Consider the following 61,670-nt stretch of genomic DNA (forward strand, 5'->3'; position numbering starts at 1 on the left):
AAGGATGTGTGTGAGCAATGTATCTCAGTCAGTTTTGGGATGTCATGGTTTCTTTGGTAACTTTGACGAAACTAAAGAAAAATCAGGAGTTCGAGTTTTTTTATGGAAAAAGATCGTAAGGAAGGAGATAGTAGATCATAAAAAAGGAGAAATTGTGAAAGCAACGTTCTTGAATTTTAAAGAAAAAGACTTGGGTCAACAAATATTTAACCAAAAACCATCCCTAAAATGTTATTTAACCAAAAGGGCTCAAAATTTAATAAAAAATCATCCAAAGCTATTTGTTCACAAGTCAAACTTACAAGCCCAACCTACTACAAATCTACACTTCCGTAAATATCCCTAAATGATTTGATATTGTCTTGACTCTTCACCAACTTCAACCAGCATGAAACCACCATAATCCTATCAAATTGAATTCCCCCATTTCAAAAACAACCAAATCAAAGTTGAAAAAGAAAGCATTCATCGAAACAAAGCCGCCGAACAAGTTCAAAGAAGTTTACCGGTAGAAACCAGCGAAAAAGTGTATGGAAAAAAAAAAAAGAAAAAAAAAACCAAAACATAAAATTGTTTCTGGATAACCCAAAACATAACATTATTTCTGGAAAAAAAAATTAGATATAGTGTCGCACAAACACACACTATATTTGGAAAGAAAAGAACTAAAATCCAGAAACAGTGACTTAAATTCCAGAAATAGTGATTCAAATTCTAGAAACAGTGACTTATATTCCAAAAACAGTGACTTAGTTCCAGAAATAGTCAAAGGCTTTCTTTTCTTTCATACATCAGTTGATTATATTTAAGAAACATGGTGCTTATTTTGCTTTCAATCCAAATATAGTGAATTTCACTATTTCTTTTCTAACTTACATTTAAGAAACAATGTGTCTATTTCATTTGGATCCAGAAACAGCAATTTAGATTCCAGAAACAGTGTTACTTAAAATTCAGAAACAGTTTATTTTTACATTCTAGAAACAGTAACCCATCATTATTATTGAATAACATGCAGATTTCAAATTTATTTTTTGGAGAAACAAACGATGAACTCCACTAACGATGAAAAATTGAAAAAAAAGTACCTCAAATACACTATGAATAATAACGACGATCACATTTTAACTAAATAATACAAAATATAAATTAAATAGCATGAGGATCTATATTTTTGTTTCAAAGAAAAAGAAGAGGGTCTGCAAAACAACGATGAACTCCGTTAAAGACGAAAATCTGGAACTCAACCTAAAAGCGTTAAGGGTAAAATCGACAAATCATAATTTATTATAATTGGACCATTTTTAGTTAGACTACTTTAATATGGGCATTGTACTAATCATTCCACTTTAATATGGGTCTTGTACTAATCATTAAACAAAACTTATAACATGGTTTTTTTTATTAAAACTAAAATTTTTCAAGCCATTTTCATTAGTTTTCTTAATTTTAAATGGTGGATTCTTATGGGGTATGTGTTCGTGAATATTGGGTTGGTGTCAGCCTGAGAAGACAACTTTGAAAATGGAGTTAACAAATCCAAGGAAGAGCAAAAGAAAGAATAATCGATTGCAAATTCAGATCTTATGTCATTGAAAAAAAAATAAAAAATAGAAAAAAAAAAAAGAACAAAAGAACAAAAGGAGAAAAATACTACGTTACAGTTAATTAATGGAGTTACAAGAGGTATATTTTTGAAGACCTGATTCTATATAAATAGAAAAGTAAATTTTTTTTTTTTTTTGAACAAATAGAAAAGTAATCTTGAACTCAAGTAAAAATTAAAAAGAATCTTAATACTTATCTTACAAATAGGTTAACGTTGAAGAAAAATTGAGAGATCGGCAGGAGAGGGATGGCAAGAGAAAGAGAATGGGAGATCAATTGGTTTGTAATTGCTTGCTTTTCCCTAGCTGTCTTGTACCTATATTTATACTAATCAAATGGGTTTTACTTGCTCTACAAGTAACACAAGTTATAAGGGATTTGATTCCCAAATCCTATTGGAATCCTACATTTATCTTTACACAACCACATTCCTAAGTAAGATTAATTACAACACTCCCCTTGAGTGTGTAAACCTTAAGAAGTAGCCGCATCAGGTCTTATCGGATGATTGTTGAAGTCTTCAAGCGGCATAGGCAATTACATGTGTGAAACCTAAATTAAGGTTGCATTAAGGAAGTATGAACTCACAAAAACCTGACAATGGTAAAACCCAAAGCAGAACAAAATCCTAAGTATTGTAGAAAAAATTGAGTGCAAAGTCGAAGCTTGAAAAAACAAGTGATGATTAATCTCACATCAGGATATGACCAACCTAGCTAGGATAGGTGCCATATTTAAACCTTGTTATGTTAGCAAAACCCAATGGGAAAATGCTCATAAACTAAGGTAAAACGAGTACATTAAGGTCAACTAGGTATCCACCAAATTTTTCCCCTAAGTTTGACAAAACTCCTTATTTAGACAGCAAGCAAAGTAATCGGACAGTTGATGCATTCCAATTCCTCGGGTAAGCTTCAAAAAACTGGACTTCGACAATGACTTGGTAAAGAGATCGGTGAGGTTGTCATGGGAACGAATTCACTTAATTTTGATCTTTTGATTCTCATATTGCTGATGAGAGAAGAGAACTTCAATGCAATGTTCTTGGTATGGTCTCTCTTGGCGTATCCCTTCCGAATCTAGTGTTATATGGGAAATTATCCTCAAACATCATTGTGGGGACGTCAATGACAGACAAAATCCACAAGTTCTTCGAATATGCTCGATAATGACACTAAGCCATGTACATGAGCCTCATAGATGGCAAGAATCTCAGCATGGTTCAAAGACGTAGCAACTAAAGTCTGCTTAATAAAACTCCATGATATTGCAGTTCCACCAACAATGGAACCTTGCCCTATGCAGGTCAGATAAATACCTTTAGATTTCATATGTGAACAAATTCAATGTTGTTAAGACTCCCAAGTGTTAGCTCTATATCAGTATCCACACGAATGAATCTTCGGTTGGTGAAGCAGGAAGACAATGATCTGCTAAGACATTTTCTTACAAGTGGTGCAGGGGTGAAAAGGTTTTGGTGTGGTGTTTTGTTTTTCAATTTCTCTAAATCAGAAAACCTAGTTTCCGTCTCTCTAATATGTGTGCGACTTGTGATTTCTCACACTAGGTCTACAAACCCCTTAGACTTATATAAAAATAATTCCAATAGCTAATAGGATTACTAATTAATCCTCCACCACCACATTTGTGCCGCAAGCTCTAAAAAGCCTTTCATTTGCCACGTTGCACGCCTTTCCTTTGCAACTATTCTTTGGCCCCATTCTCTCCTATTTTATTTATTTAGTTAATTCAAGGGGAGTATAGTGTTGATATATGAAATACAAGAGGGAGTAAATGTAAAGCTTAACCTTTGGGGGGAAGTGTTGGAATCTAAAGATCTTCGCCTAAGTAGGTCAAAGATAGAGTATATGGAGTGCAAGTTCAGTGGTGAGGGTCCAAATGAGATAGAGGTGAGAATTGAAGATTAAGAAGTACCAAAGAGTGAACGATTTTGTTATCTTGGATCTATCTTGTAAAAGAACGGAGAATTGGATGAAGATCTCAACCATAAAATACAAGTTGGATTGATAAAGTGGAAGAATGCATTGGATGTGTCGTGCGACCACCGTATTGTCACTAAAGCTCAAGGGAAAATCTTATAGGACAACAATAAGGCCAAAAATGCTTTTATGGCACAAAATGTGGGAAGTCTAGCATCAACACGTGCAAAAAATGAGTGCAGGAATCTGAAAATACTTCATTGGAAGTGTGGGCACACGAGAAAGGAAAAAAATTAAGAACAAGGATATCCAATGTAAAGTATGGATGACCCGCAATTGAAGATAAGATGAGATAATCGGTTAAGATGGTTTGGCATGTGAAACAAAGACCTACCAACCCCACTTAGTAAGATAAGGCTTTGTTGTTGTTGTTGTTGTAATCTGGTTTTTCCTTTAGAACTGGACTTCGTTATTTATTTTAGTTCAAATAACTAACAATAAATATAAAGTCCAACCAATTAATCAAATATTAAATAAACAGTTTATATGAAGTTCAATCTTCACTAATTTTATTCTCTGATATCATTCTATTGTGTATGACCTTGTAGTGGATATGTGAGGACCCATATTTTTAAAACTGCATATTTACTATAATTATTTTTATTAGAAAATTAATATTATATTAGTGGGTTTTTGTTATAGGTGTTGTTTTTATTTTGACTCATTAGACTCGCTATATCCCAATCCATTCATTTTTTTACTAGACCACCTATCAATGGGATTTGGATCCTCTCCTGAGCAGAGGGCCCGAATCCTGCTGACCAAGGAACACGAACCGCTGGATCAAAATCCAACGGTTACAATTATTATAACTTTTAAAGGGCCCTCCTGTTTGTAGACGTTAGATTTTGATCCAACGGTCCGTATTCCTTGGTCAACAGGATTCGGACCCTCTGCTCAGGAAAGGATCCAAATCCCTATCAATGTACCTCAAGCATTCCTACGAATGCAACACCTCTTCTCACTCCATGCAAACTATCAGCGGCACCTACCATTTCCTCATTCTCATCACTTTAGCAATCATTGCAAGCACTTATTGTGCACTCTATTGTGTTGATTGTATGCAACTATAACCTATATGTGTTGTATACATAATCCTTGCATTTGACACCTAGGAATCTATCCATACATACAATATCTCTTACTATTATTGGGAGCCGGCCCTTTCGACTATAAATAGGGTAGTACCTTTTTATTTTCCAACATGACATAAGGTGAGTAGTTTATGTAATGTGCTACAAAACTTCTTATTTTGTTATAAATGTGAAAAGCATAACTATTGTGGGTTTTCTCTGTTTTCAATTCTCTATCTTTTTTCAAGTCAAGCATGTTTAATTTGATGTATCATTTTGATGAGTATATATTTACATTCTATGTGGATTATTGAGATTGTTCATGGAGCATGAGAAATTTAGTGTTGGATATCTGAGGGATAAATGTATGGCACATGGGGAATTAGGGCAAAATCGCCAATTTAGGGGTCACTTGGTGAACTACATATTAAGAAAGACAACCAACACGTGAAGGGATGATGTGATATGACATGATACATGATAAAACTTTGATATAATTATACTATGTTATAGTGTGAGTCAACTACACGCTTGACTGGTATATTACATATTCTACTCATTAGGCAACAATGGTTGTTGATCACCCCTCACCCTTTTATTTTACAGATGAGTTATTTGACAAGACTGGGGGGCTAGACCAGCCGAGATTGTGTTGGATGAGTGATTTAAGGATTTGATTTATTTCTTTACACTTGTAAGGTTTTTCAAATTATTGGAATAGGATATGTTTGTTTTTCATTTACTTTTATTCGCACACCAGGCTTAGGTCATATTTTTCCATTGACCCTAGGTCTGGGGCATGATAGGATAACTTAATTAATCAAAATAATCTAATTTTACATAATTAGAAACCATTTTATTTCAACATTATAGAAATATCCACACATCGAATAGTAACATCTAGTAATGGATTTCTGCTACCCAAATTAGTGAAAGTATGTTTGAATTCATACAACACATATTTAGAACCTTAGTTATGATTATAATGCAATTCGGTTCATCTGTCTACTATATTCCAATCATATACTTTAGAGCAGGGAACCATTGTCAAATTGTATATATAAATACAATCACTATTGGAACCACATTCAAGCACCGTCGTTGATTGTGGAGATGCATAAATCCAAGTACCTGTAAAAGAACAAACAACTGTAACCAAGCCAAAGACCGGGAGGGGGAAGGCGGTGTGATGGTCAAAGGCTTTATAACATTCAAGTTAGTAAGCAAAATAAGACTTAAGCAGTTGGTAAGAGAATAAGTACGCAAGAATTACATTACCAAAGATGAATCTTAGAATGGTGTATTTATACCAATCAAGGAGAGGACATTTTAGGATAGTAGAATCCTTAATAAACTGGGAGTCCTAGAAGATATCTAGCGATAGATATTGCAACCTCTTAGAAGTGTAATTACTTGCAGTGCACGTCAATCCTTAGATTGTAAGGACACCAAGATTATAGGAAACATATCAATTTATTGCTAGATTGGTTTTAGTAACTTGTAGAACAAGCATGGTCAATCTCAACAAAGTCGTCAAACTTCACCCACTAATCCAAAAACAGGATGATAGTGGCATAGTTGTTTCGTTTATTTAGCTCTGTAACGAAGGTTGTTGAGTCCAAGACTAGACTTTTGAGGTATGCATATTCTGAACTACCTTACTCTAGCACTGAAAAATCATGGTCCCACTATCACCCTGATGTATCTCCTGTATGTTCCTTTGGCCAAAGACTTTTGAAGATAGAAAATCAAAAGGTTATAGGAATATCTACCTTAATAATTACCTAAAAGGTGACAGATTCCTTGTCGTGCATTCACATATCTCCATATTAACACACATCATGTTGAACCTCATAGTGTAAAGCTCCACTATCATTTGAGAGCTTCGAGGTGAGGCGAAAGATGACCAATAATGCCTCAGGTAAGAACTACTTGGATCCATACTCAAAAATGTGGTGTGATTGACAAGTAGGTAATCTTTACATTCATACACTCTATGTTAGTCAATGTTCAATGAACTTAATTTCATAGATGAGCACATTTATATTTATTCCATGCCACTACATGCTTAGTCTTAGACTTACTACTGAATACAACATAAATTGGCCTTCGTGGATGTTAGATAGTCCATTCTATCATTTTATGCCTAAGAACATAATTTAGGACTTAAGATTTGTAGGGCACATATCTTAGGATTGGAACTTCTTTGTAGTCTCATCCCTACAACTTATGGTATTCCTCTTACTCATCGTAATCAATAACGAACTTTCCTAATATGCTAGTACGTTGTTCTATTGACAGATGTTCTCACTTGCCCTTGTCGTCAATGACTCGACATTGGGTTGCCACAAATAACTAACTATGTGTTGCCATAAATAACTAACTATGTGTTGCCACATCAATTGCTTTTAGGGTATACTCCAACATGTATTCTTTTCCTTTTCCAACAAATGTTTCTACATGAAATCCACTTGATCAAATATCCTTAAAGATCAACAACGTTTTTCCAGAATGTGGAGAATACAACGCCTTTAAGGTAAACATTGTACCATTGGACAATATTAGACATGTTTTTCACTGCCCTTCGATTAGGTTAGATGGGCCTGAGAGAGTTATCAGAGACAAGGTTTTAGGTATGAAGTTAGTGAAGTACTTACGATCACGCAAGATGGTATGTGTCGTAACACTATCAACCATACAACTAACTTCCACACAAGACATACCTTAGTCAAATTTAATTGAATCGGTCACATTTATAAAGAAAATTTAAATTCAATTAAATAATACTAAAAATCCATAACAGTATCCAATTTAATAATAAACTGAAATAGAAACACCAAACCTAGAAATCCGCAATCATAAAATTGTTTGCAAACTTAGACCAAAATACTAGCAAATTTCGGCCAACATAGGGCCCCATGTCTAAAAATATAATCTTCAACAGGTGCAACATCCTCTTGAAAATTAGAAATCTCCAACATCGTATCACCATGATTCTCGACTTGGATGAAACTTGACTCTTAAGCAAAATTGTCCTCCCTAGCCTGCCTCTTGGTGTGGTATTATTTCAGTACTTGCATCGGGGCTTTGCAAACCTTACACCAATGGTCAGATTAGCCACAACGGTAACAGTTTCTGTTTTGTATCCATCTTACATCAGCCACCATAGCCTATGGGATATTTACACAACGCTATTCTGGATTATTAATGTTCACTAAGCATGTGAACTGGATCACTGATGCGATTCTGCAGTATTGGAATGACTACACACATGTGGTGCTCGCGTGTGTGACTTTATGTATAAGTTGGAAACTATTATTGTTAGCAATATTCTTTCCTTTGTTGTTACTTATATCACTTGCATGAGCTATTGGTTCACCCCAAAAGTTTCTTTCGATGATAATCGAGTATGGAATCGTAACGTGTTCGTCTCATTAATTGTGTGGATAGGTGTTTTACTGGGAAAGAGTGTTCCGATAGAGCTGTTAGTTCCTCACCTCTTCTATATCAACTCACGGGGTTATCCACAGTTTGTGGAAGCTGACCAATTAAGGCGTGCACTCAGAGACCACATACTTTTCCCAGCCGACATTTACCATACAACTTCGGGGATATCAATCACTTTTCTTGATGCCTCCAATTTCATAGTTTTGAAGATTCCAATGGAACTAGCAGTTGCATCCAACGAGTCACACTCAGTTTCTTGTCCAGCATTCTTTGGTTTTGGACCTCTGAATTCTCTCATGTTTACTTTGTTACATGAATCTCAGCAATTGGAGCACAATATGACAGTTGAGAAGTGCGGCACAAATCCACTATCACTTTTCACTGATTATGTATCAAAACTTTCATGGATTATGGCTGCAACAAGGCACTTTCTGATATGGCATCATAGTGTCAGCTTTTATGTATTCCACCAATGGCCTGCCATCTTCTCCAATTCTTCCAAGTCTTTTGGTTCTTTGGGTTTATTATTTGGCAAAAATTGGCTATATTACATGCTTGCTGGACTTGTGGTCTATTTGGCGAGTCCCACTGCACTGGTTTTGAAAGCATTTATCATGCTAATTTTTTCCTTTTGGAACCCCAAAGCTTAGGAGCACAAGCCTCTACACTTGATGGCATGAGGACATGCCTTATTTTAGGGGGAAGGGAATGTTAGGATCCTAGTTATTGGGTTGATATCTTTATGGTATTTTGTCTTATCCTAGTAGTGGTTGATTTCATTGAACGGTAGTGAGGATGGAGATGTGTTCCAATCAAGGCACCCCTCATCTAGGGTTGTATAAAAGCCTCCTTTCACCATTTAGGAAAGGCATGAATGAAAAGATTCAAAGAATTGTTATTTTATTTCTTACTTTAGTTGCATTTTCCTTTCCTTCTCCATTCCTACGGAATGGGTCCTATCAATTTGAACTCGAGATAATAGATCAAAAAAAAAAAAAAAAAAAAAAGGTCATATCCACCGCTTGCTATGCCAAAAGATGTACCAAATAATCTTATAAGTTACCTATCTATGTACCAAAAGTGTATCATATCTCTTCCATTTTCCCCTCGCATTTTCCCTTTTATGTATATCAAATACAAAAAAATGCACCAATTAAATGTACCAATCTCGATTTATAAATTATCCAAAAATAACCAAAATTGTTAACAAAATAAAACACCAAGCCAAATAGAAAACTTAAGTATGAAATTAAGAATAAATGTATCCGATCCTTATGGTTAATTAGATTAGATATTGGACAAACGATGTTATCTACACTGAAAGGAAATGGTGGGTTTAGCCTCATAATGGACTAACAATAATGTGGTTCAAATTCACCTTTGTCGACAATCGACCTAAGACCTCCCACTTATAAGTGAAGAAAAATACGACCAGACCGTAATACTGAGCGGCAATTATTGAGTTTTTAACGTGAAGAAATGTCACTAAATTTTGTGCAAAAAGATCAAACGACTAACCAATATCATCAACCAAATTACGTCCATTGAAAACCTTCCGGTTGGACCTCTTGGAAAATCAATGCCGTAGGGTTTATAATTCGCTTTAGCCAACGTTAAAAGGCCATTGTTGTTTCCACTGTCGGATAATGAGTCTCCAAATATGAAGTAACATGGAACTTGTGGTGCCCCATCAACAAAACAAGAATAATGCAAGTTTGAAACCAACAACGAAGCAGGGAGCACCCACAACAATGGCTTCATAATTTCTACGTGCCAATGAAGAAGAAAAAGAAGAAAGACAGAGAAAATGGGTTTAAAAAAATTGATGGTTTGGCAAGTAAACTAAATGGGAGGACTTACAGATATATATATATATATATATATATATATATATATATATATATATATATATATATGCTTCAAAAGAATAATGGGTCGTTTAATTTTAATCAAAATTAACCAAACTAACGCCTAGTGGAGGTGATGGTCCTTAGTTATATTTGACTTTGTATTAGTAAACTTTTATTTTGGACCTAATTTCTCTTTTTTTTAAACATTTTTTTTTTTAAATGGGGACCAGCTAGTGGCTTCGCTCCAGCGATCCATTTTTCTGGAGGCTAGAAAAACTCACAAATGCATTCCAGCCTCCCCCTAACCATCATCATGTGATTCACCAATGCCAGAAATTGACCCAGGACGTGCCGTGTCGAATACGGACCTAAAATTCGTCCCCAACCACTGAACCACCCTGTGGTGGTTTTTTGGCCTAATTTCTCCACCAACCCAGAAAATACAAAAATCACACTCGTTCATTCAGTTGATGCCCTAAGATGATTATCTTTTTTGTTAAAATATGACATATTACTTGAAAACTAAGACCACAAACAATAACCTATGATCCTGATTCAAAGCCAATGGATGGTTAGGATTTGAGCTGACTTAGGGTTTTGTCCCAAGCTTAGCTTGAGGAGTTTTGGCTACGTAGTCGTTTCTCTCCCCTCCATGAATAAAAGAGAGAAGCAGAGCTCCGTGTTTGAGCTACTGTGAATCTTATTTTCTCTTGGCAACAACATCAACTCTTCTCTAAATCTTGTCAGTTTTTGCATCCCTTGAACAGCTACTTGTCAGTGGCCGTGGTTGCCAGGTTTTATTTGAATGCAATTATATCAATCAAATAAAAATGTAGACTTTGGCCACTCAAAATTTGTCGCTTGTTCAGATTTATGCATGACCTTCTTATTTATAATTTATATTTAATGCTTTCGTAATTATGCAAACAATAAAAAGATTATTATTTTTTAATTTTACTATTATTAAAAACCTGCTCAATTAGCAGTTGAACTTGTCCGAATAGGCTTAATTTTTGTCCAATTGCTTGTAATTTGCATTTCCTTCAAATTATTTTGTTGTTCAAGTTATTACTTCGTTGCTGAATATTTAACAAGTGTCTAACTTCCTTTACTTTATGTCTTTCCCTTTTCATATAATTTGTCCTACATTATGTTCTTACATTTATATGAAAATTGTATATTGAGTTGAACCAAGACTCGACCGGCTTGTGATTATGACTTGACATACACAAAGAAATATTTAAAGTTGTTGGTTTTACGAGGCATAAAAAATAATTTACTTAACACAGATTTAACCCCACTATGGCACAGTCTCTTGATTAGAAGCTCTGTTTACTTGTGGTACAAGTTTACGATCTAATAATAACATCATACAATCTTTCTATTGGCCTGAGCCAACAGTAGCATGCCTGACACTAACAATAACTCATTTAAAAGAGCCTAATGCCTATTCATGACTTCCAAAGGCAGTTTTAACTGACATAACGCCATAACGCCCCTTTTTTACTCAATCTCTTTCAATGCCTCTAGATTATATTAGGGTAACCATAAATGAAGAGCAGAACAAACGCAATTGTACAAAATAGTAGTTGGCTGAGAAGAACAAAGAATTTGGACGGGAGGCTTGTTAGGTTTCCCTCTTGGATGCTGCATTGCCCCTTTTTGTTGATTTAATATTCATTTAATAAGTGAACTTTAATTTAGAGTCAAATTTGAAATACTATAAATTTCAATGGGGTGTCCAAAGAAACTTTAAAATTAAAGTGAGAGTGTCCAGACATGAAAATCGGATATAAACAAAAAAAAAATTCTCATTTCGTTGGAATTTGAATATCGAATTCGAAACCAAATTTTTATTGTTGGCCTGTTATTAATTTAGCCCAACCATTTTACTCTTTAATTCAACTATACTATTGTATTCAAGAAAAGAACTAATCAGTTTAAGATCCTTGGCATTTTTTTAAAGCAAATTCATACCCCAAGCTTGTTGGCTAAAGAAACCCTTGTTCTCATGGTTGACTTGGTAACACCACATGATTGACTGTCTTTTTGCTATTTTTAAGGTTTAAGTGGATTAATAGTTTTCATGGCGATAGGGAAGTTAGAAGCTACCCCATGTAATAAAGAAAATTACGATTTAAGCTCATGTGATGAAGTCTGTTAGTATTTAAACTTAAAATTGAAAATTTCGTCAATTATCCGTTAATTGCTAGCACATGAGACTCACATATGAGGCTAAAAATATAAAGTAGTCTTGCATGTAAGACTTACGTGCTAACAATTAATGAAGGTTCCGTTTTAACCTCATATGTGTGGCTCACATGCTAATAATTAATGGAGAGTTTACCGAATTTTCAATTTTTAGCCTAAATCCTAACAGATTTCACACAGGAGCTTAAATCCTAATTTTTTTGGGTAAATTATAATTTACCCTCTCAGGTTTAGGTGTGACTACAACTTCATACAATATCTTTAAAACATTTTAATCTCATACACAAACTTATATTTAGTTATGATTACATACATCTATTAATCAAACTATCAATTTGACTGTTAAATAATAATGTGACAAATTACACGTCCCATATATTTGCTGACAAGATCATCTACCCTATGGTCATGTGTCAAAAATGAATTAAATAAAATGTTTAATTATTTAATAATGTATTTAAATTTGAAAAATCCTCTGCCTCTCTCTTCGACTCCTACTGGAGCCCCACCTTGCCCTCTTTCTTTCTGCCATGGCAACCACCGTCACAGCAAATCCAAGCTTACCGCCCTCTCTTCACCTCAACCTACCGCCAGCCAGAAGAGGTGAGACCAAGTCGTCGCCACCTCACCACTCACTCAAATCAAATTCGGGGTCTTCATCTTCACTTTCACTCCGATTCCATTGACAATAACTCAGGGTCGCTCCACAACTCGAACCACTCGTTGCCGCTGCAAAATATGAACCCCAAAAAGGTGTTTTGTTGGATATTAATTCACCGTTGAGTTCGACCCGGCGATTCCGCGGGTTTTGACCCAATTTTTCTGAAACCCCACTGCCTCCGGATACTAATATTTTCTTGATGAGAATATTTTTGAGAATCTAATTGCTTGATTGATTGGGAGGATCTAAGTAGATGGTATGTGTATTTTGTGTTTGATGTTATGAAGAATTTCTTGAATTGGAGGAATTTGTTTGCAACTTATTTTTGGTACAGCGATGGAAATCGGCGTTCAAATTTGTTTGCATCCTCTGTGCAAGCCAATTGGCGTTCAAATTTTATCCACGACTACAAATAGGGGCCTCTAAAAGACATGGATACATAAATAAATAAACTATCAATAAAATAAACTTGTCACATTTAATCTTATCATTTTTCATGGTGATTGTAATAGATGGTTTCCTTAATAAGTAATTCATTTATTGATTTATGGTTTAGTGATATTTATCTTTCCTTGTAAGTGAGAGGTCTTAGATTCAGTACTCATCACATATGTATTCTCTCCAAATTATTATGATTAATCCGTCGTGAGGTTTAGTTCACTCTCCCACCCCATCCTTAAAATAGATAACATCATATATATGTTTTCGGGAAAAAAAATTACCGTTTATTTAGATCTCTCACTTACAACTGGACATTAATTTTATTCTAAACATTAATCTTTTAAAACTGTATATTTTTTTATTAGCATCCCACATAATGTTCACATTAAAATTTAATGTTAAATGACTTGTATGCCTTAATATGCAATGACTATTTCGACCTTAACTCTCAAAACCATTCACTCTCCATTGTACGTAGAACAAAACTCTAATCAATAAACTACAAAGACGTTGACTGAAAAAATTATTCATAAGAGAATCTTAATCCAAAACCAAATACACTTCACATTGATAATTGATATTCAATCAATTAATCCCAACTTTTGTCCCTATTTTCATATTCACTACTTGGGCAGTTTCCATCTTTCTGAACCTGATTCCTTCAATCAAATCAATCTTCCATACCTAATCAAGTAACCCCTTAATTAGTCTTATTAGTTGGCTATTCAGCTCAGAGAAGCAATACAAAGGTCCTCATTTGCAAGTCTTGTTTTAAGGATACATGGTTTCCACATATTTATTAGGAGAGCTCAGAAAGGTTGTCCCTTTCTTTTGCGTACACATCCTTTAGGTTTCGCAACATTGTCCTGCTTATCCTGGGTTGAAGTCCGAACAAAAAGAAATGGAGGAACTGAAGCACTGGCCTTTCCTTTAAATGTTGTGACCTCAAGTTTTTAATCAAAGCAATGTTACTCTTTGATCAACATTTGGCATGGCGTGGAAGAAGAAGAATAATAATTGTGGCTGGTTCTTGCTGGAGAAGGGGGAGGGCTAAATTTTTTTTCTTTTTTAAGATATGAAGAGTGTGGGGTATACGTAGAAAATGTGGGATGTATGTTGAGGTGTGGGGTGTGAGAGTATTATGGAAAAGTAAATGGGGTATATTAAGATAAAATTTAATTAAAAAAGCAAATGTGGGGGTGTATTAAGTTTGTGGATGCATTCAACAATATGTGAGGTGTTGATAAAATAACCCTTCCCTTAAAACATGTCAGACTATTATGTTTATTTACTAATAAAAAATAATATTATGTTTATTTGTCTTTACTTTATTATTTTTCGATTATCGTTAATATTTCTTGCTTAGTAAGGATGGAAGTTTCTTCATTGCATTAAACATGAGTTTGGTATGTCATAAAAGTTTGGTCAATAACAGCCCCCTCTATACATTTATACATACTTTAACTACTAGTATTTAGGTTTTCATACACAGAACCCAATATTTTCTTCAAAACGATTTAGAGAATATTCCATTGTACAAGAGGAGGCATCACTACAAAGTTGAAATAGGAGCAAAATGATAAAAGATGTTGGTGTTTGCCATATATGACCATCCATGATAAAAATGAGAAAGTAAGCATAAACAAAATGGCTAACTACATTTCAAATCTTTTAGGTTTAGAGTGACTTTTATAAAAGGCTACGAATTTTAAATTTTTTATATGGATTTTTGTCACAATGGTCTCTGAATTTAACCCATACTATTAAGATGATCGCTTAAATTATAAATCGATCAATGTAGTCTTGAAAATGGGTCACAAATTAATATGATCATTCTGTCACAATCTATCAAAAATTCTATTATGTATTAATGTGGCACATAAATGGATCCCACAAGTCTATTTAAATTAAAAATAATTTAGAAAGAGGTTTACTAATTTAATAATTAATTTAAAAAGTTGTCAACCTAGAAACCCAATGCTGTAGTCACCTCTGATCCCAACCCACACTCCTGTACCACCATTTATGGTAGCCTTCATCGTCTCTTCTGTAAAAATAAAATAATAATAAATTTAAAAATAAAAAAAAAAAGTTCAAGACACCCATCTTTATACCCTTCGACATCTTTCACTGAATTGGACTAGGATCGAGACCATCTTTGGTGTCGCCAAGGGATTAGGGATGACATATACGACATTACAGTCAACATTTAGGCGGTAGATGTTGTGTTCCCTTCAAGTGCAAATATAAGGATAGTATAATGGCACAAGTAAGGGTGTCAAACCACAGGGACTGATTAGAACTCTACAAATTACTAGCCTTATCTAAACCCTCACTAACAATGAATGACACACCTCGAACCACCTGTACGGCTGAAATTATAGCTCCTCAATCACTATCATGCACATGAGTCGGAACCACCTATAGTGGTCTGTACGACATGTTGGTGTATATAAATACGCTCAATGCTAAGATTACGTGAAGGCTGTGCGATATATTGCAAATCACCTACGAGTCGGAACCACCTATAGTGGTTTATACGTATGGCTGGCACTTGCCTTGGATCCAAGGTGAGCGTACGGTGCGGGAGGTGAGCGATCACGTGAAGATTAAGCCCTACTCTGGCGAAGCACAAACACCGAAGTGTAGGAATATAAGTTATAACTCAATCTCGTCAACACCACATCTATCACTAACAAAGATACTCACCTAACTTACCTGAGCGTCCGCAGTACCAAAGCATAACCAATACAATCACAATAATAATAATATCGACGATATTTGACATGGCATTTCAATTATAAACCATTTCGATTATAAAACCATTAAAACGTAATTTCTGGGAAAGTACCAATCATAATATATATATATATATATATATATATATATATATATATATATATATACACTGAAACCAAAAGCCCATTCACTGATACGTAGAAGGGTCGTAAGCCCCGAGCCTCGCGTGGCTGCGCTCGTCCTCAGGATAGTCCTCATCTATATGTGAATCAACTATAAAACTGTCAATTTAACGCACATAACCAACCTTAAGTAATAACTTCTCATACATTGCTCAATTGGGGTGTTTGAATATACCAACATGCTTTACTCAGTCCCACGAACACCCCCATATTTTTAGAAAAAATTTCTGAAGCCTCACGCACCCCTACGCGCTGGCCAAGGCACGGCTACACGCGCCTCCCACGCGTAGGCACGTGCCTGGCGCACGGACGGAATCCCTAACGCCGTTAGGGAATATTCTGTCAATTACCAAAATATTCCGTTAACTTTAACCTGACGTCGTTAGTCTCCATTAGGAATATTCCATTGTCTCCTACCTTAGGTCATCGGAATCCGACGCCAGCCGCCGCTGCGCTGCCGGATTCTAGAAAAACTTCAAACTCACTTTTCTCACTCAAATCTCAACCAAACTTCACAAAATTTATGTTAAAATGAAGCTTAGGACATGGGAAAGGAGTTTATACCACTTTGAAGCACCAAAAATGCCGGAATCACGCCGGAGAAATCTCACAAAATTTGGCCAACTTTAGAACTTGCTATATTGACGTCCAAAATCCTTCAAACTTACTCTCCGAGCTTTGTGAGAAAGTTTTAAGACTCCCTGTGATCTTAAAACTCGATAAAACCTCCACAATCACGAGCATGTGAACAGTACCATCGACGGAGTCCACGGATTCATAGGGTTTTCGAGGGTTCCAAGCCAAACCAAGGGTATAAGCGTGTTGGTTAGGTCACAAGTAACACAAAGAGGGTATTTGGAACCTTGATCCGTGCCAAAATCGTGAAGTGTGATGTTGTCCGTACAAATATGGTGAAAATGGAAGAAGTGTCGAGAAGGATGAGAGAGAGAACCAGGAAATGAAGAAAATGGTGCACATGTGCATGTGTGGATGTGTGTGTGTATGTTTTAACCAACCACCAAAGCCAACCCAAACTCTCATTGGGTCCAAATATGTGGGAAGAAATCCAATTGATCCAAAACGTAGCCCATTCACATACACACAACCACTAACGAGTAAGTGCAAAAAACGTCATTCCCACGCTATCGGTAAATTATTTCGGAACGAGCTTGTCAAAATGAAAATGAAAACTGAATTTAGATTTTTGTTTTGGAATCTAAACTAAGTTAAAATGCAATACAAGATAAATATGAATGATAGATTGATTCAGAAACGATGGGAACGGAACTAGGGATACCGATTTCACCATTACAAGCCAATTCCATGAAAATTAAGTCAAAACACATTCAACTCTCCAATCTGCAACTAGGGTTCATTTTACTCATTTATGATCATCCATTTGATGTGTGATTGTGATCAAGTACTCCTAATATGCAACCTAGTTGTGATGTTCAACTTAGATTACCAAATAAGAATCCATTAAGAATAAGAAAACTTCAAAGAACCAAAGAAATCACATGGCAGGATGTATGCATAGCAGTTTCTTCATTCGTTCACATGTCTACCAAGATTAAGCATGATGTGTACTATAACCTTGATTAAATAATTCATAAACAGTCCTAATGGTGGTCAAACATTAAGATTAACAAACAAATTATACTATAAAATCAGTGAATGAAACAAGAACAAATATTGGTAATTTGAATACTTCAACTTAATAACATAGAATAGGTTTGCAAGGCTACATTGAAATCCCCAACTATGAACTTAATTACACAACATGAATACAGAATATATAAATATCAAGAACAACATGAGTGAAACTAAAGTTCATAGAAGAAACCCCCTTGAAGCAATTTTGATGTTGAAATCCTTCAAGAACAGCGCGACTGCGTGGTTTTTTCAATGGCAGCGGATGGTGAAGGGAAATAGGGTTTTGTTTCTGGAAGAAAGACCAAAGAAAGAGAAGAGAGAGAGCTATGGGTGACCCCAAGGGGAAGCTTAAGTCAAAATGGCGGAAACTCTCAGTTTTGTAAGATTAAAGAGGCTGTTATATATTGCCAATACATCCCAGTAATTGGGCATTTAATTCCCATGTTTTTTTTTTTTTTGCTCTTATGGGTCTTATAAAGAGCCATATTCATCACCATATTCAGTTTCCACTTTTAATTCTTTGTCTACATCAGCATCCTTATTCAATTCTCCACTTTTAGCACCATTTTGCCTTATTTGTCCTCAACTGAGCTCCAAAATACAATTAGCTGCACACTAACACAAAAAAGGGTAAAATGCAACTAGTTTAACTCAAAAATATGACAAAGGGACTAGGAATGGATGGTATAAATGTATGAAATATATAAGTTATCAGTAGATAGCCTCATAACCTTCATTTTGGAGAGCTTGTTGGGCACTCCCGAGTAATCTTGGTGATGTGGAGAACGACAAGTTCTGCCTTGAGATAATCTCACTGTACATAAAGGTATTTTGACAACTTTTAAAATTAATTGTTAAATTATTAACCTCACATCTACATATACAAAATTCTTTATGTAATTGTGACGGAATGACCACATTGATTTGCAAAACCTATGTTTCGGGCCTACCTTGATCGATTTTCAATTTCAAGGACTATCTTGACGGTGTGAGTCAATTTTAGGGACTACTTGTGATCAAACCTTTAAATCTTGTGGCGCCCATTTATTTACCACATCATCAAATAATAGAGTTCTTTTTTTTTTTTTTTTCCACAATGATGGAAGGTCCACTTTGATTTGTGACACCTATTTTCAAATACTAAATTGATCGATTTTCAATTTCTTGGACCATCTTGAATCTTGATTGTCACATCTTGGCCCGGGCTCCCACCACATCCCGGGCTCGACTCCACTGGAGTTAGCCAGGACCCACTGGAAAGTTCTTGTGCGAGTTCCCAGAAACAAAGCCATGAGGGCGTGGTTAGGGCCCAAAGCGGACAATATTGTGCTACGGTGGAGTTGAGCCAGAGATGTGGTGGGGACCCGGACCGGGATGTGACATTGATGGTTTTGGTCAATTTCCGAGGACCATTAATGATAAAAAACCCTTCCTATATTACACTATAAGGTATTGAATTGTATCAATCACGTTTCAAACAAATTTAAACATAAATTGATGCAATTTCATATAATAATGTGAGAAAATGGAATCTCATGGTCCAATTTAAAAATCACCTCAAACTTTTTATCTTTATACAACAATCTACTCCAAGAGAGAAAGGGATATTCTAATCTTAGGAAAGAGAGGATTGGGCTAAGCCACGCAATGAGTTAGCCACTAATTAGGTACCGAACTCAAAATATTATAATACGTCGTCATCATCCAAGTGAGTCAAACTTGAGAACTCTCACTTACAAGTGAAGAACAATATCATTATATTGTAGTACTAGTTGGTAAAATCATCTTAAGCCTAAAATAATCTAAAATTTATTGCATTGTTTAAAATATAGACGAAATTTTCGATATTTCCAATCGAAATATCCGAAAAATCAAGGATCGATATAGAAAGAAAGGGTATAATGCAAACTTCTCCCCTTTTATCGGAGAGATATTGGAAAATTCATGAATATTGACGATATTTATCGATTCACTACGAAAATTTAGGTGGAATCCATTGCAGATTTCAAACTTATAAAATTTTATTTTACAAATATTTTTCTAATTTTGACTAAATTTGAATAAGTTGACATATCCACCCCAAATTAAAGCCTTCCATAATTGGAACTTGATCTCTCCATCTCCAAGTTTGTCCGCAGGTATCCTTGTTCACCACCCTCAAAATTCCGAACGTATCTATATTACCGACCTAAAATTTTAAACCTTTTAATATTTTTATGGGGCTTTTGGATCTAGGTCCAAAAACTTAGGTAGTTTTTGGGACCAAGTCCAGTTATCCAATTACATATTTTGATATCAATTTTGCCCCTTTAGATAAAAATATTTAAATTCTTTAATTTTTTATCATTTATTCAGTTTTTAAAATTTGAATATTTAAATACTCAAACTAAAATATTATCTAGTAACTACCTACTATTTATGAAGAAAACAAAACCGATATAATCTTGTAACTACCTACCTATTGTATAGGAAGAAAGTGCTTTATACCTACAAAGCAGATATAATCTACCTGCAAAACAAAAATAAACTACCTATTGTATTGGAAGAAAAATGCTGGGAATGTACATGGCGGAACATAAAAATATAAATATGATATAATATACCTCTATTAAAGGAACTAATTTGGAGGGAAGAACACAAAAATATCACCCATGAAAAGAAGAGACAAAAAAGAGGAGGATTGATAAAGGGAATTGTTTGGAAGAAGGAAAAAAGGAGGGATGAAACGGACTGGGGGTTGAGGTGATTATATGGCTATAACTAATCCTACAATTAAGGGATTAGTTAAACCACAAATTATCTTATAATTAAGAAATTTTGTGTATCAATTCGTAAGCCTAAAGGGCAAATATGATACAAACCACAAATAAACATACATGGAATCTCAATTATTGGACCTATTTCAATGAAGTAGACTAATTCTACTAATGGCTCACAAAATTGGATCTATATCAAGTTATCCCTATTTTTATTTACTTATTTCATATATTAGTCATTGTCTCCTATTATATTAATATAAATTTAAATAAACACCTAATCAAATGTGTTGGATTGAATTTTTTTAAGATTGTTCTCGTTTGAATTATTATGTATTATTTGAAGATCATTTGAATTGTAGATGAGAAAAAAATTCAACAAAGGAAAAAAGATTAGTTGGATAAGGACTCATTGGGTCTTATGTGGGTAAAAGATGGACAAGTTATGTAGTATTTAATTATTAATTCCTGATTAATAAATGTGTTATTGTTTGATATGGCATTTCGTAAAGTTTTATTTTGAATTTCCACGTTTTTATACAAATTTTCATCATTTCAAGCAATTGATAATGATAACAATATTGATATGGATATATTTATTAATATTTTTCATGAATATATATTTGTATATTAATTTTTTTATCGATATTTATGTTTTAATAAATGTGTTTGGGACTTTACGTGTGAAATAATCGGATCCCCCAAATTTAGTGCACCATATACCCACTTAGTTATCCTCTGTAATACCTTCGTATAATTAGTCGGGTTCACGCCACTCTCTGCTCCTGTGCGAACTCCTCAACCAAGGAATTGCTGCGCTTTCTGTCTCTTCCTCCTTCCCAACCGCTACTAGAGGCTCCGACGACGGAGGAGCCCAAGAAGGAAGAAAAGCCAGCTGGGTAGACGAAACGCAGGACTCCACAAGAGAGGAAGCCCGCACAGCCAAAACCCAATACTAAAACTGCGATATCAGATCTCGATTTCTTTTGGGTTTCTGGGTTTTCTACTTTTGAGTATTTTAATTCGCAATTTCTTTTCGGCGAGCATTCAATCTTGGTCCCAGCTCATGAACAAGCAAGGCGGGGATCCCATTCCTTAGACCAAAACGACCTCCCTTGTGGATTGTTCTAAGGATTATTCTATCATTTTTTTTTCATTTTATTAACAAATTTTTTTTCTTAAAACTAATATGGAAATTGAGTTTTATAAAAAATAATAACAGTACTATTTATCGGTAAAGTATCAAACATAGTATTAAATAATCAGTGTTTATTCGAGAATAATCAGTACAGTTCGAGCTACTAAAAGAGTGTAAGAAGAAGGGGAGGGGAGGGGAGGGGAGGGGAGAGAGAGAGAGAGAGAGAGAGAGAGAGAGAGAGAGAGAGAGAGAGTCCCTAACATGAAGCCCCACCTTAGGGTTTATGGGCAAAAGTAGGAATGATGGGCGGTGCTCGACCTTTTCCCTTTCCCAGTTTTTCTCTCTTTTTCCAAATCAACCCTCCCAGAGCGGAAGTCAGCTCCCCACACCACCAGCCATCAAGTCTTTCTCGGACCATCCTTTCCATCCTTTTTTTCCTTTCAATTTTTTCCCTTTTACTTCCATTTTCTTAAATTAATTTATAATTTTACTAAAATTTACAAAAATACAGAAAAAAAAACAAATGAAAAAGTGATTCGAACCCAGAAAGGATTTGATACAACTAAGATAGTCGTAGAAAATGCCAATAAAAACACAGCAGATAACACCAAGCTGCTGCAGAAGCTACAACAACAACAACAATCTCCACATGTTTGACTGATTGATCCAAATTTGATAGGTAATTAGCGTTTCTTTTGGTTGATCGTTTTCGTATGAGCCTTCTATTCATAAATTCGTATTATATGTCGTAGCCTTGTCATCAGACCCATTTCATCAAATGCTAAACGGATTCGATCAAGTGATTAAATAAAATACTGAAAACCCAACAAATTTTCACCTGAAAAAAATGGGAAAATTGCAAAGTAAGCATAAATTAGGCAGAAGTCACAATAATTAATTACTATAAATGTTTCTAAAAAAATTAAAATATATAATTCAATAGGGGAATTTACAGTTCATCTGTGCTTTGTGCCGTTAGTGATAAGCACGCCTGGCAGCTCATCATTCCCTCCAACCTCCCTCCCTCTCTCTCTCATCACCTTTTCCTTTCTCTCTCTACAGTTTTCCATTTTCTTCTTCGTCTCCTGCGGCCCCCACACTCTACTCTCTTTCCTCTCAGCTTTTGTTTTTTTTTATTTTCCATCACCCTTTCTCACTTTATCAATTTTCCAGAAATGCATATGACTTGATTTTTTTTCTGTAATTTATCGTCTTTAGATTGGATCTGGGTCTCCTCCAGTTGGGATTTTCTCGCCAAAAACCTCCAGGTATGCTCAAAATTCAAGCTTTCGATTATGGGTTTTTTACCATTTTGTAGTTTTTCAATGTTTTGCTCATTGGGGTTTTTTTTTTCTTTCCTGAATTAAATGCGATAAACCCATTTAACATGTTTTGTTAATCGTAAAATTACTAGAAAAAAATGGGTTTTGAGTATTTTTCTATGTTCTGATGATCTGAGTTTGATCGGATTGGTGTGTTGTGATTGAATGTCACTGATCCAAGCGAAATCACCGTGTTTTGTTGCTTAATTTCAGCTGAGATTTTTAATTTTTGCACTTGTTTAAATAATATTTTCCATGATTTTTAGAGCTAAATATTCTAATTTAGTGGTCCCGAAATTTGAAACCTGGAACTCGTAGTATATCTCCGTCATGGTCTTAGAATTTTAATTTTTTCGGTTCTGAGTATCAGTGAAGTTATTTCACTCCTTTCGTTTTCGCTGCCATGACTCTTGTGAATGTGAATGCGTGCGGGTGCATGTGAGGCCGCACATGAGTGTGTGTGTTAAAATGTGACCTGGGTGGGAAATGGGAATTGCTTCTCTGCCTCTGTGTCTATTTTCATTAATGGTTCACTTGCACTTTTTGTCTGTGTTATTCGAAATGCTTTCTGGGTTTTCAATAACCAGTTTTGCTTCATTTTTGAATTTTCCATTGTCCTCTTTGTTCAGTTAAATATCGTTTATTTTCTATGTACCTTTCTCCTTTCGCTATATTAAGTATTTATTTATTGCATTTGGCCTGCAAAGGTAGTTTTAGTAGGATTGGACAGAAAAAATTGTGAATAACTAGACTAAAATCTTCCAGTAGGATGTTATGCATTTTGGTTGGAGCTGCATTGTGTGAAGCTTTATAGTCTTTGACGTTAAGGACTGTACCTATGTAGCGAGCATTCTGTACTAATCCTGCTAAACTTTCAGTGCATTCCTAACTGTTTGAATAAACCAAGCCATAATGTTGCATCCACATGTATATGATGACAATCTTTGTTGACTCTATGGTAACTTTCATGTTGTAGTAATCAGTATGTGTTCATTTTGTCTTTGTATAGATAAACTTTGTTCAGTGCTTCACCAAACAAATAACTGACACTTATTTCTGAAATGTGGATTGTCCCTATCTACTAGAATAATTCGCAAGGGGTACCGAATTGTATCTGAATTTTTTGGTAATCAATCATTTCATTTGTATGCTCTTTTGTAGTGCAGAATTGTTTGAGGCGGCTTTGACGCCAACCTTCTTGCCAAGTTGTGGATAAGTTAATAGATACAGCTGCAAGAACATAATGGCTGTTTCCATGAGAGATTTGGATCCAGCTTTCCAGGGAGCTGGACAAAAGGCGTATCCTTTATCTCATGAAATATTCAGCTTCTTTACAATTTTTGACATATGTCTTTCTGATGTAGGTTTCTGATCAATGCAGTGTTTGCAATTTATGAAGGAAACCAAACATAAAGGCAGCAACTGTTACCATAGTGTTGCTGCTGATCTATTTCTGCTCTTTTAAGTTTGGATTTGTATGTTTTTTATGTTATCTCCTTGAAAATGTATAGTGGACTTGAAATATGGCGCATTGAAAACTTTCGTCCTGCTCCTGTCCCAAAATCCTCTCATGGCAAGTTTTTTATGGGGGACTCTTATGTGATCCTGAAAGTAAGTAAATAGATTGTAATCAAACTCATTTCTCATGTACCAATATATTTTAATCACTCTTAGTTGTATACTGCAACCTCCAGAAGCTTTCTTTGTGATTGCTGGTTTCCCTAAACATTTAAAACCATACCTTGTCTTTGTTGTGATGTGAGCCACATGACAAGTTTTTTTGTGAAATATGAGTTAATCAAATGATTTTAGTATTCTGGATATTCAGTCTGTTATATTTTGCGTTAAGCTTCTGTTTTGTGCATTTTCAGACTTTGACTAACTTATGAGTTGATTAACTTCCTATTCAGACAACAGCCTCAAAAAGTGGTGCTTTGCGGCATGAAATCCATTATTGGCTTGGCAAGGATACTTCTCAGGTAAACTCTACAATTTACGCTATCGAAGTTATTATCTGATTTTGAATTCTCAGCATATCTTTCTGACATGGGGATATGTTAAAACAGGATGAAGCTGGAGCTGCAGCCATCAAGACAGTTGAATTAGATGCAACCCTTGGGGGACGTGCTGTCCAGTATCGTGAAGTACAGGGTCACTGAAACTGCCAAGTTCCTATCTTTTTTCAAACCATGTATCATACCTCAAGAGGGTGGAGTTGCATCTGGGTTCAAACATGCTGTGGCTGAAGAACACAAGATACGATTGTTTGTGTGCAAAGGAAAACATGTTGTCCATGTCAAAGAGGCAAGTCTATATGCATATGTTCTCTGCTGATGATGAATAAGACTTGATCTGCATAACACATGCATGGTCACATACATACATGTATATGTGCAAGTTGTGTACGTATTTAACGCATACATATTACAGGTTGCTTTTGCTCGATCTTCACTCAGCCATGATGACATTTTTATTTTGGATACAAAGTCTAAAATTTTTCAATTTAATGGTTCGAACTCATCTATTCAAGAAAGAGCTAAGGCGTTAGAAGTTGTCCAGTACATTAAAGACACATATCATGATGGGAAATGTGAGATAGCTTCCATTGGTAAGTCAAATTACATAGTGGAAAGTTCAATGTTGATATTTAACCATCATATTCGGTCTCACTGAGTCAATCTACTTATGTAGAGGATGGAAAGTTGATGGCTGATGCTGAAAGTGGAGAATTTTGGGGTTTATTTGGTGGTTTTGCTCCACTTCCAAGGAAAACAGCCACCGATGAGGACAAAAGTTTTGATTCTTATCCTACGCAGCTTCTTTGGTAATTTTCCATCTAATTTGACCCCTTTCTATTATGTTTAATCTTATAAGGATCTCTGCCATATTAAGTGGACCTCATTGTTTTTAGAAGGCATAATATGTTACTTCATAGTCATACATATTCATAAGTGTACTTGTGCATGTAGTCATCCATTTCTTTTCTTTCCAACTCTTTGACCATTTGAAAAATCTATTCATTTTCGCTTCTTTTGGACAAAAACAGAAATCAGATACTTGCAGCATTGTCTGCAATAATGATAACTTCGTTTAGTATAGTGAAGTTTCATTTGTGATTATGAATTATGAGATCCAACGATATTGTAGTTCTGACAGAAAGATATTTTCCTTTTAAGTGTTGAGAAGGGACAGGCAGAACCAGTTGAGGGTGATGCTTTAACGAGGGATTTGCTAGACACAAATAAGTGCTATCTTCTAGATTGTGGGTTGGAAGTGTTTGTTTGGATGGGGAGAAATACATCTCTTGATGAAAGAAGGAGTGCCAGTGGAGCTGCAGAAGTACTATCATTGCCTTTTCTTTTTCCATCTATCATCAACATTGCATCTTGATGTATGTCCTCAGTAACCCTTGTTTTCTGTCAATTTCACCATGTAGGAGTTAGTTCATGGTCCTGATCGATCGAAATCCCATATAATTCGTGTAATTGAGGGCTTTGAGACAGTAATGTTTAGGTCTAAATTCGATTCATGGCCCCAAACAGCTGATGTAGCTGTGTCAGAAGATGGTAGGGGCAAGGTTGCAGGTCAGTCATTGAACTGTTTTGCTTCTGATTTTTCTTCTTCTTTTTCATTTTCTTGTTCTTGCTTGCAACATATATTGTTCTTATGATCATAACCAAGCAAAATCTCACTTCTGCTGTTTCTCATTCTTTCTGCAGCACTCTTAAAGCGTCAAGGGGTTAATGTGAAGGGTCTGTTGAAAGCTGATCCTGTAAAAGAAGAACCTCAACCATACATTGATTGCACAGGAAACTTGCAGGTGCTGTATATCTGTATCTATTGCACTTTTTGATGTTTCTCATAGTTTTCTGGCTCCTTTGGTAACCATTCTTATGTAGCAGTGGTAGTACTTGTTTGTTAGTTCAACTCTTTATGGAAAAGTTTCCTTTGAACCAAGAACCTCTTTTGTTAACACAAACTCCACAAAGCTGGTTGACTGCACTCTTTTTGTCTTTCTTTTCAAAATTGTTAAAAAGGAAGATATAAAAGTTGTCTATGTATATGAGGAAGCTATAAAAGAAGGCTTCAGAATCAATTCATAAATTGTATGGAAATACCACTAACTTGGTTAGCCTAATATTTAGTTTTGAATTCTAACCATAAAACTAAGGGGTTTTAACATTCTACAAGAACCATCTCTGACTCATCACAAATGAGGTCTCAGGGAAACATGAACATTCATTTGGAAATTCTATGTTTTGCTTTTCCTGTAGTTCCATATTACTGTTGCTATATTTATTCATTATTTAGAAATGCTTTTTAGGTTTTGAGAAGTGCATATTTGATGAATCGTAAAACCTTAACCGCACGCAGAAGGAACTGAGCTAGATATGTGAAAATAAACCTCATGTCCACTTTTTTGTTATGCAATCAACAATCTTGCTAATGGAATATCATGTTTTGGCAGGTTTGGCGTGTGAATGGCCAGGAAAAGATTAGCCTTCAATCTTCTGATCAATCAAAATTTTACAGTGGAGATTGCTATATTTTCCATTATGCATATCCAGGAGAGGATAAAGAGGAACATCTTATAGGAACATGGTTTGGAAAGCAAAGCGTTGAGGTAATAATTTACCAAGCATCTTGTTAATCTTGACACCGTGCTCAGAATATCATAAACTATTGAAAGGCTTTGCAACAATTCCCTTAAAAAGTCCAGGGACCTTGAAAGATGTCTTCTGTTTAATTTAATTAGTACAGAGATCAGGCATTTTCAACCTAAATCAGATTGCTTCCAAAACTTTAGTATTTTCTGGCAATGTGATTGATGGTCTGGCATGGACTTGCAATGTGACGTATTTCCGAGATTAGGGAGATGTATATTTGTTCGTAGAGTTTAGCCGAAGGCTTACTAAATATGAGTACTAAATATGATCTTATACTCAAAACAGGAAGAAAGAGCATCAGCTATTTCACTAGCAAGCAAGATGGTTGAGTCAATGAAGTTTCTTGCTGCCCAGGTAGTTTTCCTTCAACTAAAGATGCCATTGATACACTGATGTAATTGAATGTCCTTATTTCTTTGTTGCTTACTGATGATATTTTGTCCCTAATTTGTAGGCTCGTATCTATGAAGGAAATGAACCAATTCAGTTCTATTCAATCTTCCAAAGCATAATTGTTTTGAAGGTTTGTGAATTCTATGCCACCATGGGGGAAATTATTTTGAAGTAAAAGAAAAGAAAGACAGTTATTGTAATCATCACTAGATCATAATTGCATGTTTTCAAATTACCACAACATGGACTATGTGAATTCTATCAGGGTGGTCTCAGTGATGGATACAAAAGTTATGTTGTGGAGAAAGAAGTTCCAGATGAGACATATCAAGAAGATGGTGTTGCATTATTTCGTGTTCAGGGATCTGGACCTGATAATATGCAAGCAATACAAGTTGACGCAGTAAGTCTCTTCTTTCTTTCTTTCTTTCTTTTCTCTCCTGGTTCTGTTAGCAGAAGGATACCTATAGAAGGTAGACCTGTATATTTCTGTCATGTATTTGGAAGTTATGTTAACAATCATCCCTTCTTTCCTTTTCCTCTTAATCCCTTCCATCAGGTTGCATCATCTTTGAATTCCTCATACTGTTATATATTACATAGTGGCTCAACTGTCTTTACCTGGTCTGGAAGCCTCACAAACTCAGATGATCAGGAACTTGTTGAGAGGCAGCTCGATTTAATAAAGGTTATCCTCTATGTTTTCTTTTAGCTATAGAAAGTGCTATAGAAGATAGACCTTTCTAGGTGAGATATTTATTTGTATATATCTCTAACAGTAGAAAGGCTGGCCCCTCTTGTGACATGCATCGTTGCATGTATACCATTTGTATAAATATTGTCATCCTACTCACAGGTGAACTACACTAATGTCGATTTGGCTGATTCAACTTCTAACATTTTATTTCACGAGGGTGCTTTCGATTCTTTTATTGAACATCTGTTTTGTGTGTGAAGGGGTCCTTATAATGTATGTTTTTTTAATGGGATCATCTACTTATTAATCTCATTCTTACATTGTCTCAATTGTCTACAGCCGGATCTTCAGTCGAAAACGCAAAAGGAAAATTCCGAGTCTGAACAGTTTTGGGAGTTGTTAGGAGGAAAGACTGAGTATCCCAGCCAAAAGATTGTACGATCTTCCGAAAGTGACCCTCACCTATTTTCTTGCACCTTCTCAAATGGTATGAAACTTATCTGAGCTAGATGATAAAATTTTCATATCTTGTATTTTTCTATCTTCAGTTTGGTTTAAACCTTGAAGTTTTTGACCTTTTTCTCCCCTTTCTGTTGTTCTGACTATGACCACGCTGCACATCGAACTTCAGGAAATTTGAAGGTACATAATTCGGTTTATCATTTCTAATCCATGATAAGATTTTTACCACCTGCAAAAGTAGGGATAAAAACACTTTTGCAAGAGTAAAAGGTTATCGTAGTATGGTATAGGAACTCAAGCAAAGTCGTTTTCCACAAGGATTGAATGAATAATTTGTATTTAAAACCAACTCTTAATTAATTATTCAAAACAAAGGTCGGAAAATGTTGATTTTGTGATTAAAATATTAAAAACGAATTTAAAATAAAAACTGTTAAATAAATCAACAAAGTAAACAAAACAAAAGTAAACGGTTTTGAAAATCAATTTGTAAAAGCCTAGGGTTTCACCGTCACCCTAACATTCCTATGTAACTTTACCAATTACTTATGAATTACAAATGAAACTTTGAAGGTTAGGTTTTCCTAATGCATATTCTCCTGTGATATTAAGCAAGAGTGTGTATCGAACATGCAACCCGTCTGTGATATTTAGATCAAATATGAACATGCAAGACTCATTGAGTTTTGTGAAAACCCTTTGAAAAACCATGCAACCCCTAAGAGGGTGATATTCGCCTTAGGTGAAATTGCAATTATTAACCATAAGAAGCAATACTCAATTCTCCGGTGATATTCCGACCTAATAGCATCCGATTACTTATCTAAACATTCTAATGGTAGCTAAGCATTAAGACATAGAGACAGTTTAAAAACAGTGATTAATAATTCAAATTATGCATGCATAATATCATAAACAATTAAATAAAGATTACTTATTCATGCTAAGGCTCATGGCCTAGCCCTAGAAAACGGAAATTAGTTACGAACAACCATAAAACAAAAGGAATTTTATTGAAATAGAAAAAGGATAGAAAACACCTTGAAAGAAAAATACAAATCATCAAACCCTAGCCAACTTCTCCCAATTAGTGCGTGTTTCCCTCTCATGGCTAAATAGTCTTATTTATACTAGGCTTTTTATATTAGCACCCCACAAAATGTTGAATGCACCCCACATTAAAATTTAATATTAAATATTATTTACCCCACTATGCAATGACAATTTTGACCTTATTCGGTTAAAAAAAATAATATTTCTATATACACCCCAAACCACTTTTAACGTATTATTTATTTTTCAACTATCAAAACCCGTCTGATCCTCCATTGTTGAATAAAACCCTAACTAATGAAACTACAAACATGTTGATTGAGAAAAATTATTTTTGAAAAATGAAACATGAAATCGATGTTTCGGAAGCTTCACATGAGGTAAGACTTCATATTTTTTATTGTTTTAGTGATTTTGACGACATCGATAATTATTTAATCTTGCTTTTGATGCGTTATTCAAGCTTCTATGTTCGTATTCATCTTTTAGGGATTACATGAAGAATTAAACACCTAAAATTACCATCAAATATTAGAAACAGATGACAAGGGTTTTAATGGTGGAATTGAAAACAACTCACATATGCTTTAAATCCTAGGCGGCATCTTTTGTCGAAATTTTAGTCGGCATTTTTTGTCCAAATTAAAAGCTTCATAAGATTTGAGAAATGTGGGGTGTATAGAAAATATGGGGTGTTAATATAACACCTTTATACTAATGTGGGGTGTGAGGGTATTATGGGGAAATATGGCATGTAGAAAATGTAATGTGTATATTAAGAATGTGAGGTGTGAGGGTGTTATGGGGAAATATGTGGGGTGCATTAAGATAATTTTTAATTGAAAAAGCAAATATGAGGTGTATTAAGTATGTGGAGTTTATTCAACAATTTGTGGGGCGTTAATATAATACCTTTATACTAATGCAAAATAAAACTATACCTAGAAAAGGTCTTAGAATAAAACTAGGAAACATAATAAAATAATAAACTAGCAAATAAAAGGTTTCCTATTTGAACTGGAATTCGGACTTCTCAGAAAATCAGACTTTTGACCGACCAAATCAACTCTGGTTGGTCCCCAAAAGGTCTCTTTTGAAAGCTTAAGTCATCCCCCAACAAATTCTTGGAAGGAATTTTCCTCAAAATATGTCATCTTGACCTCCAAAATACCCAAAACATCCAAAAACGTCAATCTGGGAAAACAGCGCACTGGGCCTTTATTTCATTGCCACGGTCAAAATGCTGAGTAGAAAATTTTGAAACTTTGATACAATCAACTTGAAAGACTCATGAACATCTCCGATTGAAATCACTACAAAATTCGTCCGTTTGATTACTTTATCCTCAAGAGGAAGTCAAATGTGCTACATTAGAAATATAATTCAAAGTATCAAAATCTCACCAAAATAATCAATAAATTAATACTAAGATTAGGGTAAAATATATAGTATAAAGGTGAATCATCAATCCACAACATGAATGTTAGACTATGCAAGATGCATGATCTTTTCAGTTATATGTATCATGAAGTACAGGAATTTTTTGAACGATTGTTTATACTATTGTTTCATGTACGTATTTTTTTGTATTATGTCGTAACCTTATGATTTGATACTGCTTCTAAAAAAGCAGCCTTTTCAGAAACCTAAGAACATGACATTCTTGTGCCCCTGTTTCAGACATTCATTGGGATACTAATACTTTCAAAAAATTTTGCTTCAGTTACCTGAGAAAAGTTAAAAAGGGTTGTAATCGAAACAAAATAAAGTTATAAAGGGTTGTGTTTTGCATTTCTAACATGATAAATCAACATGGTTAATTTTCGATCTTTCATGCTCGCATACTATCGAATTTAGTGTATTGCACACATTAGTCAAAAACCAAAAAAAAAAATATTCAGCTCATCCCTTTGTTTAGGTTTTATCTACACATGATAGTTGATGGTTCTGTCCATGTCCGTAAATCATAGCTTAAACAGATTATGAAACTCAAGAATGAGGTGATTAAAATATTCAACTTGCATGAAATACTGAGATTTCTTGCATCAACTGATCAAAGTTATGGAACCTTACTTTGGATTTATCTTTGCACACAGCTTTAAACTGAAGTCATTGTTGCAGGTAGTAGAGATATACAACTTCACCCAGGATGATTTGATGACTGAAGATATATTCATCTTGGATTGTCACTCAGACATCTTCATTTGGGTCGGCCAACAGGTCGAATCCAAGGATAGGATGCAGGCTTTAACTATTGGGGAGGTACGACTTTTTATAGTTCGTCTTGAAGCAATAGCTGTATTTTTGTTCACATGCTAGTATTTATATATCAAATCAAAATGTCTTTTTTCCCTTCAGTCTGATGTGCACTGTCCACCGTGAAATAGAAACTCTTAAATCTATATACTGAAACTTCTAATATTGCTCCACACGATTATTTACCTGAATAATTTTGTAATCTGACTTGAGATTGTAATATTAGTACAACTGTGTCAACCGTCCTTTAAGATACATGTCACTCACTTTGAAATTTTATTGACTTTCAGTAGAAACTTAATCTGAGTGTTATGTTTCTCATATTGGCTAACAATTGTCATTGTGTGAACTATCTTTAAGACTTTCTAATGTTACTATTTCTTGGCAATTTTGACTTTTCACAGAAATTTCTTGAGCATGATTTTTTAATGGAAAAATTATCTCGTGAAGCTTCAGTATTTATTGTCATGGAAGGAAGTGAGCCACCTTTCTTCACACGCTTCTTCATTTGGGACTCTGCAATATCTGCTGTGAGTCCTATAATCATTATCAAGTTGTCACCACAATTGGAGATCTTTTCGAGAATCTGATTGTCCTTATGTTCTTGGTACAGATGCATGGGAACTCTTTCCAAAGGAAGCTTACTATACTGAAAAATGGGGGTACTCCAACTCTAGATGTAAGCCTTCTTTTGTAGTATTGATTGCATTAGAAGTTGATCGTGAGTAATCTTATGAGTTTGTTCACTTCTATACTTATTTTGAATTTTCTATGGCATACCTGATCGAAATTTTTTTAAAGTTTCATTAAGTCTATGGGATATTGACTACAACCCCAAATTCAGTGGACGATCTCCCATATCTTGTAGTGAGATATTACATGGAGAATATTATATCAATATGTATTGGTTTTTGGTGTTTTGTTTGGCTTCAGTTCTAAGTAAATATTGACGATCTCCCATGATTGTCTCACAAATTCAAAGAATGTGTAAAACTTGGGACATTAAGTTCTCCGTGTCTGTAAAGTTTTGCGCGCTTGACATCTGATCTGATAAAATCCCTTCAAAACATAGCTGTAGCACCTTTCCAGAGCAACCTGAAAGGCCAAATTAAGTTGACTAAGTACCACATATCTCCTCGTATTTGCGTAAGAGCCATCCCATTTGGTGGTTCTATTTAGGGTGGGTTAGGACGCTCAAATGTGTATGCCGGAGTTGCTAGCCACGGTGTTTGTGTGTTATAAATTTCTATATGAAAGTTTAGTCACAATTTACTTTTTTATAGGTAAAAAGTTGTATTTAACAGGTGTAATCCAAGTGCACAGGAAGTAAATAGGAAAGAAAGATTAGTATTCATAATATTAGTCAACCATCAATACTCGCACATTGTTGAGATCTTTGTGGTTAATGCAAGTGTGGCACTACTACATTTTGACTGTACACATGCAACTTGTCGCATCTTGTTTTCAGATTAATACGTATATTATTTATTGCCTGATTATCTGATGCTTAACTAGAAACCAAAACGGAGAGCACCAGTATCTTATGGTGGAAGGTCTAGTGTACCAGATAAATCACAGCGTTCCAGAAGCATGTCTTTCAGCCCCGATCGAGTTCGTGTGAGGGGTAGATCTCCAGCTTTTAATGCACTGGCTGCTACTTTTGAGAATGCTAATGCACGAAACCTTTCAACTCCACCTCCAATGGTCAGAAAGCTGTACCCCAAATCTGTGACTCCAGATTCATCAAAATTGGCTTCAAAATCATCAGCTATAGCAGCACTCACTGCTAGCTTCGAGAAAACAGGACCAGCAAGAGAATCTAATATACCAAGATCGCCGAAAGGTAAGTATTGGTTAAGCTCCCTCCTTCACACTAAAAATTGAAGCACTCAGTTCCTTAAGAGGTACTTAATTTGAAGCATTCTTTTCCATGGCTGCAGTGAGCCCAGGGCCCCCCAAACCAAAACAACAGGAAACGAATAACAAGGAGAATTCTGTGAGCAGTGAACTAGAATCCCTCACCATAGAGGAAGATGTGAAGGAGGGTGAAGCAGAAGATGAGAACCTCCCAGTTTACCCATATGAACGCCTTAAAACAACATCACAAGATCCTGTTACAGATATTGATGTGACGAAGCGAGAGGTAACATACTGGAATTCCATATAATGATTATAGCATCATAAGCATACGTATTCGATTCCAACCTTATATATGTGTGTTTGGCACAAGCAGATTTACTTGTCAGCAGAGGAGTTCAGGGAGCATTTCGGGATGGCAAAGGATGCTTTCCATAAGTTTCCCAAGTGGAAACAGAACAAGCTTAAAATGGCCCTTCAATTGTTTTGAATATCTTCGTACTCTTCATTTTCTTCAGCTTGCTGCAGTTTATGTTGCATGCGTCGGAATGCTTGCCCACCAACTGTACATAATCTTTCCTTACAAAAACTACAGTTTGATTTTCGTTTAATTCTAACCAAGGAAGCATTCTGATTAACATTTTGCTTTCTTTCTTCCTACAGTGGGGGAACACAATTTCTCAGGAGGGAAAGGGACAGCATCAGTGCATTTTTAGCTGCTCCAAAGAAGCTAGTTTTCATGATTGGACAGAAACAAACGATTTTTTTCTTCTGTGTTTCCCCTCGTCGGCATTTTGAGTTGGTGTGAATGTCTAGGTTTGCATTTTGGTTAGTTAGTTCTTGGTATTCTTTGTGGTGACGGGTTTGTTGTGAGCTTTGCATTTGGTCAGTCAGTTTTCAATTTATTATTCAAAAATCGAAATCTTTTTTTCGTTTGACCGGGGTTCGGAATTGATTTTGGTAGAGAAAATTAGGGGGCTTGCATATGCGTACTTAGGTTGTATTGCTATGAGAGGATGGGAAAAGTGTGTACAGCGGAGTGTAAAAACCAATTCGCTCCTGTTTTGAGTTTGACAATAAAAGTGTGATTTTTGCCTTTCTCCTTGCCTCCCCTCCTCCCCATTTATGAATTATAATTTATCTTTCTTTTTCTCGACTTCCATATCCATTTAAATAATGAACTTGAAGAGAGAGACCATAAAATGATTTGGTTCCAAAACTCAACCCATTGTTTATTTTATTTTTGAGATGCTAAGCAAGGGAGATGAAAGCTGGGGATGGAGAATCACGTTGGTGGGTTGAGATCAGGGCTCCGAGAGAGGGTGGACGATATGAGGAGATGGTGACCAGGAAAAACAAAACAAAGGGAGAGAGGGTGGACTTCGGGAGATCATGCCGGCCATGTTGTCGCCGGTGGTGAGTGACGACGGGGAAAGTGACAGTTTCTCGAGAGAAGCAAGGAGGAGCTTTCTCCCCTTAAACCTCGCAGGTTAAGAAATATGCGCATTAAATATGAACAAATTGTAACATCATGTAATAGTTTAAGAGCATCTCCAACAGTCTAGCTAAATGAGACCTTTTGGTTACTTCAACAAAAATGTAAAAAAACCAAGCTTCAATAGGCTTACCTAAATGACTAGCTATCTTAACTTTGTGAATGTTAATTAGCTAAATTTAGCCAGGGGAAAAGAGAGAGTTAAATTCTTGCTAAACATTAAAAATTGTAAAATTGCATTGTTGATGGGCTTCAAGAGAAGATAAATGGCTTGGATTATTAAGTTTAGGAAAAATTAATATTAAAGTATTTTAACTTAATCTAAAGTAGCTAGTATTGTTTGAAGTTGCTAGCCAAATTAACATTTCAATCATTTAGCTAGCTACAATTGAAGAAAGTTGGCAATATAAGAGTAGAGCAACATCTTATAAGTCTTTGCAATGTTTCTTTTTTCACCGATGTGAAATTCTTTTACCTTCACATCATCACACGCTCCCTCATGTGTGGTGAATTTTCAAGCCAAACATATAGACAACACGAATTAGGTGACATGGAGGGCTATTGAGTTTCACACGTGAGACAACCTGCTCTGATACTATGAAAAAATTTGAGTTTCTACTATAAAATCAATTAGCAATATGTAGAGTTGCCCTACCTTTTATAAGTTTTTGCACGATTTCTCCTTTCACACGTACTCCACGTCACAAAAAATCCTGCACCCATGAGCGGGCATTTGAAGATATAAAAGTAAAAAGGTCCCACCTTACAAAGACTTATTAAGAGTTGAGCTACTTCCCATAGTAAAATCTCAACTTACCAAAGGAGGTGTCAAATTTTAAACATCAAAATGATATTTGATGGCTTATGTGCCAATTTAACATTTTGTAAAATATTTTGCTTCACCCGATATGTTAAATAATAATGTCTTTTTATTTTTTTTTTATGCAAAGAAATTCATTAAAGCACGAAACCTCTAGTACAACCGTTTCCAATACAATCAAAATTAAAGGCAGGAAGAGCAACATCATGTAAACAAAAACCCCAATAATGAGGATTCGAGAAGGAGAGACCAAGGTGAGCTAAAGCATCGACAACAAAGTTTGCCTTCTTGAAAATGTACTTCCAATCAACATGACTAAAAGACAAAGCTAGGATACGAATATCATTGATTATAGAGTTGTCTCTACAAGGAATCCCCCAGTGACCCTGCACAGCTTCAATGATGAGTTTAGAGTCCCCCTCCACCATCACTTTGGTGAAACCCTTGCGCCTAGCACACTGGAGCCATTCTCGCAAACTCATCGCTTCTGCTACCAAAAAAGTAGCGCCATCAAGGTTAAGAACCCCCGCCCTAATCACCTGTGAATTATTGTTACGGAGCACAAAGGCAGCAGCAGCACGATTATTTGAAATTGAACCATCAAAATTGAATTTAATCACATCATACCAATTAGGATGATGCCATTTAATAAGGGAAGAGATAGGTAAAGCCTCATTGGAGTCACACTTCCCATTAGCCTTGAAAAAAGCCAAACCAACACTACTGACTGTAAAAACACAACGCGTCAGGATCGGGGGCACACTTCTGAACACCAAGTCATTTCTTTCCATCCATATTTGCCAACAGTTCAGAATTACTTTACTAAGATTAGAAAGGCCATCTTTATCATTAGAACTTAAGGATTCCATCCACTCAAAAAAAATATCATTAGTACTTATGTTTAGACCTGTAAATGGGTTGGGTTTACTAGGTTTGGGTCAAGTTCAACCCGACCCGTTAATTTAACGAGTCATCCGAACCCAACCCATTAAGCTATCGGGTCACCCATTTCAACCCGTTTCACTCGTTAACCTTTTATTTTATTTTTTATTTTCTTAACATCATCCAAATCAATTACAATCCCATTTTATAGTGGAATTCGACTTTCTATCAATTACATGCGTTTCCGAATCTTAACATAGATCAGAAAATTGTTTAAGTAAAACACAATAATTCTCTTTCTTAAGTCTCAATCAATGTCTCACTACAAAGTCTACAGTGGGTCTCTTTCTTCTTCTTGCATTGCATCATCTGCTGCTTTTTTGCCAACCTTCTTCTTGCATTGCATCCTCTGCTACTTTTTTGCCTTCAAAACATTCACCTTTATGGTTTAAGGTCTTTAGTTAGAGAGCACGGAGAGACGTAATAAAATGATGCAAGGGACTAAATTGGAACTATATTTCCTTGACAAGCGAAATTTCCATTAGTAAGAAGCTTGTCATAATAAATGTAAGCATTAATCTTGCACAATCCATCCTAATCATTAAACATCACAGAAAAATATCTTTAAAAGAACAAGTTAATGCTTAATCAAGACTAATACTATTGGAGCATTGTCCCGAGTTCTCGTTAAGGCTCATGTCAAAAATTTCTTTAGTGAGTTCTTCTAAGTCAGCACCCTTTTTCTCTAAAGCTAAACATAAATGGAAAAAATGAAAACAATTATAACCTATTATATAAGGAAAAAAAATACAAAGTACTATAAAATTTACCTTCTTTGCCAAAAAGCCAATCTCTAGTACATAGCAAGGCTTGAACAATTTCAGGCAACAAAGAACTTCGATATTGATCAAGCACCCTACCACTAATACTAAATGCTGATTCCAAGGCAATAGTTGAGATAGGAATTGTTAAGACATCAGAAGCCATACGAGAAAGTACGTGATAACGAAATTGCTCCAGTTTCCACCATGAAAGAATATCCAACTCTTGTTTTCTATCGAGTCTCTTTGCTTCATAAATGTAATTCAGTTTTTTCAACTGAAGTTGACCCATCTTGGTAAATATTATCAAATTCCTACATATAAAAATAAAATAGAAACAAAGGCATCAACGTACAATATAAAGATGCAAATAAAAAGTATAAAAAGAGAATAACAAATATAAATACTATCTCAAAAAGTTTGTCTCCAACTTTTATTTGAGTAGGAGGCTGATTAAGTGGGTTGGATACAAGAAGATGAGAGACCTCATTCATGTAACAAGCAAAGAGTGCAAACAATGTGCCACTAACATCCTTCAACTCTCTTGACTCCTTACCATAAAGCTTGTCATAACCTCACTCTACAAATTGCAATCTATAGCGAGAATCAAGAATCACTGCTATGGCAAGGATCAAACTCTACTTTGATCAATATTTTTCAAACTACAAATTCATATAACTTCCCCATCCGTCTCATGAAATCATCACAATCTTCCATAGCATCTTGAATACAATAATGGACTTTGAACACTTTTGAGAAGCACAAGTTTGATGTAGGGTAATTTGTTCTGGAAAATAAGCAAGTAACTTCATAAAAATACCCCAAGAAATTGGAAATCTTCTCTATTTTATCCCACTTTTCCAAGGAAGGACATGAACTAAAATTAGAATCAACAAGTGCCAAATTGAGAAATGCATGACTATAGAAAATAGCACTATCAAGCAGTTGAATTCCATCTAGTAGGCACATCTTGTCTCAACCCTCCTTTACTACCGGCCAACCCTACTTGTACAACGCAAGCCAAAAACTTATTTTTTTCTCCCTTCTAAACACTTTATATATTTGATGCACTCACCAACTTTCGTCACTGATCAATCAATTTCCTTTAGTCCATCTTGGAGTATCAAGTTTAGGATGTGAGCACAACAACGAACATGGAAGAACTTTCCATCCAAGAATAGAAAACCTCTAAAATTTAATTGTTTATTCAATAGCTCAACAAAACAATCATTTGTAGAGGCATTATCCAAAGTAATGGAAAACAGTTTATTTTCAATCCCCCACTCAACTAATAAGGCATTAATTTTTTCAGACAAAGCAACCCGAGTACATGGAGGAGGCATATGACAAAAATTTAAAATTCTTTTGTACATTTTCCATTCTTTATCAATAAAGTGAGTTGTGATTGTGAGATATTCATCAGTTGCAGCAAAAGACCATAGATCAGATGTCAAACAAATTCTTCCCCTTAATTGTATTTAACCAATCTCGAAGTCTTATCTTTTCATCTGCAAACATCCTCAACACATGTTCCTTAACGGTATTTCTACATGGCAGTTTGATATCATGAGATATAAATATTTAAACAAAGTTCTAATGCCCTCATATTCAACAAACCTAAAAGGCAAATCATGCTTTACTATAGCCTCAATCAATAGCTCAAAAAAACTAATATGGTTAAACTAAGGAGAACGCAATCCAACTTGAGATTTCTTCACATCAATGTGATGTTTTTTTACTACACGAATCCATGATTCAAGGTTTTACATTCCACAGTTACTTTCACATACGTAAACTATCCCACAGTTTTTACACTTCGCATGCTGTTTTTCATCAGGACCAACATGCAATTCTTCAAACAAAGTTCAAACATGGGATCTCTTTTGACATATCTTACCTGCTCGTATACCTTTAGCCTTTCTCTTTGAAGAACTTGGTGCACTTGTTGTACCTTGCGTATCACTTAGATTGATTGTTGATATTTCCAATACCTCAGTATTCTCTTCATCGATATCCATCTGCACTAACCATAAACGAATAAACTGTGTAAATGGACAAGAATATGTTTCACTAGTCTTATGCAATTCCATAAGCAAAACCATGGTAAAATTAATAGATCAAACATTAACTGCAATGTAATAATTGCAGAACATTAGCTACTTTGACTCTAATGAAATGAAAACGGCAATGAAGAGTTTGTATCTGCATAACTGCATAAAATTAATTGCAATGCAACGTACGTTTAGACCTTCAAGAAAGAGGTACTTTGAGAAATTATTATGCAGTGCAGGTATAGCAAAGAACCCATTTATTAGCTTGACATTTCATACACTAAAACACCAAACCAGAAGAACACAAATACCTCTTAATATTCATGAATGCCTTCATTGTTAGAAACTTAGAAGGGCAACCAGAGTATTCCGAAATAAGCATGCACAAAGAACTTGTATGCAATAACATAGAACTGTTGAGTAAATTGATGATACCACGAGACGATGTTAAGATCTGACCAAAAAATTGTTTCCATCCTAATTATTAAACATCACAGAAAATATCTTTAAAAGAACAGGGGAATTCTAATTCAGGAGCAAGGGGTGGGCGCCAAATGGCCTAACTCCCATCTACCATAGTTTTGACCTTATACTACCTGGAAGATATATATTGCAGCCCAAAAAAGCACCCAACTGCTGAAGTTTAGCTCAAAAATTAACATATCAGGTTCCAAGCATGCAACTTTAAGCTAGGAAAATTAAAATGGGATCAATACAGTCGTGCTTAATAACAGGAAATGGGTGGCTTAAAAGTTCAAGGGTGGCTTAAAGATTCAATCTTTTTAGACTTTTGAAAGATTATAATTGCTAAATAGACGAATATCCAATGGCAGCTAATCCTCAATGCATGACAAAAGTAATGGTTACAATTAGTAAACTAATTCCAATCTGCATTCCAGCAAGAATTGAGAATATGAAATAGCACCGAATCTAATTCCAATATGTATTCTCTCTAGAAGGATTAAAAGGGATATATCATTGAAACCCAGTTAACCATATAGCATAAACAGTCCAATTAACGAGAAAAAAACACAAAATATGCCGATTAAGTCACGTAATTTAATGATCATCCAGAAATAAAGTAAGGAAATTGAGAGAAATTGAGAGAGTAGCACAATAAAACCCTAGAAAGCCCAAATCTCCAATCCAATCACACAAAAACCCTAGTAATCGCCATGGAAGAAGAGGTGGAAGTGAATCGGAGCTTACCGGAGAGAGTGGTAATTTATGAGGAAGAAGATGAGGGAGAAAACGGGAACCAAAACCAGAAGCTCAGTGACGGCGTATAGTGCGATAGTGCAATGCGAGACAGAGACTCAGAGTGAGGGGTTTCATTATTGACTACTGAAATTACACAAAAATCCTCAATAATGGTTTCGTGGGTTCATCCAAAATGACCTATTATTTAACGGGTGCTTAACAGGTTGACCCATTAACCACCTGACCCGTTTAACACTCATCCTACTCATTTTAACGGGTCGAGTTTGAAATGCCAGGTCTACTTATGTTACCATTATTAAAACAACCAAAAGTTAAATTAAAACCACCAAAACTTAAGCTTCAAACTTTAGTAGCAAAAACACAATTACAAAAGAGATGACATTAATCTTTTTCGGCTGTATTACATAATGGACATAACTCATCAATGTTTTTAACAAAATGACTTAAGTGTTTTCTGGTTTGCAATCTTTTCTAAATCATAAGCCAAGCAAACATTTTAACCTTAGGAGGAATAGTTAGCTTCCACATTTTCTTTAACAAAGTAAGGCGATTACTAGAGTGATTGTTCCGATTTTGTAGCCAAATAGCAGACTTAATAGAAAAGCTTCCATTATTGGTTAAGCCCTAAATTAATTAACTTGTCCCTTGACTCCTGTAAAGGGTGGGGAATGCGACAAATTTTTCTAATGATGTCATCATCAACTATAGTAGCTAATTCAATGTTATCCCAACTATTAAGAACTATAAAGTTGCTTACTTTAAGATTCCAATCAATATTATTCCTATCATTCACGGGAATTAAATGAAAAAGGGGTAAGGAAAAACCCAATAATAAGTCATGAAGAGTATGTCTTCACCAGTACCCACAATCCATCTCATTCCCTCATGAATGATGTTTCTATTAGAAAGACTGCCTTTTCAAACAAGTGAGCAGTTTTGTTTAATCTTCGAATTTAAAAAATCGGTTTTACGTAAGTATTTACTTACTATTTTAGCCCACCAATTTTCTTTGTTGGTTAAAAATTTCCAACCTAATTTGGCTAAACAAGTATTGTTAAAATGATCAATCCGTTTGATTCCTAAACCATTCTGATTCTTTGGAGAACAAACATTCTTCCAGGGCATTGGTCTGAGTTTAGTATTTCTCCCTCAAAAGAAATCTCTGCATTCTTTATCAATTTTAGTTGTTAAATAATAATGTCATTTAATAAATCTTTTTATCCTTTTATGGGGTCCAATAATTGAGGCAACTAATCAAATATTTGAAAAACATAATAACATTCATTATATATAATATAAACCCATAAACAATAATTTAATAAATTTGATATTTGCCATCAATTGACTCAGTGCCACATAAAAAAATGAAGACTCAATTGAAGAGAGTTTGCTGTCATTTGTTACTGTTACATGTTTAAGAGGCAGTTTTGTTTAAGTGGCAGTTTTGACATTTTGAAGATGCTTATCTTTAATCTTTAATATTAGAAAGCCAGCAATCAACTTTGGTGTCTCAAGGCTTCACCAAAAGTTTCTAGACTAAAATAACCCTCAAACAAAAAAAAAACAAAAACCGACACAATATAATACATTAAAAAACTCATGGACATTTTTGTCAGAATACAAAAATATAAAATTTGTTTTATCTTTAATATTAGAAAGCCAGCAATCAACTTTGGTGTCTCAAGGCTTCACCAAAAGTTTCTAGACTAAAATAACCCTCAAACAAAAAAAAAAACAAAAACCGACACAATATAATACATTAAAAAACTCATGGACATTTTTGTCAGAATACAAAAATATAAAATTTGTATTATTAACAGAAAAAGAAAAAGAAACAGATAACTCCTCCATTTTAGGAGAGAGAACAACCAACGTGGGGAGAAAAATCTTCAGGATTAGCACGTTTAATTTTCAAACTGCATAGCAGTTTCCATACAGTTTTCAAACTCACACGTCTATCTTCTATTCCCCTATTTTCTGATCAAACTTCTTCCTCACACAATTCCACGTACAACTCTATTCATTTTGTTTTCTAACTGCAACCTACCACTCCATATTCTCTCCCGCGCATTTTCTTTAAATTCGGTTTGGTTTTCTATAATTTGATAATTTTTGGGTTTTTATTTTATTGTAAAATCTCTCCCGCGCATTTTCTTTAAATTCGGTTTGGTTTTCTATAATTTGATAATTTTTGGGTTTTTATTTTATTGTGAAATGTAAAATCTGATCTTGGGCGTTTGAAATTCTTTCAGGTAGAAAGAACTGCTTTGAAATTCTTTCAGTTTTGGCAAGGCTACTTTTTCCAGATCGATGAACGTTTATATGCGCATCGGTACGTCATCGGATGTATAGACGGATTAGAGATTTTCAGATCGATGAACGTTTATATGCGCATCGGTAAGTCACCGGATGTATAGACGGATTAGAGATTTGCATTTTTATGTTCTTTCTGCCAATAAGTTTATTTTCCTGCTCATTGTTTGCTTTCTCTTGGGTGCCGGTGATTCACATAGGGTAAGCTCCGGAAAATTACCTCAATCGGATCTGCAAATGGGAGGAATACCTAACAGCAGCAGGTGAAGTTTTCTTTTTATGTGCAGTTTTTAAGTTACTTATGCATTCTTTATTTTTATCTCTTTTGCCCATATTCTGTACATCAATTTTGTTCATTTAATCTGCATTTTCGGTACTTTTATCTTTTTCCTTCTTCATTTACATGGTTGCACTGCTCGAAAATTTTCTCATTTGTTGCTTCGATCTTTGATCATCATCTATTTTTTTATGCATATTTTGTAATGGGTAGTTGGTGGAGGGACGTTGGTCTCTCTTTTGTTTATCCGAGTATTACATTCGATTGTATTGCACTTGGTTTCTTGGTACCAGACTTTTGATGAAACTTACAGTTTATGAAATGATTGTAGAATGTTAATTATGCTATTTCTTAATTTCTACAGTTATAGACTTTGGTAATGTCATTGCATTCAGGTGCTGAAATGTCCCAAAAAAATAAAATAAAATAAAATAAAACACCCCGATGATGAATATGTGAGGCTTACCGAAGACAAGAATTGTAGTTTTTTTTTAAGCAGCAGTATAAAATAAATGGTTAGGTTTTATTTGTTTTTAAGGTGTGCTAGCCATTTTAATGAATTTAGAACGTTTTTTCTTTGATTTAGGGCCTATATCACGAAACTTTTAGAGTATTAGTGTTAGGTTTCGTTTAATGATTACATTACTTAATTGTTTTAAATTTTAAACTTTAGTTGTATTGCTGAAAGTTTGATTACTAAATTACTTTGCAGAAACAGAGTTCACAGTAGCTAAGAGGATACTAAGAAGCAAAGACTTACAACATACATATTGACTTAAAATGGTCTTATTCTCTTGTGCTTCTCTTCCATGTTTTGTTGTATGTTTAACCATTATGTTTTCTATTTGTTTTCGTAACTCTTTTTGCTTTTGAAGTTTACTGCTCCGTTAAATATTTGTACCAAAAGCTTCATGTTGTTAAGATTGGGTAAATTTAGGGATTCATGATTGGGTCCGTGGTTGAAGCTCAGGAAAATTAGCTCAATCGGATCTGCAAATGGGAGGAATACCTAACAGCAGCAGGTAAAGTTTTATTTTTATGTGCAGTTACTTATGCATTTTTTAAATTTCCACCATTTCCAGAGATTGGTGTGTTATGAAAAGAGATTTGATATGTAAGAACTGAAATTTACCAACCTCCCTTTTTTTAAATGGTTTCTGAAGAATGGGTTTGATAGAAAGGAATCTAAGTGCTATGCAAATATGCTTGCGCCTCTCAAATATTTGCTTTCCCTTGGGTGCCTATGATTCACATAGGGTAAGCTCCGGAAAATTAGCTCAATTGGATCCGCAAATGGGAGGAATACCTAACAGCCACAGCTAAAGTTTTCTGTTTATGTGCAGTTTTTAAGTTACTTATGCATTTTTCATTTTTATCTATTTTGCCCATATTCTGTACGTAAATTTTGTTCATTTACCTTTATTAAGAATCATCAAATTGAAATTTCAGTTTTAAGATTTTTGGAGGACTCCAACATATCAAGTATGGAGGGAATTGATAGAAGCGATATGTCAGAGGTTGTTACCTTATCTGCATTATTCCTCTTTTGTACAGATGATATATTTTTTCTTCTTTTTCAAAAATAAAATAAAATTCATTCTGTTTAGCAATTTCTCAATGTAGGTTGGCAATGAAGAAGTTGACTTTGGACAAACAAATATTCACAATTTTCAACAGTCAGACCAAAGGTATCGTAGGAGTAATCAACAAAGGCAAAATCATAGGAGCAATCAACAAAGACAAAGACGACAATCTATGAATTCATCACAGCGGCCTCGAATTTCAATACGACGACGTGCCAATTATCAAACCCGCTTGAACTCAATCAATATAGTCCAAAATCAAACGGAAGTAAACCAAGAAAACATAGGATCGACATCTGCGGGTAACTATGATTTTTTTTTTTTTGTCTCTATTCAATTCGTACGTTGTATTAACATTTTTGTACAAATTATTAAGACAAATATATTAAGATTGAACAAATCAGTGATTCTAAGTTGTCATTGCCTTTTTGTACTATCAATGCAAACATCCATTTAATAATTCTGTTATGTCTATAATAATTTCAATATTTTGGATTGTATATATTTACCATAGTGACCAACGTTTTAACAAGTACTCCAAACAAGAAAAATAAATAAATAAATAAAAATAAAAATAAACAAAGAAGGAAAGGAATATTATGTAAACTTGGAATAACAGTTCAAGTATAATAGTCAAGAGAAAAATATAAAAATAACATCACATAAAGATATAGTACATCGATACTAAATGGAAAAAATTGTGAAGTTAAAAAAAAACATGCAGCACATAATTACACAGATGCAAAATCAAAGGAAGCAAAAAGCACAACCCAAATCAGAGAAATGAAATCATAAATCAATGATTCAGTGCATGAAATTCACTAAATTTTAGTAAACCCTAGATTCAGAGATATTGGCGTTGCATTCATTTTCATCCGAAAACGGCAAGAAGAAAACCACTCTCATCCAAAAAAAATGTGTTTTTCTTTTCTGTGATCAATTAAAATAAACATTACTATTCATCCAAGGTCTGGCATCCAAAACAATCCACAGTTTTTGCTTTTCTGATCACTAAAAGCTACAGACTTTAAAGAGAAAATAGCTCAAAATACAAAACATTCACTTTTTCTTTGTTTTCTTCTTCCTCTGCCACTTATTATGTGACCTAGGCAGTCTCAATCAAACGGAAAAAAAAAAAAAACGTAATGTATACCAATGATTCAATTACAAAAACAAACGGAAAAAAAATACGTATGTAGGTACTTAAATAATATTCTATGCTTACTAATATTTTTCGTGCACCATTACGTTTCTTGGTTTAGAGCAACGAAATGCATATGATACTGATCAGACACAAAGCCAACGAGAGCAATGGCGGGATCAACAACGTATGAGGCGGAATTCAATGAGTTCAAGCCAAAGACACGAATATTTAGCACGGCGACGATCCAATTATCGTGTTCAACAAATTCAACGCTCAAACATAATGTTATTTGGTGGTGATGCCGATCAAGTTCAACACCCTAACATAGTGCAATTCGATGAAGGTAGTAGCAATCATGTTGAACGACTAAACATAGTGCCGTTTGGAGAAGGCAGCAGCAATCAAGTTCCAAGAACAATGCGCTTAACTCATATAAGGCAAATTGCCCGATCGAATAGGACACGCTTGCCTCGGGATGGACTAATACAAAGTTTCACTAATAATGGTAATCGCACAAACTACCATAGTACAACTCTGAAAAAGATAAACATCAATATCATCATTACTGTAAACACTACTTATTACCTTACTTCCATTTCATTTGATTATAACAGAAAATACAACAGCGCAATCGTTTAGTTCGAATACTCCAATGAGTCATTGTTATCTGGCCATCATCAATGAAGGTATCATTTTTTTAATATTAATACCTACAATTTCAACTATGCTCTCTAAATCATGAAACACCTTTAATGTTTCCTTTTTAAGCAGATGCTTTTAATCTCATTAATGAAAATGAGATCCAGCCTAACGAGGACGTACCACCTCGACATCATACTATGGGAAGAAGGCCAATTCATAATTGTGCTAGAAACTTTAATGAAAACATGGAAATCCCAAGATTTCACATGCCAAATCCAACCACATGTCCAGATTGTCATGCCCGTTTGTTCTCTCATGAAACATCTGAAATGTGTTGCTTACGTGGAAAGCTTGCTCTACCATTGGCATCGTCCCCTCCTGAAATGACTGAGCTTTTTTGCAACCAATCTGCCGAGGGAAGACATTTTAGGCAGTATATACGAGCTTACAACCACATTTTTGCCTTCACTTCAATGGGAGTTCATGTTGACGAAAACCTAGCAACAGGAAGACGTGGTATTTACACATTTCGTGCTCAAGGTTACATATATCATAAGATTGGAAGTCTTTTGCCTATTAGAGATAGTAGACCGAGATTCCTACAAATGTATATATATGACACAGCTCATGAAATAGACAATTGAATGAGAGAAAGTGAAGCACTAAACAGAGATGTGGTTGAAAAAATCCAACAAATCTTGAATCAATATAATCCATTTGTGCAAACATTTCACCACCTTGCGCAACGTCAAGATTTGCAAAGTTGTAGATTGATTATCAAAGAGCAGCCCACGAATCAACGACAATATTGTTTACCGTCTGCATCTCAGGTTGCTGCAATCATAGTAGGTGGTGAAGGATCAGAAAACATTAGAGGTCGAGATATTGTTGTGCAAACTACAGATGGTCAACTTAAGAGTATCAAAGACTGTGTCGGCTACTATGACCCTTTACAATATCCATTGTTGTTACCTTATGGAACATATGGATGGGATGTGAATACTCGAAATAACAACAGCAGAAAAGTGACATGTTGTGACTATTATTCATATCTTCTTCAGGTAACCTAAGACCTTCATCTCTATGAATACAATATTAATTTTTAAAACTTATATTGTGTTGAACAATGAATTTTATCATTTTAGATCCGTCAACACGACGAATCGCTTCTACTTCGTGGTGGCCGCCTATTGCAACAATATGTAGTTGATAACTATGTCAAGATCGAATCACAAAAGCTTAGATGGATGCGTAATAATCAACACACAATTCGATCTGAATTTTATCGAGGACTGCAAGACTCATTAATTGCAGGACAAAATAATGCAGGTATGAAGCTAATCAGTTTATAATAAAACATATATTCTTTAAGTTCATGTTCTGTCATATTAAATGAGACTTATTAAAGGGTTGAAACAAAACAAACATATTTAGACTTATTAACGACCTATAACAAAACAAATACAGGAGACGTCGGTCGTCGTAGGACTATATTACCATCATCTTTTGTTGGTAGTCCCCGAGACATGTATCAAAGGTATCAAGATGCAATGACTTTGGTTCAAAAATATGGAAGACCAGATATTTTCCTAACAATGACATGTAATCCAACTTGGGAAGAAATAAGTGATGAGCTACTACCTGGCCAAACACCACAAGATCGACCAGATTTGCTTACAAGGGTTTTTCGTGCAAAATTTGAAGAGTTGAAGAATGATGTTATAAAAAAAGGTGTTTTAGGCAAAGTTCTTGCATATGTATATGTCATTGAGTTTCAAAAGCGCGGTCTCCCCCATGTTCACATGCTTCTCATGTTAGAAGAAAATGATAAGCTTAATAGTCCATATGATTATGATCAGGTGGTACGGGCTGAAATACCAAATCCAAATGAAGAGTCTGAATTGTATGGTGCCATCTTAAGGCATATGATACATGGTCCATGTGGAATACACAATTCACGGTCACCCTGTATGAAACGTGGTAGCTGTAAACGAAATTATCCTAAGCCATTTGCACTAACTACAGTTCAAGGAAATGATTCTTATCCAGTCTATCGTAGAAGAGACAATCATGATCCAATCCCATTAGATCATAATGCACGTATAATGGTGGATAATCGGTGGGTCATTCCGTATAACTCATGGCTACTCCTCAGATATGATTGTCATATTAATGTTGAGATTTGTTGCAGCATTAAGAGTGTTAAGTATCTGTACAAATATGTTTACAAAGGTCCCGACCGAGTAGCTTTTGAAGTCCATCATGAACTTATTCAAGATGAAATAAAGCAGTTTGTTGATGCAAGATGGGTTTGTGCACCTGAAGCTTTATGGAGAATATTCAAATTTGTAACTAATCGACTTTATCCATCGGTGGAACGATTACAAATTCATCTTCCCGAAGGACAAACTATTCATTTTTACCCTCACCAAAGAGTAGCAGATATTTTGGCAGATGACACTAACTCGATGACTATGCTGACAGAGTTTTTTACCAAGAATACCACTTGCCTGGAAGCATGACAATACTTATACCGGGAATTCCCTGAACGGTTCAAATGGAGTCAAAGAGATAAACTCTGGAGTGAGAGGATGAATAACCATAAAGTTATTGGCCGAATATATGCAGTCTCGCCGAATGAGGGTGAAAAATTCTACTTACGCATCCTTCTTAATCATGTTAGAGGACCAACATCATTTGAGAATTTAAGAACAGTCAATGACATTGTACAACCAACATTTAAGAAGGCAGTGGAACAACGAGGTTTGCTAGAAGATGATGATAGCATCAGACAGTGTCTCTGTGAAGCCACTAACATTCACATGCCGTCAGCTTTGCGAAGGTTGTTTGTTACCATCTTAGTTTATTGTGAGCCACATGGAGTAAGAAGATTATGGGATGAATTTCATTCATTTATGGTGGAAGATTATTCTGTTTCAAGTACCACAAATAATACTTCTATCTTGAACAAGCTTTTGCAAGACTTGAACGGACTATTAGTGCAACATAGTAAGTCTGTATCTGATTACGATTTACCACAAATAACACAAGATTGTGTTAGAGACAACACAATTCCAAGGATAATACAAGATGAAGTTTCACTTGACATCTCTGAAGCAGACCTCAATGCGGTACAAAATCTAAATGAAGACCAAATGGCAGCGTATAACTCGATTGTGTCTGCTATTGAACAACGAGACAATGCCATATTTTTTGTGGATGGTCCCGGAGGGACAGGAAAGACATACTTATATCGTGCTTTGTTAGCAACCTTAAGGAGTAAGGGTCATATTATATTGGCAACAGCAACATCTGGAATTACAGCAACCATATTGCCAGGTGGAAGGACAGCACACTCTAGATTTAAAATTCCCCTCAGTCCAGATGCATCTTCCACATGTTCTATTAGTATCCAGTCAGATTTGGCAGAATTGATAAGAAAAACATCAGCTGTTGTTTGGGATGAAGCACCAATGGCACACAGGTTTGCATTTGAGGCTCTCGATCGAACGTTCAAAGATATAATGGGCGTTGACCTACCATATGGAGGAAAGGTCATAATCTTTGGAGGAGATTTTCGACAAGTTCTTCCAGTTGTTCCAAAAGGTACAAGATCTGAATTGATGCAAGCAAGTATGATTAATGCTTCATTTTGGGAACACGTGAAAATCATTCGTCTTAGGCATAACATGAGATCCATCAATGATCAAGACTTTTCAGAGTTCTTACTTCATGTTGGTAATGGGGAACAAGAAACTATGATAGACGACATGATGCAATTACCATCATCTATGGTTATTCCATGGAATGGTGAAGAATCCATTGTCCAATTGGTTAATGAAGTTTTCCCCGATTTGGAATGTCATGTATGTGATGCAAGATACTTGGTGGAAAGAGCAATTATAACACCAAAAAATGAGGATGCTGACAAAATCAATAAAATGATCATCGATAAATTTCCGGGGATTGAACATATCTTATACTCTTTCGATTCAGTTGAGGATGATGTGAGAAATTTGTATCAACAAGAATTCTTGAATTCAATCTCACCTGGTGGAATGCCCCCTCATCAGTTAACTTTGAAAAAAGGTGCCTCGATAATGCTTTTGAGAAATATCGATCCGAAGATGGGGTTGTGCAATGGTACAAGACTGGCTTGCCATGGAGCTTACAATAATCTAATTGATGCCGAAATCTTATCTGGACAATTTGCTGGAACTAGAGTGTTTTTACCAAGAATCTCTTTAAAGACCACAGAAAGTGCAGGACTCCCATTCGAAATGATGAGAAAACAGTTTCCAGTGAAATTGAGTTTTGCACTAACTATAAATAAATCACAAGGGCAGACAATACCAAATGTAGGTATTTATCTACCAGATCACGTATTCAGTCATGGACAATTGTACGTGGCTTTATCAAGAGGAGTTTCAGCGTCTACAACAAAAGTCTTGGTAAAGAAAGGAGAGTTACACGGTAACGAAGGAGTCTTCACAAGAAATGTTGTGTACAAAGATATTTTGCTTCCCTCGAATTCAACATAAGGTTACATTCTTTCTTTTAATGTTTAATTCCCTTTTTCAACTTTTAATGCACTTCAATTACAAATAATGCTAATATTTGATTTTAACCAAACGCATTAAATTTTCAACAGGACGGAATGATATGAGTTCATGATATTTTTTGGTGTCATGTGCATCAAGGTCAATTAAATTTCTCGGATTGTTTTTATACTTTTTATTTAACTTTTAGTTGCAACTAAGTTATAAGGATCTTCTCTGTTATTTATTACTTTTTTATTTTTTACATATTCTAGACAAAATACTTTAGATTCCGCCTATATTATTAGAGATGATAATCGCCTTTATTTTATGTTTCTATACTTTGAACCAATCCTCGCATATCAATACATCTAAAATGTGTAAGTTGCGTGTAGCGTGCCGTGATTTAAAAAGTGTCTTTCGCACGTGCTTGAGAACACCGAAATAGGCATTGCTGCGTGTGAGAGAGTATCCACGTCAACAACTTCAATTTATTGCTTCCAATTAGGTGCAGTCATCTTCTAGATTTCATACCTCACCTCCAAACTTGGTATCATACTTTCTAAAGCATATACATTGACAACCACAATGGAACCAAACTAACACAATACACATTTAGGGGCGCGTAGCGCCCATGATGCAAAAATGCCTCTCGCACGCACGTTAGTGCGTGCAGAGAGGCTAGTATAATATAAACCCATAAACAATAATTTAATAAATTTGATATTTGCCATCAATTGACTCAGTGCCACGTAAGAAAATGAAGACTCAATTGAAGAGAGTTTGCTGTCATTTGTTACTGTTACATGTTTACGTGGTAATTTTGATATTTTGAAGATGCTTGTACAACATAAAGAAGACAAAAAAAAAAAAAAAAAAAAGGAGATGATAGGAAGTTTCATGAGAGAGAAACCGGTGTCGTAATTTTGGTGGCAGAAACTTGACAGTTGGTCTGCCGATACTATCATACTTCTACTCCCTCACTGGGGCCTGTTGAATTTCAGATATTAGCCTCCTCTGCCCTTCAGTTTCTCAAGCAACACCAACAGCAAGAAATAACTCATTCACGAGATCGATCGATTTACACAGAAAATGAGCAGCGACAAGGCTCCGAATCCAACCGCTGCTTCTGCTGCAGCGGCCATTAATGCATCGATTGATACTAGCAGTGGCGCTGGCGCTGGCGCTGTTGCTAATGCTAACGCAAGCCTTCATCCCGGCGTTGAATCCAGTAAGGGCGTCAATGGCCTCGACAAGCTCGTCCTCCATGATCCACGAGGCAGTTCCGCGGAGGTAATTCCTCTGAAACGACGTCCTTCTCTCTTTTGTTTGCCTTCGAGATCTGATGCTTGCTTGCTCGCTCGGCTTCGTGTTTCTGTTTGAGAACTGACATTGTTCGATTCATTTTGATATCCTTGTTTTTTTGTTTATTGCCGTTTGGTGAATTTAGGGTTTGTTGATTCTCTGCTTTCCGATTTTGTCTTCTTTTAAATTGTTTGCTTCGATCTGTTTGGTTTAAGTTCTTGATTAATTGATTACCAGGTTTTGTGTGTTTATCAGGCTAAGTTTAATCTTGGCCTTAATTGTTTTAAGGACAAACAATGTGTTTCTCTATGGTTTCCGAGTGTAGAAATCTGTCTGTTATTGTGAAATTTCCTTGCACCAACGTAAGCCTCATCATCGTATCGGCTTCAAGTTTTTTAGTAATTTCCCATTTTTGTACAATTTTGGAGGATTGGGAAGTGTCTGCGGTGCTATTAATTGTTGGATGTACCGTCATGTTGATGTGAATTTCAGGCTGCGAGTCATGCGGTTTTATTTTCTTGTTACTCCCAATTAGTTTTACTGTTTGTTCATATTAGAAACTATTTGTTGCGGTCTAATGTGGACAAAAATTATATTATTGAAGGACAGAACTCATCATTTCCTTTCTGAGTATAATTGAAGTCTGATTTGCGATGAACAGTAGGTCCACCAATACCATTAGGGGCTTTCCAATGGTTTGGAAGTTCATGAAGTTTTAAATGAATCAGTATGACAGCTTTGCTTTTCCTTTCTAAAATAGATATTTGTAAGGAGATGCACATCAAAGTTCTATTAGCTCAAGAAGTAGGACATTGAAATGAGGACATGTGAGATAGTTACTGGTGTTATGCTTGTGCAAATTATCAGATTTATCATAAAATCAAAATTTTTATTACCTTAAAGAAACACTCATGAAGGACAAACCGAAAGGACTGCCATAAGAACTCAAGAAGGACAAATCAGAAGCTTTCCCATAACTGTAGGGTTACACCAAGGCTCATCTTTAAATCCTTACCTTTTTGCATTGGTAAGGGATGAGTTAATGGGAGATATGCAAGATGATATTCCTTGATGTATATTTTTCGCAGACGATATAGTGTTGATAGATGAAACAGGAAGGAGTATAAGCGAAGCTTAACCTTTGGAGAGAAGTGTTGGAGAGGAGTATATGGAGTGCAAGTTCAGTGTGAGTGGAGGTTCAAATGAGTTACGGGTGAGGATTGGAGATCAGGAAATACCAAAGAGCGACCGCTTTCGCTACCTAGGATCTATCTTGCAAAAGAACAAAGAGTTGGATGGAGACCTCAACCATAGAATACAAGCAAGCTGGATGGAAGAAGTGGAAGAGTGCATCGGGTGTGTTGTGTGATGGTTGTATGGCACTAAAGCTCAGGGGAAATTTTTATAGGACCGGAATAAGGCCAAGAATGCTTTATGGCACAGAATGTTGGGCGGTGAAGCATCAACACATACATAAAATTAGTGTAGCGGAGATGAGAATGCTTTGTTGGATGTGTGGGCACACGAGAAAGGATAGGTTTAGGAATGAGGATATTCGAGGTAAAGTAGGAGTAGACGAAATTGAAGGAAAGATGAGAGAAAACCGGTTAAGGTGATTTGGACATGTGAAACGAAGGCGTACAGATGCTCCGGTTAGAAGATGCAATTACGAGATAGAGGTTCAGGACTGAAGGGGTAGAGGAAGACCTAAGAATACTTGGAAAGAGACTCTAAGAAAATACTTGGAGTACTTGAATCTAACGGAAGACGTGACATGAAACTGATCGCAATGGCGTTCTCGGATTCATACAGCCGACCCCACTTAGTGGGATAAGGCTTTGTTGTTGTTAAAGAAACACTCAAATTTTTTTTTTGGACAAAAAAAAAAAAATTTTGATTTTGCCTGTTCACGCGGACAAGTATCTAAATGTGATTTCATACTTAAAGTTTGTTAATTAATCTGATAAATGTGATAGTTTATTAATGTTTCTGGGCAACCGTCTACTTGTGGTGAAATATCCAATGATGTTTAATTCCTCTGGGTTTCCCATGAGAAAATAGCTCGCTGTTTATTGCCTATGTAGAATGCCAATTTGGTTCACTGCTCTTCCTTGATGACACTTGAATTTGGATACAATTCGATGAGTGCATGCTAATGCTCCATTTTTTATTTACCGCCTCATCTTGCTTAGTTTGACTATTCTTGCTAGATTTAAACACTAATATATTCAGTCGTACTGCACCCTGAATTATTTTGGTCTGCATGGTTTCACTTTCTATCTTTGTTTTGTTTAGTTTTTAGTAGTCGTCAAAAGTAATGTTTTACCATTAGGGGTTGATACGTTTTAGAATATAATCAGGCTGCAGAAGCATATTCCCAAGGATGATTATAGTGGACTTTCAATTTCTGTGCCTTATAATTATTTGTTCTTGGGCTTTTCAGGTGTATCTGTACGGGGCTCATGTAACTTCATGGAAGAATGATCATGGAGAGGAATTGCTATTTGTTAGCAGTAAGGTGCTATGCAGCTATTTATTTCAATACTTTTATTATTTTGTTTTTCTAGGTGTAAATTCTCTTGATTTTTCTAATGAACATCACTGGAGAAATTTCCATTTATTTTTTTGCTTTCTTTTGAATTGTACAATGCTGTGTAATATCTTCAATGGGGATGCTTTGACATACTTCTTTTGCTCTTAATTTTGAAAATGCTTTAAGCTTTGTATTAATCAGTGTTCCTAATCTAATTACTTGGATGAACAAGTGCTAATGTGTTATGTATGCATTAAACGGATGGAAGCTTATTGTATTGTAGTAACAAACATGTGAAAGGATATCAGTGCATGTTGGCATTGTGGTACTGCATTATGTGGAGTGAGCGGTGTTGACATACACCGTAATATAGTTATGTCGTCCAAATTTTTGCGTACCAACTCAGTTTACTTCTTATTCTTTTAGTTTAGGCAGTCTCTAGGATTTGGTCAGTTGCTTTACTGGATGGTCTGCACTCCCGGGAGGATATAAGGATGTTGATTATAGGTTTTTGGAAGTCTGGCAACACTGTTTTCAATTCCTGCCATGAAATGTGAGACGACTAGGGATGGCAGTTTTCCCTGTGCGCTCAGTTCTCTCAGGGACCCACAAAGAATGGGCAAGGCATGGGGTTGGGGACGGCAATCTTTTTTCTTCCAAATCAGGTTGGCGTATGGGGATGCAGACTGAGGTCCCTGCCCCATACCCGTCCTCATTCCCATCGCTGTTCCCCACCCGGATTTTTTATTTTATTTCATATCATATTATTCTGTTTAAATGGATTTTGCTATCAATATTTGCAGAAGGGGATATCACCTTATTTACTTACCTGCATTTCACAATGGCAAGGGGACTGATTTCGTGGCATATTTCTTCCTCCTGTCTTCCTCCTTTTATTTTTGCTCTTCCTTTATTCATCCAAAAAAAATCATCTGAAGTGTATAATTTCTTCTGCAGGCTATATTTAAGCCTCCAAAAGCAATTCGTGGGGGAATCCCATTATGCTTTCCGCAAGTATGCATTCCTTTCTGACTGTCGATCTTGCTTTATTTTATTGTTCATCCTCATGAAGGGAACTTGTACCTTATTTATGCAGTTTTCCAATCTTGGTTCTCTTGATGCTCATGGATTTGCTAGAAACAGAGTTTGGAGCATCGACACCGATCCATCTCCTTTCGCAACAAATAGCCCCAATAAAGTTTCTGTTGACTTGATCCTTAAGCCTACCGAGGAAGATATGAAGACCTGGCCTCACAGGTAAATACTGGGAATAATTGTTGATATATTATTTTTTAAGCTATTGGAGGAAGATTCTATTTGGAATCTACATAATCTTCTGTTGTTGCTTCAACTTTATAAGGTTTCTTTTACTTGATTTCATGTTCAACTGAAGTTATGAGTTCCGACTGCGGGTAGCTTTGGGACCCGGAGGAGATCTGACGTTGATATCTCGCATCAGGAATACTAACACCGATGGGAAGCCGTTCACATTCACATTCGCATATCACACTTACTTCTCTGTTTCAGATATCAGGTTATTCATCCACTTGATCGATGCTAGAAATGATATTTATTGTTAGTTGGCATATTTATTTAGCCACCAAGTGAACCAAACATGTAAAGGGACTCTAAAATTGGAAGATTTGTGTCTTGTTTCCTGCTTTAAATACTATTGAATATGTAAGCATACTAGCACAGTGTGGGTATCAATTTTGTAGGGGTTGGAAATTGTTACCCCTTGGGAACAGTTTTTCCTTCACTTCAGTAGTCACCAGAGTATGACAGGCTTAAACGTCTCATCTGTCTAAGGCTGTCTGTGCTGCATTTTTTTACTAAATGGTTAATTACTTATAGCTATGTACTAGGTCGCATCCATGTGAAAAAAATTACTGCATCATTGTGCTTGTCCTCAATTTTAATGCCATATCATGTAACATACAGTTGAAAGAAAGCAACAGTTCTGGATGGTATTGAAATTTTGAATTTTTCATTGTGCCTGTGTTCAGCGAAGTTCGTGTAGAAGGATTGGAAACATTGGATTATCTTGACAACACTCAGAACAGGAAACGTTGCACTGAACAAGGCGATGCTATAACATTTGAGTCAGAGGTAAGCTTATGTTGCTATTCATTCTTACTTTGTTGCATTTATTAATTTTGTTCATTTCTTTTCACTTTATTTTCCTAATAATAATTAGGTGGACAAGATATATCTCAGCACTCCCACAAAGATTGCCATTCTGGATCATGAGAAGAAGAGAACATTTGTAATACGCAAAGATGGTCTTCCAGATGCCGGTTAGAATTAACATGTTCAGTCGTTCATAATGAAGTTATTGCTGCCTGAATTTATCTTCTTTATTTTCAAAATTTCCAGAGTCCTGACTGAAGCGTATTGTGGCTTAACATAACTAACAATACAACAGATTGAATTGCTGTATCATATGACTCATGATATAACTAGGATTAGTGGAGAGAACTCTTGTTCTTTCTTCGTGCTTTTAAAATATTGTTATCCGATTTGATTAATTTACAAGTTGACATTGAAGAATTATAATGTCAAATACCTGCCCTCATAGTGTTCGTTGGAATTGTGTTTTGTTCTGTAGTGATTAGTTTTCTGTTTTCCGATTCAGTTGTATGGAATCCCTGGGATAAGAAGGCGAAGGCTTTGACTGATTTTGGAGATGATGAATACAAGCATATGCTGTGTGTGGAGGCCGCTGCTATTGAGAAACCTATAACATTGAAACCTGGAGAGGAGTGGAGAGGAAGGCAGGAGCTTTCAGCTGTTCCTTCCAGTTACTGCAGCGGACAACTCGATCCTCGAAAGGTTCTCCAGGGAATCTGAAAGGTCCATCATGCTGGCCTATATTTTGTACAGGTACTTTCCCCGAGAGTTAAAACTGCTGAATATCTGATCACTCATTTGGTGCTGGCCTTTGACTCCATCACTATTGTCTGATGCATCAAGTAGGCCTTCCTTGAAAAGTTAAAGCATAAGCATTAGAATGAATTCATACTTACTGATTGGTAACAAACAGTAACGATTTTGAATGTTAGCTCGTTGGCACTTTTCCACCTTTCATGAAATTGGCTAAGCCTACCCGAAATGTTTTTAGTACTTTTATTTATTTCACACACAACGAACTAATTGTATGTGCTTGTGTTTATCTCTCTGCTGAAGTATGTTAGTAACTAAAAGGAAAGGGATTTCATGCATCATTTGTTTTTGCAATGTAATTTGGTTTATGGGTTATGGTGGTAGAGAGATGGGTAGTTCAGGTTTCAGTTCAATCAGCCTCTCATATTCTCGGAAGAGATTTTTGAGGATTCGGGAATACAGAGGGGTATGGTTTCATGGATATGTGAATTGAAGAAAACGCTAATGTACCGTTTGTGTTATTGGGATGATCATAACTAAGTTGGTAATAGTCTCTGGTGTGTACCTTTTATTCTGCAGGTATGTTGTTGCATATGTACATCGGTCGGGACAACAAATTCTGCTCACTATTTTCACCTGGAGAAGTTAGTGTGTGGGGTGAAATGATCGAATCATGAGTACATGACTCAAGATAATATGTTTTTAAAGTCGAATTTGGTGGAAGGAAATTACCTCGAGTGAAAATGGTCGACACTTGCTACGGTGGATGAGAGACTACATGTTTCTATCAAAAGATATCTCTTACATGGGTTGAAAGTAAATGATATTTTCGTTTTACATTCGATTTATATATTACTCGTGATCCACGGAAAAAGCGAGATGAAATTTGAACATATGATTGTCAGGAAAATGGCCTTTTTTAGTCAAAATTCTTGTGAAGAATTTCCGTTCGCTCCATGCTAGACTGGACATCGGCTGCGTAGCGAGTCGGCTTGCCGGTCAAAAGTAGCCACCTTAATCAAACCCGTTTTGATGAGTCACGTACACAAAAGCTTTGATTTAACTGTGTATGCAACTGAGTAGGCAAATATTGCCTATCTATTTGCCCTACTCCATCAATCTGGTTAATATTGCCTAGTTCAACATGAGTAAAAAAGTCAAGCCCTACGTATCGTTTTGTTTAAATAAAATGCGAGCATACTTCTCTTAAATAATAGTATAGATTTTTCGTGGATAAATACGACACGGGTATAAGATAACAGTCAGATAGTATTTCTACTCATCATTCTAAAGTGGTGAAAATGCTCACTACTCTGCAAATCATTATTAGATGAGTTTACATTTTAAGAATTGGGTAGTAGATAGATCAAATCAAACTCATCCAACTATGATTAGTGGGTTATGGAAAGAAAATAAAGTAGGACTTTACCTATTTGGTCTCCCTACTCAATTTTGTCTAGTTTAGCAAGTAGCGGACTATCCTGTTGTTAGGGCCCTACTTTTCTATCTATTGTGTCCATGTTCGAACTCTCTTGCTTCCCATTAGTATAAACTTGCCCTTAGCACACATTAACGACCGTGCCACATTTATTTTCTTCTAATTTTTTCTATTTTTTTTTTGTTTATTGATAACTTACATATTTCATACATATATTCTTAGTCTCTTTGTGATATTTTTAAGTTAAACTAGTTATGTATTACCTACCCTCTATTGGGTTAGTGTGCAGTTAATCATATTTTAGAGTCCATTTGAGGGCAAATGAGGCACAAGGGTGCTAAAAGTGGAGAATTGAATAAGGATGTTGATGTAGAGAGAGAATTACAAGTGGAAGATTGAAGATGGTGATGAACATGACCCTTTAGAAGATCAATAACAGAAAAAAAATGTGTAAAGTAAATGCTCAATTACTGGGATGTCTTGGCATTCTGTAACAGCCTTTTTAACCTCATAAAAACTTGTCTTTTAGCCACTATTTTTCTCTCTTTTCATCCACACTCAAAATGCTAGTTGTTCCATACACTCCCGCCATTACTGACGACTCATTGTTCTTAGAGAAGTTCAATATCAGAATTGCTTCAAGGGTTTCCCCTCCTTAATTTATTTTCACTCATGTTGTGTATTTCCAATTTAATCTCTATAAACATGATGTGTAACTAAATTCATAGCTAGGGATTTCGATGTAGCCTTGCAAAATTGGTCCATGTTTTTAAGTTAAAGTATTCAATTCATCAATATGTCTGTTGTTTCATTCACTGAATTTATTGTTAACTTTTTTTGTTAATTTTAATGATTGATTACCATTAGGGTTGCTTACAGATTATTTGATCAAGGTTATAGTATACATCATTCTTAATCTTGGTGGATATGTGAATGAATGAGGAGAATGCTATGCAAACATCTTGCTGTGTATTTTCTTTGGTTCTTTGACGTTTTCTTGCATGCTATTGTCTCTCAATTTGGAACCAAAGTTGCATATCCCAATTAGGTGTTGATTAGGAGAGTTTGATCAAATCACACATCATATGGCTGATCATACATATATATGTAAAACGAACTTTTTAAACAGGTTGGTAATTGAATATGGCTTAATACCTTATAAACATGGAATTGGTTTTGTAATGGGGACGTGAAATCTCTGGTCCCATCCTCATTGTTTCTCAATCAACATATCATTAGTTGTTATATTGTTCTTGCA

General features: G+C 35.4%; 4 protein-coding genes and 2 long non-coding RNA genes across 7 annotated transcripts; 5 read left to right on the forward strand and 1 right to left on the reverse strand.

The window, feature by feature from the left end:
* Nucleotides 1–22,541: 22,541 nt before the first annotated feature.
* Nucleotides 22,542–35,564, forward strand: LOC103949359 (villin-4). Its single transcript, XM_009360469.3, is given in 25 exon segments — nt 22,542–23,027; nt 24,243–24,380; nt 24,593–24,692; nt 24,992–25,060; nt 25,148–25,237; nt 25,239–25,385; nt 25,512–25,689; nt 25,773–25,905; nt 26,258–26,420; nt 26,518–26,665; nt 26,801–26,901; nt 27,550–27,705; nt 28,034–28,102; nt 28,203–28,271; nt 28,407–28,544; nt 28,701–28,829; nt 29,178–29,325; nt 29,470–29,480; nt 32,475–32,615; nt 33,014–33,139; nt 33,223–33,288; nt 34,125–34,452; nt 34,550–34,752; nt 34,843–35,031; nt 35,130–35,564. Coding segments are annotated over 23 exon segments (2,883 nt in total). The 5' UTR covers nt 22,542–23,027; nt 24,243–24,324; the 3' UTR covers nt 34,957–35,031; nt 35,130–35,564.
* A 2,287-nt stretch (nt 35,565–37,851) lies between these two features.
* LOC103949361 lies at nt 37,852–41,928 on the reverse strand. Of its 2 annotated transcripts, XR_007261043.1 has the most exons (4): nt 41,745–41,900; nt 40,382–40,502; nt 38,494–38,798; nt 37,852–38,102 (listed from the first exon to the last, which is right to left on the reverse strand). It is a non-coding gene; the product is annotated as an uncharacterized LOC103949361 (long non-coding RNA). The 2 variants fall into 2 exon arrangements; XR_007261044.1 differs by lacking the exons at nt 37,852–38,102; nt 38,494–38,798 and having other exon boundaries at nt 38,952–40,502; nt 41,745–41,928.
* Nucleotides 41,929–45,805: 3,877 nt separating this feature from the next.
* On the forward strand, nt 45,806–46,415 carry LOC125480793. Its single transcript, XR_007261058.1, has 2 exons — nt 45,806–45,863; nt 45,970–46,415. It is a non-coding gene; the product is annotated as an uncharacterized LOC125480793 (long non-coding RNA).
* Nucleotides 46,416–49,265: 2,850 nt separating this feature from the next.
* On the forward strand, nt 49,266–50,237 carry LOC103967102. Its single transcript, XM_009380348.2, has one exon. It carries the CDS (start codon nt 49,266–49,268, stop codon nt 50,235–50,237), a length of 972 nt encoding a protein of 323 aa, XP_009378623.2.
* Nucleotides 50,238–50,306: 69 nt separating this feature from the next.
* Nucleotides 50,307–52,256, forward strand: LOC103967103 (ATP-dependent DNA helicase pif1-like). Its single transcript, XM_009380349.2, has one exon. The coding sequence runs from the start codon at nt 50,307–50,309 to the stop codon at nt 52,254–52,256; it is 1,950 nt and encodes a 649-aa protein (XP_009378624.2).
* A 910-nt stretch (nt 52,257–53,166) lies between these two features.
* Nucleotides 53,167–59,867, forward strand: LOC103949362 (putative glucose-6-phosphate 1-epimerase). The gene is made up of 9 exons (XM_009360470.3): nt 53,167–53,546; nt 56,002–56,076; nt 57,049–57,105; nt 57,188–57,348; nt 57,485–57,625; nt 58,098–58,200; nt 58,289–58,388; nt 58,727–58,974; nt 59,554–59,867. The coding sequence occupies exons 1-8, from the start codon at nt 53,346–53,348 to the stop codon at nt 58,939–58,941; spliced, it is 1,053 nt and encodes a 350-aa protein (XP_009358745.2). The 5' UTR covers nt 53,167–53,345; the 3' UTR covers nt 58,942–58,974; nt 59,554–59,867.
* Nucleotides 59,868–61,670: the final 1,803 nt, after the last annotated feature.

The sequence above is a fragment of a genome, unplaced genomic scaffold (assembly GCF_019419815.1).
Source record: "Pyrus x bretschneideri cultivar Hongxiangsu unplaced genomic scaffold, Pyrus_bretschneideri_v1 Contig36, whole genome shotgun sequence".
NCBI lineage: Eukaryota > Viridiplantae > Streptophyta > Magnoliopsida > Rosales > Rosaceae > Pyrus > Pyrus x bretschneideri.

Coding starts and splice junctions, on each gene's coding strand:
- LOC103967103 (XM_009380349.2), top strand. CDS start 50,307: ATGAATAACCATAAAGTTATTGGCCGAATATATGCAGTCTCGCCGAAT.
- LOC103967102 (XM_009380348.2), top strand. CDS start 49,266: ATGACTTTGGTTCAAAAATATGGAAGACCAGATATTTTCCTAACAATG.
- LOC103949362 (XM_009360470.3), top strand. CDS start 53,346: ATGAGCAGCGACAAGGCTCCGAATCCAACCGCTGCTTCTGCTGCAGCG. Junction 53,547..56,001: donor CACGAGGCAGTTCCGCGGAG/GTAATTCCTCTG, acceptor TGGGCTTTTCAG/GTGTATCTGTACGGGGCTCA. Junction 57,349..57,484: donor ATGAAGACCTGGCCTCACAG/GTAAATACTGGG, acceptor GTTCAACTGAAG/TTATGAGTTCCGACTGCGGG.